The 72,089-nt window shown below is 42.3% G+C and overlaps 2 protein-coding genes across 2 annotated transcripts in view; both read left to right on the top strand.

The window, feature by feature from the left end:
- rnf114 (ring finger protein 114) overlaps nt 1-1,254 on the top strand; it is a 5,565-nt gene extending 4,311 nt beyond the window's left edge. Inside the window, exon 6 of the mRNA XM_062428022.1 lies at nt 1-1,254. This exon is cut by the window's left edge and continues 611 nt beyond it. The gene's annotated coding sequence lies outside the window, so the exon portion shown is untranslated.
- A 41,410-nt stretch (nt 1,255-42,664) lies between these two features.
- mafba (MAF bZIP transcription factor Ba) lies at nt 42,665-46,487 on the top strand. Its single transcript, XM_062428014.1, has one exon. It carries the CDS (start codon nt 43,164-43,166, stop codon nt 44,334-44,336), a length of 1,173 nt encoding a protein of 390 aa, XP_062283998.1. The 5' UTR covers nt 42,665-43,163; the 3' UTR covers nt 44,337-46,487.
- Nucleotides 46,488-72,089: the final 25,602 nt, after the last annotated feature.

The raw sequence follows: 72,089 nt of genomic DNA, 5'->3' as shown, positions 1-72,089 counted from the left end.
GAGAAGATGGGTTTTTGTTAATCTTTTTGTTTCTGAGTTTATTGGCAAATGTCTTTTTTCTGTCTTTTTTATGCTGTTCTTGGGTGTAGTGCGTGTGAGAGAGTGTGTTCATTCTGTTTTCAGAGATCTACTGGAAAGAATAAATAATGTGGGGGTCAAACAAAGCCAGAGATGGCTGTTTGCTTTATTGTAATGTTTCTCCCTAATGTCTTTGTGCCTGCTGGTAGATCTTGTTTCTGACTTCCAAACTCATAGGGCTAATAGTTCACCCAGAAAACCAAAAGATGCAAGTAGGAAACCATCCATATGTCATAATTGGTCAGTTCAGTGATTTCCATGTGGCAAAGATTTATTTGCATGTTTATGGCCATAGGAGGGCAGTAGAGTTCCACCGTTATCTGGCCATCCATGACAGCCACTGGCCCTCACCAGCCTCCTGGCTCTGTTGCAAGACATAATTCAACACAGATTTCATTCTATAAATGTGCTTTACTCAATGTGTTGTTTCCAGCCTAGTTTTTAACTGTGTTTTGTTCAAATGCAGCATACAAAAATGTCACTGATCTTAAAAAAAAAGGTTTTAGTGGGGTTATTTGTCACAGTTTAACAGAATAACCACAACTTCACTTTTAGACATTGATGATGTGACATCAAATTTTAAATGTAACCCACAGTAGTGTGTTTTCCATGCCCAGTGTCTTGGATGTTTGTTTCTGCTGGCTTTCATATTTCTTAACATCACTGCCAACAGTTCTGGGGGAAAAAAACAAAAACATTGTTATTATTTGTATGTTTCCAAAAACTGACAGCATGTGAAGAAAATTTCAGTTTGACATTGTTTGATTTGTACTGGATTATTTCAGTTTAAATGTTTTAACTTTAAATGTGAGTTGTGTGTATGTTATTTTATGTCAGTGTTGTTTTCCAATGACACATAATTGTCACAACTCAAACACATAGTAAAATGATTCACACAGTCGCACTGCATTTGTTTTCTACTAACAGGTAAATAAAACTCCACACACCCAGATTAAGTAGCCCTAGAGCAGAACCTTAATGCCTTTTCACATAGTCTTTGGTGCCACTTAGGCTTAGATGTTCGTTTTTCTCTCCGGTAAAATGTGTAATAATTTTGTATGTGTTTCTCATGTATAATGACCTTTTTTTTCTCAATATATCTCTCATTCTCTTATGTCAGCCCTACTGTCAGAGGGTGCTAAATCCTGATAAATTAAAGCTCTTTAATTATTTAAACCCTGGCCCCAGAAATCAGGCGCAGTGATTTATACCTGTGTGTATGAGACGTGTGGGGGAAGAAACAACACTCGCTGCTTTGATGGATGACCACTGTGTGTGTGTGTGTGTGTGTGTGTGTGTGTGTGTGTGTGTGTGTGTGTGTGTGACTGTGACACACACAGACAGAGAGAGAAAGCAGTTAAAATGAAGGTAATGTGCAGGGTGAATCAGTGGAAGCTCTGGATTTGCTCAACTGTCATAATTGGGGAAGAAGCAAAAGGTGTCTGCAAGTGAAAAGAACTAATTGTGGAATATATTTGATAAGGAAACCTTTCGCCAAACACTTGTTCACATGTTAGAAATCAGGGCAGTCCTATGTCACACCAACAATGCTCTTGCAATGTGTTTTTGCATGTAGTTGTATCGGTGTTAAGTTAATGATGAAACTCAGGCCCTTCGGTGTACATTGTCCACAGGGAGAGAAAACCCTCTCATCTCTATTATTTCCTTTGTGCGCCTCTTGTATCTGTAATTACTGTAGCTAAATGATATTACAGTTTCTCACCTAGCTCTACGGGAATCTCACCCACCAAACTTCTTGATGTAGCCCCCCCCTTTCTCTTTTCTTTTCTATAATGTAACCCCCCCCCCCAATCAGGTTTTTGCTCCTGGCAGATAGAGGAGAGATGTTAGCTATGAGAGAACTAACGAGATACTCGAGTGCTTCTGGGCAGGAAGGAAGTCGAGCCGAAAACATGGCAGAGAGAAGTCTTTCTTGTCTGTTTGGTGGCGGAGCTAAAAAGGGAGAGGGGGGCCAAGGTGGGGAATAGGAATAGGAAGAAAGAGAGGAAAAGGGAAGAGAAGTGAACACATTGAATAAAAATTTCATAAAGTTCAGTGTGTGGTTTCTTTGATGCGAGCAATAGATAGTGTGTGGAGTCTGCAGGCTCTGTAGAGGCAGCAATTAATGCTACATGTGCCCATGGGCATACTGCAAGAGGCGCAGGGACCGTGGCTTGTTTCAGAAGTGTGTCGCACCATCACTCCACTCTAGACACCCCTCCACCAGCCTTTTGTTTTCTTTCAATGCATTGTAAACCTTTTCCACCTAAGCCTCCTGTGATGAGGACACTATGATTGAAATTCAGCATCCTTGAAGTTGTAGGTTCATGCCCCTCAGTGACTGTTTAAATAAGAGTCAGAGGTTGCATGATGTGAAATCAGGACAATTTCAGTCAACTTTTTTTTTGATATATTGTTTAAATGACACACTTTTGAATCATGAGTCAGGATTCTGCAGAACTCACACCCTCAGAAAAGAGAAGACTACCCTGTGTTTCTGATTGTGTGGAAATATTTTCTCTTGGACCAGGTTCAAAAAGATGTGTTCTTCCTGGTTTTAACTATTCCACACCATTCACAGTGCATTTTGCCCAAATGTTTGGTCAGAGAGATAGACCTGGTGCTAATTTAAAGAATAGGGTCACAATTTTCCAAATCTGTCCTGAAACAATAGTCAGCTGCCCAAATAAATATTGAAAGGTTCTTAACTTGCTGTAATGATTCATGCTGTTCATTGTGGTCGATAGAGGAGCCTTTCATAACGCCTTTTCAGTTTAAGTGATGGGGGGACAAAATCCACAGTCCAAAAATACATTGAAAAGTTAATCTGAAGGTAATATGAGACTTCAGCCATCTGAGTTGGTCATAGCGAGTGGATGTCTTCTAAAGCTGAAGTCTACTGAGTACAAAATTCCCTTTTTGTGTTTCCTTGTTGAGCTATAATGGACAATAGTAACAAAACAAGGAAATTCGTACAAAAAAGGCTGCATCTCTGGAAGATATCCAGTTTATTTGACCAATTCAGACTGCTAATGCTTCCAACAAGTCCTCCAAATTAAATGACCACATAGCTGCACACACCTATAGGAGTGTAATATGCCACTTTCCAAAACCATTATAAATCCCTCTTAAGAAAACAATGATATTTTATGATATCTCTGCTCTGGTCTTGGTCTGGTTAGGTTTACGCACAAAAGCCACCTTGTCAGGATTAGTAAAAGGTCATGGTTTGGGGAAAAATTGCCCAACTATAAGGCAATAGTAAACAGTACAGCATTGGAAAAACAGTTTGAAGACACTCATTTTGAAAAGGGAAGCTACTGCTAATGGTCAGTATTAAGTAGCTTAAGTAGCTTGACCTCTTTCAGTGTTCATATCAGTGGAACTGACTCATATCCATTCAGGAAGCTTTTGCACAATAAAAAAAGAAAGAAAGTGTATCTCATATTAAAAATAGTTTTGTAATATTCTCTGTGATACACAGAAATGGTGACGAGAATTTCCTCAAATGCCTGGAAAGTTCTCTCTCTTCGTCTATCTCTTTCTAGTTTTGCTGAGACAGGTATCTGTGATTAGGTGTGGGGTGTGTGAGAGGAGCACTGGGAGTTTGTTCACCGTAAAATTCCTCAAAGTCAGGAGAAACAGGAAGAGCGGGAATCCTGCCACCCGGGCGCTGAGGCTCGGCAGGTCGGTCCTTTCAAATGTTTGAACAGAAAGTGCCAGTGGGCTTCCCCGACATCAATGCTGGTTCTACACCAAATCCTCTTCCGCTTTTAAACTCTTAACAACCGACCCCCTACCCCAGCCAGACACACACACTTCTTGTGTTGCTAGCCTAAGAGCAACGAGTCTTAACTTTGATTTAATAATGCCTGCAACCAACTTGGCCCTGTATCAGCTGAAGTGAAACTTGCACATCTTGTGTGTATGTGTGTGTGTGCATGTGCATCTATTTTTGTGCCTTGTAAAACCTGCCCTCCTGCCAATACTATGCCAGAGGTACTCAGAGCTGCAAGGATAACACCATTTATCTTCACTCTTATCATTAAAAGCATCCTGTGTGCTTTGTTATTGTAAATCAAATACAATATCCTGAAAGGTGGGAATTGTTATTTGATCTGTTTTGTGTAAATCTAAGCAAGGGGCTTTGGATTTGTATCAAACCACTGCTGATGTATGTGGCTCGCTGCAAAAAACAGTTTAAGCTTGGAAAGTTCTCAAAATCACTGTTTCTGCAGAAATATTCTCCTGGAAGTGAAAATGAATATGAAACACATTCATATAATTATCAGGAGAATTGCTAATCATTGCTTCCCCATTTATTTATTTATTTGAAATCCGCACAGCCACTGTACTAATATTTGAAAGTTAAGCCCTCTGAGGTATAAACAGAGGGGGGGCGAGGTCCCTTGTGTGTGTGTGTGTGTGTGTGTGTGTGTGTGTGTGTGTGTGTGTGCGTGCGCGCGTGTGCGTGCGCGCGCGTGCATGCGTGTGTGTGCGCGTGCGTGTGTGTTCATACACTGGTGTATTTTCCTGTGTCACAATGGAATAGCAAACCAAGTGAGGTGAATGGATCTAAATTTTAGTCCCCCTCTCTGTACCCCTGTAGACCAACTAAGACGTGTGTGTGTGTGTGTGTGTGTGTGTGTGTGTGTGTGTGTGTGTGTGTGTGTGTGTGTAGAGAGAGAGCAAGGCCCAAGGCTATTATTCTCCCATTAATTTTTCCATTTGAAATCAAACCTCAGCGGGCATGCATGAGGGAATGAGAGGAGGGGGAGAGGACTAGAGTGGGGATAACCTCACCAGGTTTGGGGAGGGGGGGCAAATGTTGGTTGTAGCAGCGTTGATGTCCAATAGGGGAGGCAATTTCCCTTCCAAGAGGAATCCTCATTATTTGTCAGAAAGTCTCCCTGCTTCTCTTCCTGGTCTGGAATGCCCTGAGGGAAAACTGCCTGCCATTAAGACATTGTTTGATTTTTATATATTAATTTTTTTGTCTTATAGCTACAGAGTTATCAAGAATGGAAAAGAGAGCTGGGCATTTTCTACTTTAACAGATCAGAGGAAAAATGTCACCCAGATGTTTTTATCTAGCTCTCACTGACACACAGATACATAAAGAGCACTCACACCTTTAAAATGCTGTAAATGTTCTCATTTTACCTGTCCATTCCACTTTCCACTGGAAAAAAAAAACTTTCAGTAGATTCATGACAACTCACATCTTTATATTCCTCAGCACACATACAATAGAGAAGACCTGTTAACCATCGTTCCTCCACCCTACCTACCCACACAAACGCACACCTCCTCTACTTCACACTTCCTCTTCGAGTCTCATTCAATTCCAATCACTACTCTCCACCCTCTTTCCCCCTGTCTTTCTTTGAAAAAGCGCCAGTGCTTGCTAATCTGTCAATCAGATGTTGTCCTGTTGTAGCAATGATGGGGGTCCGTGACGGTGGGCCATACACCTCCAGCAACTCAGAGCTCGGAGCGGCTCGATGATTAACCAGGCAGGTAGTGAGTCAAACTGCTGACAGCAGAAACACACTGACAGCTGATTTGGAAGACAATGGCCCCCGCTACCTCTACTTAACTTGTCATGGCAGTCAAAGCATCTTTCCCATTAACTTCTGATGTATCTGGAAATATGGAGGGAAACCCTCATTCACAGCATGCATTTTGCAGATTTTTGGAAATGTTCACATAGGCACAAATAGTTTTAAATACTACTAAAAATGTATTTGTTTGATTATTTCTAGCTTATAATCTTATCTATGAATCATTAGATGGAAAACCATTAGCTAAAGAATATAAACTTGATGAATTCTTGATTGAAATAACAGCACAATATGTGGAGACAAAACTGATTAGTAACCTGAGAAATCTTGTGAAATTCTGATGTATGGCCTCAATGTTTCAATAGAGGTCCATCAGAGACTGAAAGTACATAACAGATTAATGGCTATAAAAGAACTGTACGTTGTTATTGTGGTAGGATATTACTTTGAATGGCTAATGGAAAACATCATTACGTCCTGTCACTATATCCAGAAGTGAAAGTCGCACAATTCGGTGTCAGAGCTACAGCAACAAACACAACGAAACCCAACATCGCCTTGTCTCTCAGATTAACAGTCCAACACTTCCCAATTATTAACCGCCCCTGCAGTGTAGCATTCATATTCAAAGCTATTTACCTCCCTCCACTTCCTGTGCTTTGTGTCTTGTGTCTTTACAGGAGGGAATGGACGATGCAGGCAGATCTGTCAATCAGACGGCAGCCCCCAACCACCAGTGGCTGCCCATAGACAGCCGTTCATACACCTCCACCGGCTCCGGTCCCCCCTCAGCTCAATGAGTAACTAACCTGCAGGTATTGAATCAAACTGCTGACAAGCAAGTGGAGAGGAGGGGAGTGGAGGGGTGGGGAAATGGGGGCTGTGTAGGTGGATGGATAAAAAGATGGAAAGGAAGGGGAGGACGAAGATGACAATAGCATCATTTTATAGCCCACCTTGGTGACGTAACCTTTAACTTTGCAAAGAAAGATGGGTCCTATTCCTGTCCGTCCAGCCTAAGGTTGTTTTTTTTCCTTTCCCCCCCCTCATTTCTTCCTCTCCCTCTCTAAGTAGCATCCTTTGATGGGCTGTCCCTCTCTCTCATCTTGTCTTCTTAGACAGATGAGTGCTGTCAGCGCTGCCATCACTGCCCAGCTAAACATTAATGACTCTCTTGCCTGACAAGTGTTGGCGGGACAGAGGAGAGGTGAAAGGGGGACGCCTCTGGACAAAACCCGGGATGAAAAGGAGAAGTGATGGCTTTATCTGCTTGACAGATTCTCTTTTGTCTCTCTGAACTTGCGTATATGTATGTGTGCCATCAGCAGATTCTAGGCTCGACATGACGGTTTTATTGCCCTGTTTTTCCTCCCCTCTGAGGAGCTGGACCTCTTTGTATTCCCATTGCCCCTCATCCTTCCTGCTGGCATTTCTGACATTCCTTCAAGTGTGTGCAGGCATGTGTGTTTATATGTGCTCTGCTCTTATTTATAGGTTTGTGTGTGCTTCCCACATATCCTCGTGCGTTTCTTAGAGAGAGCATCCTGGACTTTGATGTTGGCAACAGTAATGGTGGTGACAGCAGGTCATAGGTAAGAGTCATCCCAAAGGGATGGTGAGTGAGAGGAGAAGAGGATGGAGTGAGGAGAGGAGGGGGATGTCCCTGCCGGTGTAAGAGTCAGTGTCTCTTGGTCAGTTTAGATGTTAGAAATATTACACGACTTCATGTTATGTTAAGTTTACTCCAAAGTGATATAGTCGCCCTCTGGAATATTCACATCTTCTCTTATCCTTTCCATGGTTCTGCTTCAATGTTCCTTCCTACTGCGGTCACTTTTTTGGCACATTCACTGGTGTCTGTTGCCCTCTCACTCTCTGTGTTGTCACTCAGGCCTATAGCCTCTTTCCCCTGCGCTCTTTTGAATTATTAACTCCCCAGCTCAGGGGAGTGAATGGGTCCTGCTGAGTAGACACAGCACAGTTCCGGCTTCACATTGCCCACATTTCGGAAGTTCGTCCATTTGAGGGGATTACATTGCTGCTCCCATCAAGCCCCACCCCATACACATTAACACACACATGCAACTGCATGCATGTAACCCTGTGCAGAACCTTTTGTCATTATGAACGGCTGATAGTTGGACAGCGAGATAAAATGCCACGTGGTTATGTCCTCCTGCCAGCATTCCTTTACTGAAGAGCTGCAGGCCTCCTGTGGTGAAGCCGCCCACTCGCCTGGCTTACTTCTCCCCAGGCAGCCTCTATCTTCTCTGGGTTCCCGGAGCAATGATTAACCCCGGTTCTGATCAATGCTTCTGCTGACTCTGATACATCACTGGAGCCTTGCAGCTGCCATGTAAAGGAAGCGTCAACTCTGTGCTGCTCACGACAGAGCATATCCACTCCATCACTTACACAAGGACACACACACACGCATGCACACACAGAAGAAGCCAAAAAAACAGGAACACCTGACAATAGTTCTGTAATAGATACTTCTGCTGTGAAGTTTATAATTGTATTTTTTGTAGAGACCCTTAGGATGGTCGTTGCACTGGATTGCATTATATATTCAGGTGTTTCTGTTATTGTGTCCACTTCTCTATACATGCATGTTTATACTATATTTAGCCTGATATTGTATTCAGAGCAAGGGAAAGAACAGCAAGTATGTGAAAACCAAGCAGCTATTGTAGATAGACATAGAAAGAATGAGATAAACAGGGAACAAAGTAAAAGAAGGAACGAAGAGAAAGATTGGCATCACTCATCAGCCAGCGGTGCTTTACCTCGACAGCAGGGGGAAGCCCTGATTTCCTGAAGATGACAGGAAACACAATAGCAGAGTGTTCTGTCAGCACATCCTACTCACAGGGCCAGGTTAATGATTCTGTAGCCACAGCTGAGCAGGAGAGAGGGATGAGCAGAGGGAGGAACGGGGAGGAAAAAGAGGTGGAGAGGCTGGCATTCAGCTACATTTAGGCCGTCATTACAGCAGCATTAAGAATGATGGTGTGTTTTTGTCATTTTAATTACCTTTAATCTGATCTCTTCATACTCGGGCAATTCGTTAATGAGGCAGAACAAAAACTACATGTCACCCATGTTTAGCATGCATCCACGCTATCAGTCATACAGCTAACATGGCACAGTAGTTACAGTGAGGTAAACCCTCAAACGTGTTATGCATTTCACTTTGTGTGGAACAATATTATACTGTCCCTAGTGCACTGACATATACATTTTAAAGGGGTGGCAAAAATCAAAGCAAAACAATTACATTTCATGTTGAAGTTTAGTGTTATTTGATGCATAGAAATATTGTATATTTGCTAAACATTTTCGGATCTATTTCTGTCTTCATTTATCAAAACGCAGCCAATGATTTCTGATTATATGGTATAATACTGCATTTAATAAAAATCACTATCTATATTTCACTACTATATTTTTAAATTACTTTTCTCTTTTTATCTAATAGCTTTTTCCTTTATTAATTGAAATTCATAATTTTATATTTAATATTATTATTAATCCTTATCATCTCTTGATAATTTGGCATCTGATTGAAGCTTTAACTGCAATTTCAGACAGTGACAATACTTGAATGGTTTTAATGGCATACAGTAACTAGAAAAAGGAAACTATAGAAATATCAGGGTAAACTACTGTAGGAGTACAGAGAGGGGAGGGGGGCTGCCTTCTCCTCTTCGTCTCCATCCGAGGACTCGGTTAAAGTATTAACTAACTGCTGCTTAACAATATTGCTGACTGGTGTGTGGAAACAGGAGGGATCAAAGTTATCATGTAGAGGAGAAAGGCGCCTTTCACTCAGCCCATACAGCCTGTCCACTCCATCTTACCAGCCCATTCAGATCAGCTACCCAGATCAGCACTCAGGACACTCCCATCCTCCCACTCCTCACCTCCCTCATTCTACTCTCATTTTTTATTCCTCTTTCTCTATTTTCACACTTCCTCTTCCTAATTTGCTGCACTCGTCATTACTTCAAGTACATACAAGGGCGTAGGTTTGATTTTAACTTTGGTTGGGACATTTTTTTGTCGGACGGCCAAAATAATTGTGTATGTGCAATTGCTCTCTATCTCTTTCTTCTTCATATGAATGTACGCACACACATAAAGAGCCTTACAGCAAAATGTTTACTTTACTGAATATGTATTTGCTTACTTCCCTGAAACCAGTGTATCATGAATTTATCTGTGATTGTCACTTACTGCTACTTAACTATTATAAGGTCAGGTGTCCCCCTATATCCTGCTTTCTCTCTTTTAATAATAGTGCACTTTTTTTGTAGATTACAGACAAACCTGGCAACACAGATCTTTCCAGGGACAATTCATGGACTACCATCCATACCCAAAACTGTGCCCTTGTGTACATGATATTAAATAATTACCACCAGAAATGCATCTGCATTTTCTTCCCTTGCACTCCATCCTCTTCCCTCACTTCTGTCCATCCGTCTCTCCATCTGTCACCTGGCGAAGTAATCACATCCACATTTGATAAGGCTGGTTAGGTGGGTCATAAAAAGTTTATGCTTGTGATGCCAGAGTCTCATTTATTATCCCTGCTAATGTAGCAGTTGGGGGTGGGAGGAAAGGGGGGTAGGGTGAGGGGGGACAGAACGAGTGTGAGAGGTTGAGAAAGAGAGAGGCCACCGCATTAAGGCATCATTACTCCTCTATATGCTCCGTCCCTTACTTTCAACGCTGGATAAGTCCTCTTTATGCTTTATAGCCTTGACGAAGCCCGAGCTCCCTGTATTTAAGTGTTCCATGGCCACTAAGAGTTCAAGATGCTTATGGCACAGGAGGTAGTTACTGTTCTCTAACCACATAACTATTGGCTTAAGCCCTAATGCTTCTCTCTATTGAGCCTACATTTACTTCACCAGTAAATGTGAAAATGTGCTGCTGTTCATTTCACATTGATTAGTGCCTTTCCTATGCAGGCAAAAAGTATGAACTAATTTAAAATCTGAATTAGTATAATCAGGGGAAAAAATGCAATAAACATTTACAACATGAATGGTTAATCACTGATTCTGCAAAGTGGGCAGTAGTGTTGTGTGCTGACCAGTGTGTTGATTCCTAAAGGAGGAGGAAATGTTTCTGTTTAGAAACTTAGAAATGTCCATACAGGCCTTAACATTATGCTGCGACATTACAAATCTACATGTAAAAAACGTCTCTATTTCCTCCCGGACATGGAGTATTAAAGGATGATTGTCCATATTTTTTCCTATTGTCAACAAATCCCATGTAAATACCAAAACCAACAATGACTTAATCCTACTCGCAAGTACTGTTTGTGTAGTCAAAGCCTGGTATAGTGCATTCCTCTGTGCCATAAACCTCCACTATTGTCCAGAAATGAATACAAACACATCAGAAAGCCACACCGTTGCACTGGCTGACATTGTGATGAACATGGGCACTGTAATTTATTTTGCATCAATGCCACACACATTGTCCTGCAACTGTAAATACTCACTAGAGCACCAAACCCACAACTGAAAACAGTCCCCAACAAAGACACAATTTACTCCTGTAATGTTTGCTAAAACCTACAGTTCCCAGCTGCTTTAGGAATATATTTAGCCTTTTTTTTTTAATTAAAGTGTATATCTGTGACCTGTTTATGTCTTCAGTGGGAAACAATGGGCTTTGGGCCTGCAGAGTCTGAAAATATTGGGAGAAGGACAGTTGGTTTCGGTCTTTTCACTGAATTTGTTGACAATAATAAAATATCAAATATGACCAGCTGTATCCTTTAAATCCTTTAAAGATAAATAAAAATGCTCTAACATGGAGATACTGTTCACATTTGCTTCTCCAAACATGCTCCAAGATAACATTCAAACAATAGATAAGAGAATGTATAGATTTTTCTTTTAAAGGACCATGATGGGAACGTGCAGATGGGATGGGGAGGGAGTATGGGCATGTATGAGTGTGTTAGTGTTGAGGGAGGGGGGGTACCCAGAGGCACAGATAGTGATAGATTGGCCTGGGAGAACTGTGATGCAGATCCACTCATCAAGATTGATGTTCTGCCATTCTGCTTTAAGTGCAATTAAATTGGCCCCTGTGTTAAAAAGCCCAGCCGATAACATGGCTGAGGCTGAGATTACGCTACATTTCCCTTGCGCTTTCCTCCACCTGCATCCCTGCCACAGCCACTCAGAGATTTACTTTACATCCTCTGCCTCTATTGGACAAGAACTTTCTGCTCGTCGGCCCTGATTTACAACTTTCTGTGCAGCTTGTATTTTTTCCATGTAGCCCGCAAAGTAGTTATTACATCAATGCACCCTAAAGGTTTTTAATCACTTTCTGGTTGTTGTCTTACCACAGAATTGATCACTGGTACATTAGTGCATGTTTAATGTATAATAATGCTACGTGATTACTGAGAGGAAGGAAGTTTAATGTCTTCATGAACAATTCTTACATTACTCATCTCTGGTGGCCAACTTGACAATCTTGTCTATTTAGTCCAAAAGCAATACTCTGAAGTAAGGACAAGGTCATGTGGGGTGCTTGTTTTCACTTCTGCTGCATTGAACAGACACTACAAATGGATGCAGTCAGTACATGTTTTGATCAAACTGTTTTCCTGTACAACACTCGGAAAAATCACTCTACTTGTCAAGCAGCATGTACACTTGATAATGTACTCAATTTTCTGCTAAATGGAAACATTTGCAATAATTCAAATTGAATGTCGATCACAATCCAATCCATCTCTCTCTCTGTCTCGTTCTCCATTCTGTCAAGCCTCGCCCACCTCTGTCAGTGTCAAGTTGTTAACCCCATGTCAACAGTGGCGCAGGGCGTATTTGGACCCGGTTGATGGATGGGTCTTGGTGGACTTGTCCCACGCAAACATATTCTCAGAGTCAGCTGAGAGAGGTGCAGCGCGTGTGTGTCAACCCCTTCCACCCACGCACATACACACATGTTCATCCGTGATCAAGTCTCTGGACCCTCTCCGTCACCTAATGACACCCGATGTCTCCAGTTTAGACCCAGATGGGTGGAGCTCTGACCCCACTGTCGCAGAACGAAGGAGAAGAGATTCAAGATTTTTTTCCCCCTACAAATGGCAAACTTGACCCATGTCCTCCACATCATTACATTTCCTTGTGAGGGCTTGACACCCTGTTCCTTTAACAAACCAGTAAAATTAACTGTGCCAGCACACCCCAAAGGAAACATGTAATAATCAAGGGGAGGACCATTACAAATTAGCATGTTTTCTTTCTTTTGTCATTATTTGAGCAGTCTTTAATTGAAATTTCACTCTTTAAATATTAAACCCATTACCAGACTTTCATGTGCTTGTCTTTAATATTATAATTTTGCTGAAGAAGAGGAAGCATCTTTTCTTTTTCATTGTTATCACAAGGACAAGAGCTCCTCTATAATTCAGCAAAAGTTTATTTTTGTCAAATGAAATCATTCAGGATCCTTTTTATGGGTTGATGTATCTTTTTCTTAAAATCAAGACAGAAAAAACAGCAGTGACATTACGACACCCTGTGCAAGTGAACACATGGTTTCGTCAGAGATGGCATCAGTACATGACTGATCACTCGTCAATATCACGAGTTCATCCAGCACCATTAGTCATCTGCACTGCGTCCTGTCACTCCACACAGCTGCTCGCCGTCTCTCTCCTCCGCATCTCATTTTTCTCTTTCTGCCCAACTTTCTCTGTTCTTTTTATACTCTACTCCAAATACGGCTGGCTTCTAAGGCATTCCTGTCATGGTTTATGGGGGCTGGGGGTGAAAATAGGCAGAAGAAAAAGGAAAAGAGGAGAGTGCCACAGCTCATATGTGGGCGGGTGAGTTTAGTTACATGCCATGTGTTCTCTTTTTGCTCTTTGGAGGGGGGGGGGTTGTCATAATGTGTTGAGTTGTCCACTCTGGCTCAGAGGGTCACATTAACAAGGAGTCTGGGTCCCTCTTTGCAGTGGTCCCCTCACAGGACACAATGACAGGGCCTATCCATCACTTCTGTCCCCGACCAGGGTGGGGGTCAGTGGGGGTGGAGGCCATGGGGCTGGGCCTGGCTCTGGCTGGCTGATGGAGGGCTGTGGAGAACAGGATGGGGCTGGTTAAACTTTAACCAGCTCTCTTCCTACACACTAAGGACCACATTCAGCCACCATTCTCTGCTGTGGGAGATTCTGATGTTTCGTCAAACCAAGATCCATGACCCACCGCCCACTGGGACCCCCTCTCACCCACTCATGGCCCTGCGCCCACCTGCTTCCATATGGATCACTGCGGCTGAGCGCCAAAGTTTTGGCCATAGCGTGGGAAGAAAGTGACTCTGGGGTCTCCTCTCCATCTGCACACAGAGTTTGTGGCTATATTAACCCAGCCCTCTGCACGCGCCATATAGGCCTCTGATATACTAACCATGACTTCATATTCAAAATTGTCTGTGGCACTGTCATATCTGCTGTCGACACATTTTCACAGCGGATCAATAGCAATGGCCTTCTTTGTGATTGTAGAGGGGTTAGTCCTGGGGCACGTCATGGTTACGGCATGAAAAATTATGGCTGGCCTTTTGATAGTCATTTAATACACAGTTGCACACTTTGATAGAATTTGGCAAAAGTCTCTCCCCAGTGAGTTAACAATGCCTACTGAAAATCATATTTCCATGGCGGCACATTCAATCTTATCCCCCTGTTCCAAGAAAAACTGAAGTGACAAATGGGTTGTGAGCACACTGGGTTGCTCTGGTTCACATCAGGTGCAGAGCAGGTTGGAGGTGTTAACCCAATGTGTTCCTGTTCACTGGTCCAATCATCTCCATTGATTGAGCCAATGATTGAGAGGGTCCTACCTTTCTTTACGATGCCAGCGGGAGGAGGTGAAGGCTGAACTTAAGGGGATAAACCATAAAGGAAAATGGAAAATACAGGGGAAAAAATTGTAATAATCTGCTTTTGTTTATGTGAATTTTTGCACATATAACTTTAAATGATGTGTCAAAGTACATATTAACAGTCCACTTAAGTTGCAGACTTCTATAAAAACAGGGCAAAAATAGTTTAGCCTCACTCTCAGACATTTAAGACTCCATATTTGTGCTTCATGTCTATAAGTGAGAGTCATGTGACAGCATGATTTAATTAGATTTGATGAGATGACTTGGCCCTCTATACACACTTAATAATGCAGTAATTTCTGCCCATTTGACATGGGGAGAGTGAAGGAGTGACACTCTGAGCGGCAAGACACTCGGAGAGTGGTGAGTGGGGAGGAGGCGAGTAAATGGTTTGAGGTTGATGGTTTGAGGGGGAGAGAGGAATAAGGTGAGCGGCGGAGGGAAGAGGTGAGGGGTTTGTGAGGAGGGGAAATGGAGAGCTGTCCATTTGTACAAACCTAAGAATCTGTCATGTGTCGGGTCGTGTTTTCTTCGCTGCAGTGTTAAGGTGGTTTTGACAGCCAGGACTTTCCCTCCTTCATCCATGCTGCAAATAACATTACGGAAATTGTGTTTGTGGCGTTACCTAGGCCAGGGACTCCTGGGAAACTGGCAGGGTCACATGGGTCAGGTGGAGAGAGAAACAGCATAAGAGAGGCAAAGAATGAGAGAAAGAAACCAAGACAGGCTAAACAAGACCTGATTTAAAATGGTCATCAATCATAAAAATGAATAAAAAAATGAACCTGAAAAAAAAAAAAAGAATAATGGTAATTATTTTGATGAACATAATATGTGGCAATATTTGAATTATACCAATATACACATTTCCCAAAAAGTTGGCTGTAATTAGCGGCAACATTTACAAAGCTCATCTGGACTGGGACGTGCAAGGATTACTCCTACCAGCATATATATAGCGCTGTGTCTAAGATTTGCTACCTCTAGTCTCTTAGGGCATGCACAGACTCCTAAATATTTCAGCAGTAGAAATGAACTGCTCTCTCAGGGGGACAATCCTGTGCCTGATTGCCCTGGCCTGGCGTTTATAGTCAGGGTAGGTCCAGGTTGAACTGGGCCAGGCAACAGTCTCAAACATGTAGGTCTATACATCCCTAACCTTCACTAACAAGGACCAGGCGAGCCGCAGCACCAAAGCTCCTCCATAAAGCACAATTACAAGCTAAAGGCAGGATTTTGTGTTCTTATATGTGTGTGATTTCCCCCTTTACAGCTCACAATCAATCTTTAATGAGCCATTGAATATTAACTGGATTTGTAGGAGCTGTGTGTCAACTCCTATGAATGTAAGCTGGAGGCTCAAGGTTTAGCAGACAGTGAAGATGGAGGGAAGAGGGGGAACAGGGAGGGTCTGCAAAGTGGGGGTAGAGTGTTTTACATGGGGTTTATATGCAAAAAGTGGTTATAGTCAATTACAATTACAATCATTCACCATGGGAAGGACAACCAGGATAATTGTAGTCTCAGTACCCCCCTTGAAGCCTCTACAGTAACTGTATTACAATGGGACAAACACTAGTTCAAGAAGGGATCACAGATTTGTCTCATTTTGAACTTCTATTGAATCTATAAAATCAAAACTCAATCAGAGAGGTTGCTGATAAATTACAGCGACACCATAACAGAGTTCCTTGTACGATTCTTCATGCAGACCTCTGCCTGCCTGGAGCGCAGCCGAGGCCCTGCAGCAAGACCGGGCTGGACCCTAACCCCCTGCCATGCAACCTCTTTGTCACTCTGCTGCCTGCTACTGATTAATGGACGTAGTCTTATGATCAGAAGGCTCGGACGTAGCTGAGGTCCTGATCTCTCTGTGTCTGAGAGCTACAGATGGGTCTAGAGGACTGAGACAGATTAGGCCTTGATGCTGACCCCTATGGAGAGACCTCTGGGGTGGAGGAGCAGGCCAGGGGGCCCAGGGATAATGGGACCCCTCTCACACCTTTTAAAAGAGAACATGTTTATGGCTACTTAGAGGAAATTGATTTGATTGTGCCAGAAACGCATGTGTGAACACCCCTGGCACTTTTATTGGCTATTTGTCTTTTAAGTCACAGCTGGAGAAATTTATGCCCACATTGGGGTTCAGGAGAGTGGGTGCCTGGCTGTGTGTGTTTGTGTGTTTAAGAGAGTAAATATTAATATATGTGTGTGCATATAGGCATGTGTACATGTGTGTGCGGCACACGAGAGCAGGTCATGATAAGCGATGCACTGAAGGTGCACTTTAACTGGGTGTCAATCATTAAGTATCAGCCCTAATGACTAAAAGCGCATAATGGAGGCACTGGCGGAAATAAAACAACAAGATTTGTTGGGGCACATTAATTCTCTGAATTGATGTCAACAGGCAGCTACTTTCCCCCGCTCGTGTTTTCTTGCTCATGCATCTTGACTATTAAATGACAAATGTTTGAACATGAATTTCAGCTCATGATTTCATTGGACCATCGAAGGAAAACAGAACACTTTCTTATTGCCTTCAGGGATTTTACTTAATTTTTAGTATATACAATCATGCAAATGTAAGGTGCTGATCGATAATATGACCTAGCTCTACAATTGCTTACAGTTACTAATAGAATGAGTGTTTTCACACCATACAGGTACAGGTCATTTTAACCCCTTCTCTCATTTTACTTTATCTGAACTCCCTTTTCTGTCTGTACAATTTCCTGTGTTCTGTGTTTCTAACCTTTCGGGTTGTAATCCTCTTAAATGAAAGTCAACTTGTGGCAAATAACAGGCTGCAAGCAGTGGAACCAAAGCGTGATGTTCTCTTCTTTGTTTATTTCATCTGATTTCATTCGTTTTAAGAAGCTATCCAGTATTTTACTATGACAAAGCACAGAGGAGAGAACAGCAAGAGAAAACATAATTTCGTCATACCATATTATGTACTTTTTTCTGATGAACCATCTCACATCCCCTCATATTTATTTCACAACCCCTTTAGAAGGAACTATTGGAATTTTGATAATCTGGTAATCTAACTTACTCAACATGTGCTTGCTTGTATCAGTATGAAAAAGAGCATTTTTGCTAAATGCGAAAAATATAAATGGCTTTTGGCCTTGGCAGGCCAGCAGATAGTTGTTCATCTGAATTTGTGAAATATTCAGTGGTGTATGTTGAATAACATAATAGACTGATCTCTCTCCCCAGAGCACACTACATTGTTTTGTAAGCAATGTCACATCAGAGTCAGGGAGCAAGTGCAGAGAGATGGAGGGATGACGGACTGATAGAGTGACGATGAAGGTGAGGATCATGGATACTGTGTCTGAAGCAGAAGAAACCAGACGCAGGGAGGGAGCCTTACTTCTCAAAACAGTCTGATTTATGCAAATTGAAGAATCTTATCGATTGGTAATTGATTTACTTTGATACATGCATTTACAGCTGTAGTAGTAATGCACTGATGTAGGGCCCCACCACCTTGCAGTTCGCCTGCATTAAGACAAATCAAATTCATCTGTCCATCCTTTCTCTCTCTTCTGCCATCCATCAGCCTCATTGCATCACTGCTGACAAAACCACAGTGTGAGTGTTTGTGTGTGTGTGTGTGTGTGTATGTGTGTGTGTGTGTGTGTATGTGTCTGTGTGCGTGCGTGTGTGTGCACACGTGCACACGTGTGTGTGCATGTGCTGCTAGCTGCATGTTTGAGCAAGTGCATGTGTTGATTTAGTGTGCGGAAAAATTTGACCTAACCATATAACCTCCACCTATGAAAAGGGCACACAGCCTTAACCAAGAAAATGATACAGACACAGGCAACTATTTCTATGATCCCCATATCTATAATGTGTTATAAACATACTTATATAATAATAAATAAAGCTACCTTGCCTTGCCTTGCCTTATAAAGCATTTGATAATGACTTATAAGGTCAAGTATCATAACACTTCAAAATTGTTGGTCACTCGATGACTTTTTTTTTTTCAAGAATCATAGTGTATTATAATTCTCATCGTTGTAATATGTTATAATCACTGTTATAATGCATTATAATGTAAAGTGACTCTAGTTGGTCAATGGGTGTTTAAGTGAAGTCGTGAAATTCTTGATTTGTAGGCAAATATAATACCCTACAAGCTGGTTATATACTATCAATAATCATTGTTTGAAAATGAAAAAAAATATCATTAAAGCTATCTAAGAATTGCACAACATTGTAAAATGACATTATTTGTTTAATGGGTCTTAATAGACAATGAATTGAAAATTCCATTTTAGCACAACTTTCTGATGATGAACAACTGAATGATGGACATTTCCATTTCACTGATATAATGTTCCCCCCCAAAACTCAATCTAACTGACTCAAATTATAGATAATACCTAAAACAATTTCTACTTTACCTATAGCTGTATATTTTTACTTATTTGTATACATTTGATTAACAAAAGTGAATTTTTAAAAACACTTGGTAAGTGATTATAACGCATTATAGACATTAAATTATATTACAGCTATGATAATTATTATACACTATGGTCCTTGCAAAAACAAAATTCAGCAAGTGACCAGCAATTATTAAGTATTATGACACTTATACCTTATAAGTCATTATAAAATGCTTTATAATGTGTTATGATTATTGTTATAAAACATTATGCATATTCATGAGTGCTGCTACAGCAGATTATAACACATTATAAGTGTGTTTATGATGCATAACAGACATGGGCATCATAGTGTTATCAGGTGTTATTCAGTAAGTCTAAGTGATCTAATGTCTTTCAGCAACTTTATTATGGATCTATTTAGTTGCCATTTATTTACATGCAATATTGATTCTATTATCCTGCTGGTAAAAAGGGTTCATAGAAGCCTGTGTTCATCTTAATGATGGAGTGCGTATGCTTGTCTGGGTGTGTGTGTACATCTGCGCACTGATGCTCAAATCTATTTAAGCCAGAGTGTATGTTAATGTCTGTGTGTGTGTGTGTGTGTGTGTGTGTGTGTGTGTGTGAGAGAGAGAGAGAGAGAGAGAGAGAGAGAGAGAGAGAGAGAGAGAGAGAGAGAGAGAGAGAGAGAGAGAGAGAGAGAGAGAGAGAGAGTTATTTGGCCATCCCCAGGGGGGACAGGGCTTCTGCTCCTCTCTCTTAGGTAATGGAAGCAATGTGTCCATAATCCCAGTGAATGACTAATAAAAGAAAGTAGTGCCTTGGGCCTGTTCCCTCAGCAATATTATGGCTGGGTATTAAACTGAGTGCCTGTGTAATACTGTCAAGTCACTGTTTTCTCAAACACATTCCACATACGCTTTATTTATTTATTTTTCTTCTTGCATATCTCCGTTTTCGCAAATGAAATCGAAAGTGCTCTTTATGAGGGGAGATTGTTCTCATCGGTGTGAAAGCTGTTTATAAAGTCCTGAGTGTGTGAATCATAACATAGCCAACGTTGGATCCATCGAGACACCTGAGGCGCTTGTGAACGCTGCCTTAATGGAAACCAAACGCAGCTTGAATACTAATAAGCCATGACACAATAACCCACAGCCCTCCACCCGATACCCCTGTACTCTCTTTAAACGCTCTTTAATGGCCGTGTTAGTGTTATACAAGACGCTCATTAGACACTTTAATTGGTTTGGCCAGTGTTGACAGCAGTGTCGATTGGCCGAGCCAGACTACAGTGTTAGCGTGGCGGTTTGTGGGGGTCAGCGGTAGGGTGCTGTTGGTGACTAATGTGGTCATAGTGGACCCCGTGTCCGGGCTGAGGAGCTGATTAGGATAGGCGGCGGGCAGGGGGTCTCCCTGTGGCAACATGAGGTCATACTGTCCTGTTCCTAACTAGTGGAATCTATGAAAATCAAGGCCAGGAAGGGCAGGACTGTGTGTACTAATTAGAAGACAGCTGAGTTTTAAAATGTTCCGCGTCCTGTACACCAGTTTTGTGGGGATGATGTCACTTCTCCTGGATCTGTTGTCATGTTGATTATTGCTGATTGGAGAGGTGTGGTATTGCTGACATCAGGCCAATCTGTTTTTCTTGTGGGTTATGGACCAAATTTAAAAAAAAAAAAAAAAAAAAATCTGGTATTTGTTAACGAAGTGTTACACAGGTATTTTAAATCAATTATTGGTCATGAAATTAAAGAATAGGGCTAATCAGAGCATAGATTTCCACAAAAACTTAAACAACAATAATCTGTATGAATATAAAACACGTATTTCCCTAAATTATTGTAGCTGCTGTAGAACTGCATAGCATAGGAAATCTTCCATACCAAGCCGTAAGGTCAGCCAACAAACTGACCTGGAAGAAAATTCACTAAATATGAAATGAGATATTTTCCAAGTAAATGGTATGAAGTTGTGAAACTGAATTAGAAAAGTGCAACTGCACATAAGAATGAGAGAAGCTAAGGCTTGTAAACTGTAGATTTAGCAGGTATTTTTTTCTGACTGGGCCTTTTTCACACAAGACATTCTGTCATGTCACAGTAGGAAAAGCACAGGTGTGAATAATAAAATTATTTATGCATGAATTAATTAATTTGCTTCAGTGTTAGGTTCCTGGTATTGTGCATGCAGTCGCACTATCATGGCTTACTGGGACATTTGAATAGAACAGAGAAACCATTAATGTTATTAATGTAACACCTGTGCTTTTCCTACTGTGACTATTCAAAATGCCTGCTGTGAGAAAGGCCTGTGACCACCATGTTAACATACAGGGATGCTCTTATGTATTGCTTTTCAGTGGCTGTCTGACATGCAATCCTCTTTTTACTATTCATCTTTGATCGAACTATAAAAAAGCGTGAAGGGAGGAGTGCAGTCCAGTCACCCCTCTGTTCACTCACTGCACTATCCCAGCCCAGCACTGTAATTATGATTGATTTGGGTCTGGGACATATATTGCTTGGCGGGCCTATTCTGACTCTACTTCATCACCAGTCATGGCTAAATGCTTTAAAAGCATTGATTTGCCTGAATTACAACATGGTATCGGACCTCTCACCTGTCTGTGGGCGGCTCTGTGTGCGTGTGTGTGTGAGAGTTGGCGAATGTGTGTGAGAGAGGGAGTAAAGACGGATCTCACCCTCCACATATCATAACACTCGGCTCTCCTCTCCCTTTATCCCCCTCATCCGCCCCCCTATCATCTCCGTCCTATCGATTTGCCCCATAAAAGGTGTTTAATTCAATCAAGAGTAAAGTGAGTGCCTGTTTTTCTGGGTCCCTGTCGATAGTGGTATAATCAATTAGAGTGGGCCTAGACCTCCCTCTCTCTTTCTCTCTCTCTCTCTTTATTTCTCTCTTTTTTTTCTCTCTCTCTATTTCACTCTCTGTCCCTCCCTCTCTCTCTCTCTCTCTCTCTCTCTCTCTCTCTCTCTCTCTCTCTCTCTCTCTCTCTCTCTCTCTCTCTCTCTCTCTCTCTCTCTCTCTCACTGGCTCAGTTTCTAAAAACTCTTGTACACTGTCTAAGTCTGTTCTGTAGGTCTGTAATATTCTTAAACTAACATATTCGTAGATAAATTATATTACAAATATATAACATAAATGTCTCTTATTACTAAAAATAACTTTACTCTTTAAGAGCTCCATTTTTCATGACGAATAATATGTTGACAACCCTGAATTTCCTAATTATGAACTTTAACCAACATTATAATATATCATTTTATGCACACTCTTTTATCTGGAACACTTTGTCACAAAACATGAATATTAAATGTCCTGGAATGGTTTGGGGTAGGCTGCCCTGACATTTAGACCACACTGGAAGTCATTCTGCTCCTTTATGACAATGCCTCACTAAGTCACATAGTCTCTCAGGATAGCAGACTTTTGTCTGGCCTGTTGGGGATGATGTTGATGCTGTGCAGCTCTGTCAAGTACAGCAACTGCAACTGGGTGGTTTTGTGACCTGTGTAACTCAGCACCACAGTGTGGCTGTATTAACAGTTTCACAAACGACACATTGCATAATCTGCCTGCAATCCCTGTGAAAGATATAATTTTCTTTCCTATCCACAGCAGTGTATGGATCCCGCTCATACATTGTAGATAGTTGATTTTGTTTTGGCTGCAGTAGCAGGACCATGTCATTTTACTATTTGTTGCTCTTCTAGTTCTATTAGCATCTAGTCTGCCTTTCTCCTTCCTCACAGCATCAGTGAAGCATTTTGCAGAATAATAAAACACCTGCTGGCTCATCAGTAGAGAGCTCAGGCAGCTTGATTTGGATCTGGCATTTGAATAACATCTCTGCTACTATATCCTGTAGTTAATCTTTTCTTCCATATGAGCAGTGCAAATAACCTTGCAGTTTTTTGTCTTTGATCTCCCCATTCACTTGAGGCCAGTATGGAGTAATGCATCAGTGTTTGATACCATTTTCTCTCAGATAGGCTTTAGACTCAATTGTGAGGACAAGAACACTGTTGTCATTTGTCTCAGAGCTTTCATTATGTTTGCTGAGGTGATACTTGTAAGCATAGTCACCTCCACCCATCTGGAGTAATAATCAGTCACCACAAGGAGGTGTTTCCTAATGGTTCATATAAGTCAATGGCGAGACTTTGCCAAGGCTTGACTGGTAGTTGTGCTTTAATTGTAGGGATTGATGTGGTGGTGAACTGTTTAGCTGACATGATTTCACTATCATCTCTGCATGTCTGTCCATTCCTGACCACCACACTTTGGTTCTCAGTCTTTGTTTTGTTTTTAAAATCCCTTGATGACCCTCAAGAGCTTACATCAGGGTGCATGTCTTTGTTGCTTGTAGCATAACTATGCAGATGCCTCAAATTGGCAACACTATCTGTCCAACAGTCAACTTTGCTTTGTTCTGTTTTGCTATGCTGATCTGCAGCTTCACATTTCTCCACTTTTTATACCCTCCCTCAGGGGTGTTAGTACTGGGTCCTTGGCTGATATGTCTTCCAGCTCTTTTGGACTAAATGCATATGGCAAAGCATGTGTAGCTAAAAAGTAGACGTGGTGTTGATGGTCAGCCATGTCCTAAACAAATCAGCTGTTCTGGGTTCCAGGCTTGTATATCATCTTAAATGTATATGAGTGTAATCTCAATGCCCATCTTTTGGTCCTTGCTGGTGGTTTTTGACTTAGGGGAGTAGGTTGTTTTTAAGTGGTCAAGTCTGTGACCATCACAAAGTCGTGCCATAAAGAAACACATGGGATTTTTTGCACACCCACACTATGGTGAATGCCATGCTTTCAGACTAGTATCTATGATCATGTGTCTCTGTATCTAAGTTGAAATAGGCCATACCATGTGAGCTGGCTAACTGCCTCTTTAGCCCCACAAATTCTGTTTCTTGATCTTTTCCCCATGTCTACTTGCTTGACATCTTTGTGAGTCTTTTTTAGAGGCTCAGCAGTGGTGGCCAGATTGGGGATAAATCTGCCACAGTAATTGAATAGCACCAAGAAAGCTCCATATTTCAGCTGCATTTGTTGGTCAGCATGCATTCTCTATTGCCTCCACTTTTGACTTTGCTGCCCTGATGCCAATCTTGGAAAGAATGTGACCCACTTTCTGCTTTTAATAGTGAATGGTTTCTCTTGGTGCATTCTCTCATCATGCCATCCTGGCTGTTTGTTGATCTGCTGCTTCCATTGCCCTTGCAATTTACTGAAGTCCAGTGAGGTTCCGATTTTTCTCCCACAGCAGTTGTCTAAGCAGCGCACTGCAATGGCACCTGTCAATCACTTTGTCCTGTATAAAATCATCTCGGTTTTCTCCAAAGTTGCAAGTAGCAGCCAATTTCTTTAATCTGCTCACAAAAAACTGCCCACAGATTCCCCCTGTGCTTGTTCCACTTGTCTAAAAACACATGTCTCATAGGGATATATTTTTTCTGTGGTGTGAAATATGCATTCAGCTTTTTTGATGCTATTTCATAGTCTCCTTCTCCCATCTCGTCAAACCTGGAGAAAATGTCCTGAACTTCTGAGCCAGCTAAATGCAACAATTAAGCTCTCTTCCTCTTAGCATATTGTATCCCTGATGCTGTGATATAGAGTTTGAACCCATTTATCCATTTTTCCCACCACACTCCGACATTACCCGGGTCAGTGAAAACATCACAGGGTGAAACGGTGGGTAAACTCAGAGCCATGTTGTTTGCTCATGAGGTTTGCTTACACTAGTTTGCTTTTGAAAAACGCACTTCTTTACTTCCTTGTTAAGAGTCCATAACAAGTGTTTTCTATATCTCCTCGTCACCAAATGTAGTATTCTTAAGCCAACATATTCATAGATAAATCCAATCAGAGTCAGTACTGTGAATCAGAACATACCCTTGGTACAATAGATCTGTTTTTTGTTTTTGTTTTTTTAACTATTAACTATTCACTTAACTCCTATAGCTTCCGCATCAATTCTACACACACACACACACACACACACACACACAGGACAGAAAAAAACGATTTGAAGTTCTGCTTTTTGCTTTTCTTTTTCTGAGTTTCCTTGTATCTAATATTTCCACACGGTACAGACACGTGCACATACACTTTTACCCGTGTTGTTTGTAAAGCTGTATGATGTACTTCTATACACATGGTTACAACAGAGCACTCAGCACACTCGAGCGCACAAACAACACGACACCTAACCACCAGACAATAAAGCAAATGAAAAAATAAAAGCTCCGATTCATCAAATTCACACAAGACTCCACCACCCAGTAAATTAAACAATATTTCATAATCACTCTGACAATGAGACAAGAGACAGCAATTTGGGCTGAGAGCTCCTTCTCAGTGGCGAAGCACACACAAACACTCACACACACACGGACACATAATTATCAGAGCGGACATGCTCTGGAGACCCCAGACACTCCCCTAGTACCTGCCCAATCAACTGTCCAACAACAGACACCCACCCAGCCTTCATTTGTCTTGTCTGTGAGCTTATGTGTGTGTGTATCAAGCTAATTACCACCGTGAACCATCCCACACACAGACCTAACCCAGACATTGTGGCGCTGTCCAGGGACATGGGAGGTGGGTAATTAGCCTTCCATTATTACAACACACACACACACACACACACACACACACAACCATATAACACACATACACTTTAGGAGGGTTGGGAGGTTGTGTTTCAGGACTTGTTTTGGGTCCAAGGACACTGTAGGAGGTCATAGTTAACAATCTGTGTTAATATTGGTAGCTAGTTAACTAAACATTTGATCTGGTCATCACCATTGTTCAACAGACAACAGCTGTACCAGCAGTAAGACTACTTTTTGGACCAGAATGGAATAGTTTTTTACACCTTCTATCCACCTGATACTTTCTCTTGAAATCAAGAGTCATAATTCCTACATTAAGAAATATATGAGAGAAACCAACAAACAAAACGAAATGATGTGTCAGGTTAAATCTAAGATGGGGAAGATACTTTTTACCTGTGAACTGAAATTCTTTGTTTTACATTCAGTAAAACTCAGCAGTTCACATACTCAATAATTTTGTGCTCATTACATACTGTTAGCACTGGATTGTTTGCAGCAGTAATTGTGTTAATGCTATAATTGTTGTAATTGTGTCCAATTACATGGTTATTGTTTATCTGTCTGAATGGAAAGTAGATAGAGGAGGATGTAGAGAATGAGACATTAGTCAACTGCAATAGAAAAGCCAACAATAACACAAACACAGCTCTGCTGCTCTTCAAGAAATCTTCACTTTGCCAGAACCAGCCTCATCTTGGTGCCATATGTAGTGTGCAGGGAAATGGTGCAGGTGGGTTGAAGGTGTAAAAAATCTCATAACTCCAAGCTGGCCCAAAAAGTACCCCCATCCCACCTCTGGCCCAGCTGTTGTCTGGGGGTGTGTAATTGTGTCAAAACCTTCTATTCCCCTCCAAGAGCGCCTCCCTAAAGCAGTTAGACGCCTCCCCCCACATGGTCCTGGGCATCATCATTTTCCAGCAACCATCCATCTTCGGCCTGCGATTAATTCTCTTCATTTCCGAGCACAGGCCATAAATCCTGGCACACTTAATTAATTTCACGGCCAACGCGGGGCTCCCGTAAAGCGGGGATTGTTCTCGCAAAAGCCCATATTAATTATGCTATTTTACAGCCATCTCATTGAAGGCTGTGTTTCATCTTTCATAATTACATTTTCAACAACAACGGGGGCAACAAAAGGAGTCTAATTATGGATTTGGCGGCACGCTCCCTTGTAATAAGTCAATGTTAGCATCGAGCCTACGACGTGGTGCTAAGGCGTTACGACACACAGCGAGCGTAGAGTGGCCTGGCAGAATCGATGTGGGCTTCCATGTTTTATTATTGTTACTGTAACTATGATTTTAGCTGAGAGTACAATCAAAATGCAGAACATATTGAAAGCATTTGGTGGGCTGCTGGCATAAATTGTGTTGATGAAGTTAGAGGAGATTATTGTCACTTTGAGGCTCTGGTGATCATTACTCTTGTGATGGAGCTCATTGAGTCTCTGTAGTGGAGCTTGTCAGCTGCTGTCCTGATGTTCAGGCTGCAGATTCTCCCTCCTGTCCTCCCTCAACTCATCATGCAACACAAGTTTCCCTCATGCGCTCTAAATGTGCTTATAGACCACAGAGAAGCACCACAGTTTGAACAGATTAAACTAAGCTAAAACACTATTCACTTAAAACATTTTATTCACCAATTCAAACTGTGTGACACACTAACCTGAAATAACTTCAAAGCATGATTTTCATCCCCGGGCCTTGTGTCATGTCCCCCTCTGTTGCACTTTCCCACTGGTCTGTGCCACAGGTCACCACCCAGTCATGATGGGTGACAGAGCCTCTGTTAACAGCCACCTACACAAGTCATCCAGCATCCAGCCTTCCACCCACACACTCCTGGAACTGAGCAGTAATAATATACTCTCACACATGCTCATACAACGCAAACCTGCCGTAAGTATGCTGTGATGCATGGGCTGTCATGGCTGCCTAGTTGGTGGTAAAGTTGAGGCAGAAGGCCTGTGCTTGTTAAGTCATGATGCCGGGGTGTTGGCTTGACAGACATTTGTTGCTGATAACTGACAAACAACCACAATTTCTATAATTAGTTGAAGAAAAGAAGTTTGCCAAATATTGTGGCTGCTTTTTTCGCTGCAAATTTGATTTGCTTGACCCTGCCTTTCAAAAGAGAAGATTTGTTGCTTATGTCTGTTTTAAAGTGAAAATCTTTGGGGTTTGGACTGAACTTCATGCGTCATCATGCAGGCATCATCATAAGATCTGGGAAATGATAATGGGGACTTTATTCACAATTTTCACATTTTATAGACAAAATAATATCAAAAACTTGTCAAAAGGTATAAATAATGAAATTATAGTTAGTTGCAGCCCCACATAGCACCTAATCATGATTAAATTTGCATAGAATCAGAAATGAAGGAACATGTACAGTGAATGTACACCAATGAGAATTAACAAACATACCATGAAGAAACCCAAGTGTGGTTGAAGTATCGGTATTACAAAATCATTCAGCGGAGCTATGTGCAGTCATCTTCTCTTCTACTAGAAAAGACAGAGGAGACATACAGCCATGAAGACCGCTGATTAAATGTTGAGAACTAAGGCATGTGTTGTGTACGTTATCAGAAGGAAGACAGTAACCCTAAAAGTGAATTTGCGATGGGGACTGTAGTAATAATAGCCACCTTGCTGACCTGAGAGTGCAGCTATGTCACCTCTGATCAGTGGTGTTACAGTCCACTGCCGGATAGTCCTTTCACTTCCTATTAGGCTCCCCACACTGAGAGTCTGCGTGAAATGGCAAGGGCCATAAGTCCTTTGACAGCGACCTTGAACATATGTGTGTCTGTGTTCATCCATGTGCAACAACTACCAGCATCTCCGCCTGTGTGTGTGTGTTTTTGAGTGTGTGATATCTCTTCCTCCCCTCTCCCCTCCGCTCCTTCCTTGTCAAGGCCATCAGTGATCAGTGGAGGTTAAAAGTTACAAATCACCCCTCCTCCCCCACTCTGCCCTCCAACCCACCCCTCCCCCCTCTTTCCCCTCTCCTCCCCACCTGTCCTTACACTCGCCCAGGGGAAGGCCTCTAGGGGCCTGGGTCTCATTCATATTTGGGGCCATGGCTCCTGTTGAGGGTCTGCGGGGGATCAGAGGCAGCGGAGGGCAATTACTCCTCTGCTTTAATTGGCATTATCATTTTAGAAGGCTGACAGAGATGGATCACCTGGCAGGACCCTGCTACTGTTGGTATTGGAGCAGGGGGATGGAGGCGGAGGGATGTGGAGAGGAGAGAAAGAAGGTGTCAGACTGGTGGGCACAAGGAGAGCAGATAAGGGGAGAAGAAAATGTAGTTGGAAGAGAGGAGCACAAAATGAAGGGCAGAAGCGAAGAAATAAATCTGACACAAACATCAGCTTAACAGCCTGAACAAATAACCCCCATTACAGAAGAAAGGTGTGTAGAGGAAATTGTGTGGGCCAGTATCTCTCTGGGTCTGTGAGGATGTGCTAGCCCTCATAAATGTGTGTGTATGGCTGATTTTATGCTTGTGTGTGTGCAAGGCGAAAGGGCAGGGGAGGGGGAAGGAGGTGTATTAGTGTAACCCAGTGTGAAGCCTGGCGAGGGCCTAACGAGCAGCATGGCTGTGGCTCCATAACTCAGGTCCTGTAAAGCTGTCAGTGGAATTAAGAGGCACCCATTATAGGTGCCCATACGAGTGCCTCAATGCAAAATACCAGTCTTCTCCCTGGGGCCAGCAGCGCCAGATAATTTTAGATACTTAGTGAATCATCTTCAAAGCCAGAGCCAAGCTTTTTTATTTCTGTGGTTACTGCTTCCACACTCTATACACATTCTTATATTAGGTTCGGAAACTTCATTTGTGCTCTCTGAGTTCAAGTTAGCTTCCTCTTCTTCAGTGCTTCTTTCGTCACAGACTCCAAGTTCTCCCATCTCAGAGTACCCTCAGATTCCCAGTATCCCCGGAGGCTGAACCAGACAACACGCCACAAAAACACAGTGATGGATCGATGAAAAATTATTATGAAGCTGTCTAACCTGAATTATTGTTCTGTCTGTTGATAATCCCTTATTTGTCTCTTCCTGACATCCAACAGAATCTGTCAGTCTGACTAAAAAAAGCGAGGGACGGCTGATGGAAGATGATGAAGTGAGTAGAAAGAGGGGATGTGGGGCCCTCTCTTCCCGCCTCTTTTAAGGAAAGAACATACTTGAAGCGAATGCTGCTCTCTCTCTCTCTCTCTCTCTCTCTCTCTCTCTCTCTCTCTCTCTCTCTCTTTCTCCCTCTCTCTCTCTCACTCTCTCCCCCTGATATGAAAAATGAAAACTATAAGGGAGACAATAATAAAAATAGCAGTGTGAGTGGACAGGCCAGAGCAGTCCATTACTCACAGCTGCTTTGGGCTGCGTGGTAAAAATGTGCTGCTCACTGCAAAAGCATGCATCACCGCTGGCCCAAAACAAATGGGCTGTCTCCAACGTATTTACCTCCAATTGTTCAAGCATTTGTGGGGAGAGCTACGGCCTGTCCAAACAACTCAGGCCTGTCCATCTGAGGGACGAGAGAGTAGGTTATTGGGAGACATGATGAGAGAGATGCCGGATGCACTGCATGATAACAACATTGGAGAAAAAGGCTTAGGGAGGGTGGTGGGGGTTCTAAAGCTGTGAGAATTTGAAATTGTAGGTACAAATGTGTAGTTATAATATATAACATATATATAGTTATATTTGTATAGTTAAACAAAACTAATTGACAATCATTTTCATTTATCAGGCATATACGCTCAATATTAGACAGTTCCAGCTTCTCAAACAAAATATAATCTATTATCTTAGACTGTTGGTTGGGAAAATTACCTATAAGAAGACGTCACCATGAACTTGGATGGACAGTAGCAGGAAAAAGATGATTCAGATGAGGGAATGACCAGAGGCAAGTGAAGAGGTAATCATATGGTTGAAAAAGACTCTAGCATTAAATGCATCTTTAAATGTTCCAAAGTGGTTACAAATTCGGCTTGTGAAACAATTTTATGTGAAATGAGTTTTATTTAGGTTTAGAAATTCGGGAAAGGAGATAAGAGTGAAGACATCTCAAAATCTGTCTTTCAACAGCAGAAAAAACATTAATTTCTATGAACATTTGTTTAAACAGCAAGTTCATTGACCTGGAAAGACAAGCAAATCCTCCTGTGAGTTGTTATTTCTTTGTGTGAGTGTCCATATGAATGCGTGTCTGAGGAGTATCAGTTACATGATTAGAAATCTATTTGTTTTCCTTGTGAAGCCAATGATGATTTTGGAAAGCGAGATGAGGAGAAAAGGGAGTGTTGTGTGTAAACATAACAGAGGAGACAGAAGGTGCGAGGGAGTTTGATTCAAATAAACCACCAATTCAACTCATCTCGCCTCCCTATTCCTATTGACTTTAGTTTGAGTGTCCCTGGGAGGCTGTGACTAGAGACCTTGAATAGCAGATAATAATTTAATTTGGCTGAATGTTTTTCAGCACTTATCTTTCTATTCTTTCATTTTCGATTTAAAGGGCGATCAGAACAACATTGGACCCCCGTGGAGCTCGAGGCTGAGGCCTGAGCCGCCTTCATAGTGCAGCTTTACAGCTCAACATCTCCCATAGCCTAGTGTGATACAGCTGTGCTTAATGACAGAGCTCCATTCTTAAACGGCCCTCCTGATTAAGATGGCTCTCCACATCGCCCCCTGTTTATCTCCAGTGCGGTCGTTAGCCGGAATGAGCCCGCTAATGATGAGTAGTTTACAATATGGCACTCTGGCATAATCGGCCTCCTGTCATCATCTTGTGACAGAGAGGATCCCGCCCAATTCCAGCCTGTAGCTCTTTGCACGACGTGCATCTGAAAGACAGCAGATTTAGAGAGCATCACAGTGATAAACAGGAGCGAGTAAACATATTTCCTGTTATGATGATGTGCTTAAGTACGTCAAACATCGCCTGATGATGAGTACATCAAAATAATAAGCTGGAGGCAAAGCGGTAATCAGAGCAAAGCATCTCTCTTGTTTCCATCACATTCCAGGGAAATTTGCGATTGAGATGTATGTAACAACTGCATTATTATTACTCCTGCAACATCATCGCTGACTGCTGTAGGTTTGATGTGTGGGTGTGTGCGTGTGTTTGTAAAATGAGGATAGAAAATTTACAAAAAGTAATAAAATAAATGAAGCTAAAAGGAATAATGAAAAGGCCATTGAGAAGCGTACACAGATGAGAGAAAGTGAGAAGTATAAGAGAGGGAGAGGGAAAGAGAGAGCTGGTTATTTAATTTATGTGGGTAGAGGGAGAGAGTGGCAGTGATACATGGGTTTGTTAGTCAATTGATAAAGGAGAGGAAATTTCTAAAAAACATTCATCACAGAGAGATATGGCCACCATACATCACCTATTTGCAAACAACGAGGGCTAATATTTATCCCTAGAAGGGACAGAGTGACCCTCACACACACACACACACACACACACACACACACACACACACACACACACACACACACACACACACACAGACACACACACACACACTGTGTCACAACTCACCATGACCTAATTAAGCAAAGAGAATAGACCTTAATTGGAAAAAGAAAAGCTATATTCTAAAGAAAGCAAATATAATGGCAAACATCAAATCCCTTTATTGTAAAACTGAGTGCTTTTATACTGTTGTTGTTGTGTGTGTGTGTGTGTGTGTGTGTGTGTGTGTGTGTGTGTGTGTGTGTGTGTGTGTGTGTGTGTGTGTGTGTGTGTGTGTGTGTGTGTGTGTGTGTGTGTGTGTGTGTGTGTGTGTGTGTGTGTGTTTAAATACAGATACATATTACCCCACATGTGAGCTTTTAGTGCTGCAGTGTTTGTAGTAATGGAGTGTCATGAAGAATAAGCCCAGATAAGGGAAGCGAAGAAGAATCTGGTAGGCCTACATGGTTAGTTGAATGTTCTTACTATTTCCTCTATGTCAGAAAAAGATAGTGGAGTGTGTGTGTGTGTGTGTGTGTGTGTGTGTGTGTGTGTGTGTGTGTGTGTGTGTGTGTGTGTGTGTGTGTATGTGCATGCACATACACTAAAAACAGTAAGCCCTAGCTCTTGTACACACACACACACACACACACACACACACACACACACACACGCTTTCCCCCTGTAATGTATTAGATGTTGAATCCTTCTGATACATCGCCACAGGCTGAATCTTTTATCTTTCTCTCTTTCCTCATTCAGTCGACTACGTGCGTGGAGACTTTTAAATTGTCAAGGCTGAAATTTAATTATTTAATCCCCCGTGATCGATCATTAGTTAAAACGCCCGATCCACAAATCCTACACACACCCACCCTTTATCGCCACCCCCTCCAAACCACCCAATAAGACAGACAGCATTTTAAGGGAAGGGGGCGGTGGGTCATGTTTCATTCACACACACACACACAAAAAAAACCCAAACATAAAACAAACAATAAATACACTTTGCAATCCCCCACCAGCAGTTTCCATTTAATTCAACAAACAAACAAATAAATAAATGTGTAAATAAATATGGCCACTGTGCAGGATGGGTGTTGGGTTAATGTGTGGACGTGTGTGTGTGTTGGTGTTTGTTGGGGATGTATTGGGGGCGTCTTTGTTGCGACTTATAGTCCAGATGGATGACTTGTACGGGGGAGTGTATTTATTTTGCGGCGAGGCGACATCAGGAGATTTGTTATTCCCTGGCGTTGCCGAGTTTTTCACATTGCTCCACATCCCTGGGACCATATTTCATCCCCACACCCCCAATCCCCAAACAGATTTATTTACAGGCTCTCTTCCTGTACATATACACCCCCTTCCAACACATGCATACATACTGCTACAGACACATACTCATGCATATACACTATAAACAGCAGACGTGTTCAAGCACTGAGGACCACAAACACAACTCATCTGAAATCAAATGTATGCACACATGACTCGCTAACACGCAAATATGTACACACACAGGCCCGTTTTTTTTTGTTTTTTTTTTTACATCTGTGATGCAGCGTTCTGTATAAGTGTCCAATAAGGATATTCAACAGTATTGTAATTTTACCATTCTGTTTAGGTCCACAGCCTTTTCATGATGGGGGTATAATTGCTCTCATGTATTCCATAAAGCAGAGGGTCCTGTTCAGCTTGGAAAGAGGCAAAATGAGGAACCAAATAAGGAAGTTACTGGGCAAGGTCTGCTATAAATACCAAATGATTATCATAAATATGCCAAGGAAACTGTGCCAGACACTTGAATTTCATTGCTAAATTCTGCATTCATTTATTTGGCTATTTAACAAGAGTTTTTCTCAGAGGTTTGTCCCTCTTACAGTAAACAATACATGCAGCGATTCTAATGTGGGAGCATGGTACACCAGTTTGATATGCAGATAATTGCTTATTTTTATTGATTAGGCTTATTAGAAGTCACCTCCACCTGTACAGCCAGACTTAAGTACCAGAGTCTATTATGGGTTCATTGTTTTTTTGAGGAACTTACTAAATGTCCATAATCAGTGTGAATTCTGTCACATATATTAGCATTGTGATCCTTTACTACAACTCTACAGGCTAGAAGCTGATGAAAATCAATAATAAGAGAGTTAAAGTGCATACACAAACACTTTGAGTCTAAAAAAGAAAATAAGGAGGCTTTTTTCTTACTCCTTACCTTTGGTCTTGCAAAACAAGTAGCTGTCAGGAGGGGTGGGGGGTGGGACAGTTTCCCTGGAACACAAGAGAGAACAAGACAGAGAGAGAAAGGAAGAGACATAACTGAAAGATTAAGAGAAATGACGATAGAACAGGTAAAGAAGAAGGGTGCAAACAAAGTGTATAAGCCCCAATCTAAAACCATCCTTCACACCCCCTTTGCAGGAGGGAACCCAGAGCTTCAGTCTCTTAATAAAGGGGGGTGGATGTCATGAAATGCCAGGCACTCTGCTGAAATGAATAACCTGGGGATATGTGTGTGTGTGGGTGTAAGTGTTCATATGTGTGTGTGTGTGCACGTGTATGAAGGAGGAGGATGTTAGGGGTTCCTCAGCCCTGGGTCTCTCCTTATCTGTGTGAGTAATGATTCAGGCTGCCAGTGTGGTGGAGTCGCCCCATCTATAACCATTTACACACAGGCACACATACAAACAAATACACACACACACACACACAAGAGGATTAATCAGACAGGAAACGGGTCAGGTGGATGGACACAGCAGCAGGCTGGGTTCATCCATTCGCTTCTAAAACAGACGCTGTAAACACACAGGCAGAGTTTCAGGCGCTGACCGACCAGCAGCCTCACTGACAGCTTCACTAACACAGATGAAGAATGTTAAAATCTCACACACAAAGAACTCAAATGGCTAAAGAAAATACCTCATCATATTTTTTTCAGTCTTCAAACATTACTCACAGATCCATATAGACAGTGTAAGAGTTTCTGTAATCATTTTTCCTATCCATACTGGCCATTAAGAGATCAATTCCTATCTTGTCTCCAATGTAAGAGATGGACAAAATCCAGTATTCATTAGTCAAATCAAGTGGGTATCTTCCAAAGTTAATGTCCTCTTAGTACAAAATTCACCCATTTTGTTCCTCATTACTGGGCTGCAACAGAGAGAAAGGTGATAAAACAAAGAGGGGATTGTGTACTAAAAAGACAGTAACCTTGGAAGATTCATTCTTGTTTCATCTAACACAGATGAAGAATTATATTAGCTTCACTGTAGATGCTGTCCTCTGTCTCTTACGTGGTAATTGCATTATAAAGGGATCTCTTCAAGGCAAGTAAGGACAGGAAGAACAATTACAGCAACCAATAACTCTTTAAATGTACATTTGGGCATGTAAGTATTGTTTTAAGACAGACTTGAAAAAATGTGAACCTATCCTTTAATGATTACATGTAAAAATTGCAAGAATAGACAGAGGATGTGGATTTAAATATGAATGAATGAATCCTCTTCAAGTCAAAATCTTTGACTGATACAGAATTAAATTTTACTTGCGATTAGCCTGTTTGGACACACATCATTTAACACTGAAAACCATATACAATATCTCTTCTAAAGGGTACATTTTAGATTAAAGTAAAAGCACTTACAGAGATAAAATGGATAAACATTTCTGTCTAAGGAAACATTCAGCCAGTAAATAAAACTTCCATTACATTACGTGATGTAAGTGAACGTGAGTCTTTCGTAAACAGAGCTTGTCCTGTGGCTTTAGAGTAGGTTGGGGTGTGGTCCAGTGGTCAGGGAAATGGCCGGATGACCTGAACTCTGCTGAGTCATGTCCCAGGTGAGGGATAGAGCTGCCTCCACTGGTCTCCGGGACGTGCACTTAACCTGCAGTAATTACTGGAAACAACACTGAGAACATGGCAACATGGAACTCGTGGAAGTGGCTGGAAGATTTTAAATTACTCTGAGCCTCTTGAGGCACACTGTGGGGAAGCCTGCCAGGATTGTAATGTGGATGTTCAAGTTGTTTTCATCCTTTGGATTTAAATATCAGACTGGAGCCCATCACTCTGAAACAAACAACTAAAAGAACATATTTGTAATTGCAATGTATAACCTTTGCATCCTAAAATCTGTAATACAGGGACAATTATTAGATAAATTTGGGATTGCCTTCAGCAGCAATCACACTTGTATGGATAATGACCTTACAAAGTGAAGGCACAAATGGTCAACATTGACTGGGTTAGTAGTGAAAGGGAGGAGGAGAGGAGTAAACCAGAGAGCGAAAAGCGAGAAATCAGGAGGTAGAGTGGTAAAAAAAAAAAAAAAAAAAAATAGGTTAAAGGGGAAAAAAAGAAGACAAAAAGTGGAGGAAAGAGGAAAAGAGAGAAAGAGAGAAAGAGAGAAGGACCCTGCGAATGAGACCCAAATGGCTGCTAAAAATCATTAATCTTGTGGGGATCTATGTCAGCGAACGGCGGCGACACAAAGAGCTCTCGGAGCAGCAAGGAGAGCAGCTCAGTGACCCGAACCCAATTGGCTGAGAAAGGCCCACCAGGCTTTAATAGACTTTTGCTGATCCGACACTTGTTTGCTGGGAGCCACAAAGAGGCGATTGCAGGGGCTGACAGGGGCCTGCAGGCCCGGGGGCTCAACTCCTGGCCCATGATAAATGACCCAGGGTGGGCAGGGCCAGGGCCAGAGGAGAGGGGTGAGAGAGCTGAGAGGCAAGGAGGTCACCCGGCGAGGGAGGGTGGACAGAAGAGGAGAGAGGAAGAAGAAAGGGATACGGAGGATTGAAGAGTAAAGATGTTTGATAAAAGCATCGTCTTTGGATCCACAGTGAACGACAACAGGTCCAGAGATTATGACACGCAGGGACAGTGCAGGGTGGGAACCTCCTCAGGATGATCAGTTCATCCTGAGGAAAAAGAAGCAAAGAGAGAAAAAATGAGAAAGGGTGAAAGGGAGGGCAAGGAGTAAGGAAAATCAAAAAACAATAGAGGAAGGAGAGAGGAGCAGCAGAAAAGCAACATCTGAAGAAAAAGAAGCGCCTGCTTGGCTCTTATGCCTAAAATGCCCGGTGCAGCACCCACCTCTAGATCAATCATGCCCACACACTCACACAGTGGCACAAAACTGACCTGGGGTCAGCCTGCTCATATGGACAAGCTTTTTCTGGTTTTTGCAGGTGAACAGTGGAAATGAACCAACTCTGATCATAAACAGTTATACATTACACGCCTGACAGGAGAATAAAAAGTCTTCTCAGATTTTATACAGAGCCACTTGAGACTGATTAAAACCCTTTCATTACTCTTAGCTTAATAACATACTGGTGCTGTACATGCAGTGGATGATGCATTTTTTCCAGAATATTATATGAAGTGGAAATTTAATATAAACCAGAGATATGGTCTGACAGCTCCATATGCAGACAATTAAAGAAGGCCATTACAAAGGATGCTCCTCAATGCTGACATGTTAGAGAGCAGAGAGATTCTGTGTGAAGCAAAATAAACTAGTAAAGAAAAGATCATTATTATATGTCAGTTTTATAGGCACAATTGAGTCAACCATTTAAAAAGAGAAACAGGCGCTACTTATTAGTAGAAATGATCATAATCATGTTTTCAGTACATCATAAGAATTTAGTTACTTAGTTACGTTTCTTCAGAATTACAATGACCACTTATTGGCTTTGAAAATACAGATGTAAATTGTGGTTATGACCAGAGAATACGGGCTTTAATTATGTTATGCCTGCACTCTGATATTTGGTTCTTGTGGCGTCGCCTCCATTCTGTGGTTACGCAGCCCTAGTTTATAATAAAACCCAGTGTTATGCACAAGCCTCAGCAAAGAGCCAACTGGAAGGAAGCCAAACTATTGTACATAGCATTGCAATTTACATTAATGAAATGACCACTGCAAAAGGCAGATTTATTGTTCTTTTACTTCTGGGATTAAGCCAGTACAGTGCGTACTGACATTTATTTGTTGTTATATTTACAACATGTCAATCAGAGACATCTAATCTCAGAAAAGGCCTACAATTATGCCTTGGCCTCCCTATCATATTTTCATCCCTCCCCCCTCTAAAAAAAGAACTGCATATCACTGATGATACACATCAAACTATTAGCAATGAATAAATGCGCCACCAGAGGCGCCCTGTCACAAGAAATAAACCCTAATTTTCACTGCAAACAGAACTCACGGGGTAAATGGTGAGACTGTAACAGCTATGATAACCTCGGTGAATAATTAAGACTGTCAACAGTAGGCCTGTGCACCAAGAGGCCAGGCAGAGTGGATTTAAAAAAAAAGATAAACAATTGATGTTCACTCAAATCGATACTTTTTCATATTAATGAGATTGCCAGACTTTGCACTTATCTCACCTCTTGTTTTCCTCAAAGACTCCTCAGTCAATTATCCCTGATGGGGACATTAGCTTTCTTCGGAGGCTGGCCTTTGCCTGTTTACACAGACGACACGTCTTAATAGTACATGTTTTCATAGAGATAATCGATCAGTCTGAAGTAAACAAGAATGTCTGAGTAACTGTGCAGTTGTATACGCACCATGTTAAGATTGGGGATGCAAAAGGGACACCGTATATATAATCAAACTCAAAGTTTTAGAAACAAATGTAAACTGCCCTAAACGTTTCTGCTCAGTCTTTTTTTTTTCTTACTAGCATTTGCATTTTATGCCACAAAAGAAAAAAGAAAAGTGAATTAATGCAAACACCTGTTTACACACCGGGATTCAGTTTTGAAAAGTGCATCATCCAGTTGTAGTGATACATGCATTTTGAATTTGCTATAAACAATTTTGAATGTTGGCAAATTTACGTCATTTTTAGACATATTCCCTTAGATTCATTCTGTACGACAACACGAATACAAAATAAACCACATGGCAGCTGTGTGGTCTATAACAGTGAGTCAAAAGGCTGAACAGTTTAAATTCACAATTGTCATTTTAAAAGTTTCCAGGTGAAAACTTCCTTGCAATATACGCTTTAAACAAATCTGCAGTCAAATCAAAGCAGCAACGGGTAAAACTTGTGGAGGTGGAAGCCGAAGCTGCACAAGCTCGTCTCTTTTCTCCCTCCTGCGTCAAAGCTCATCAAAGCGGCACTTCCGAAAGCACCGTCTCTCCATCTCCATCCCTCACTCTCCCTGTCACAGGCCTTCCAGGACGGCTACCTTCCGTTTTGTTCTGCAGCATTTCCAGGAATGGTCGGGGGGACCATTACAGTTAATCATTACGCACGCCAAAGACGACCAAATAAAACCAACTGTTTACCTCAGAGAGACAGAGAGAGAGAGAGATAGTTTGATTCTGGCTCTAAAAGAAAGAAAGGAAAAAAAGTATTCCTTGTTGTCACTATATCCTCCCATTGAGACGAAGTTTGAGTTCACCCAGATCCAAAAGGGTCTTGGCAACGTAAACCGGCCTCCGGACAGCAGGTGTGCATGCATGGATAGGTCCCCGGGTCGGCACTGATCAGTGTAGAAATCCATATTAGTACAAGGGAATCATATCTCTTTCTATAGAAAGTCCACGGGCCTCCTGTGTGAAACCAGCGGGCCTGTTGCAGGTGTGAGATGTGAGCTGTGGGAAGCTCGGCAGCCACTGCAGCCTCCGTGCGTCAACTGTTAAATGTAACATTTTAAAGGTGATTTTATTTCTGTTATTCATTCCTAAAATCCGTAGGATGGGACTCTCATTAGGGGCGAATAAGCAAGCATCAACACTTTTTTTCGCTGTCCATAAGCACACGGATCACTTAATAGATCATTAACCACCGATATGCTGCTGACATGGACGCTTTTTTACATCTCGTCTCTCCATTACAGCCCGTTATTACCGAAGGGGGAGAGCCGCCGGCAGGCCTGCCTGGATCTATTAGACGGTGGACTCGGGCTATATTAGAGAGCATTACGACCTAATGGGGCTGCCGCCGGGTCGGCCCCGCATGGAAGAGGTTTTAGAGCAGCTCGGCACGGCACGACTCGCTCAGGGCGCTTTTGAAGTTGGAGCTGAGAACTGAGAAGCTCGCCTGCAGGTTCAGCGAATAAAAAGAGAACAGTTTTAACTACCTGAACGTTTTGATACCGGCAAGAAACAGAGGTTTGAATTTGTGCATCAGTGTATCCAGGCTGCTGCGCTCTGAGGCTGAAAGAAATAAAGTAGTAATCTGAGGATGTTAGATGATGACCATTCACTCTCTATAAAAAAATCATACAAGGACTAAAAACAATCCAGAGTGGCTTACAAGTGCACTTTAATTAGCTTCGAATCAAAATAACCTTATATAGTAAACAGTTTGGTCTAAATAGTGCTATTAAAACTAGTAATCATAGCCTAATAATAAATACATTGTAGTTAAAATAATAATACTGATAACAAAAATAATAAAATAAGAGAAATAGGTAAGTAATAGTCATAAATCAGTCTGCTGATTCTGTCAAGTTTTTGGTGTTTGCTTAAAAATTGCTTGGATGCTTATAAAAGTATTGATATTCCCTTTAAAACGTGTAATAATAATGTATCATTTTAAGATTTTATAATTTATATTTGTATCTTTACGTACAATTAAATTACCAAAACTTTAACTTGAATTTGGTTTAAAAATAGATTTCAATATTGTAAACCATATTAGGATATTATGACCTGGTGAGTATGGGATATGATTTATGGCGTGAGTTGGATTAAGAGTTCATCTATTGATACACTGCCTTACAACTCAAACCAAGTAAGAATTTAAAACAAACAAATAAGCCTTTCATTATCGGATCTCATCTATGGCAGCCTCCTCTTACATCCAGCCTGATCAATACGCTCTGGTCGCGGCTGTGCTCAACCGTGGATATGAGGTGGAAAGGAAATGATAATCCAATCGATCCTTCAAATGGACTCATTTACAAGCAGTTTCTTTTTTTTGCAGAGAAGCGAGACATTTTGCTCTCTCTCCCTTTTTTCATTTTTTGTTCGAGGGACAATTAAAAATAAAGATCAGATCAATGATGCGCCTATACATGCTGGGCAATCAACCTACCTGTTAGTGTCAGTGAGGTGATTAAACATGTGACACTCCGTGTTTATGAGACTGAGGTGATAGGGATTAATTGTTGTCAGTCGTAATTGCGGAATGTGACCTTTAAAACAAGCAGTTAGCGCGGAAATTTAAAAAGAAAAAGAAAAATCCAAGCACAAGATAAAAGGAAATCTGTGAGGAGCATCTGAGCAGCTTTACCGGTTCGTGTGTTGCCCACGCAGGGGCAGCCTTGAGCCTGTTTTCTGGTGAATCCCCTGTTCAGATGCTGCCCGGTGTAAAACAGACTGTCCGAGCCAAGAGCAGCCTGATGTGGGAATCTGGGAGTAATAACATGCCCTGGACAAAGTCATCTTACTTTTACCAGAAAAAATACACTCAGTCCACAGTAATACTAGTGGAGGATTATACAAATATATATTAGACTGTTTTGGTGGTATCATGGCAAAAATATTAGTGCATGAAGTTCAGTGCAGGAAGGTTACTGTGTTGTCACTATTGAGTATCACACAAACATAAGTTGTGCTTAGATTTTATTGTGATTCTTATTTATGAGCTAAAATACTGACCAAAGATGGACAAAGTGTATGTAAGCAAAGTGTGTTTACGGGCTAATACATTGTGTCCTTGTTTGTGGGAAAGGTCAGGATTCAACTTTACAACACTGTAAAAATGATGATGAACTGCATATGTATTTGCTGGAAAATACAATCTGTCTTGTAATTGGTTACTTTGTGGGAAATGTGTGTAAATAAATATCAGCTGTTAAAAAAAAGGGGGGGGGGGGGAAAGTAATTTAAAGAGTCAAATATGTCAAATTAATCTTGAATCTTAAAAATGAAAAGAAAATGATTTGTCTCCAATCAATTTGTTTCAAGCACTTTAATGACAAATATTATCACAAAATGAAAATATTCTTCTCGACAGTTAGACAGCTGTGCTTTTGGAAACAACTGGAACAATAGTAATTCTTGACTTTCTCACGTTACAGTTTTAATATTGGTTTTCCAAGGGAGTGTTGTGCCAAATGAGTGTTATTAAAGTTTTTTTTAAGTTTACAGCACTATGGCCAATAAATCACTCACATGACTCTCATTGAGGTCTGTCATAAGATAAGACAGAGACAGGGAGCTTTGCGTTACACCGGAGCTGAGGATAGTGTCCATGAAGTGGAGGCATTTCTCTCTCCCTCTCCTCCACTTTCCTCCCACCTTCTGCTTTTAGGGAACTCGGTCAGCTGACTGTCTGTAGCTGTCAAGACTGTGTTGTGCGCCCTCCTCTCCTCTGTTCTCCTCCTCCTTCTCTTCCTCTATTTCAGCGCGAGTCCCGCTCCCATTGGAGAGTTGAGCGCTACGGATCCTGCCTTCCAGCTCGACGTCACGGTGCGCTATAAGGATAAAGCGCTGGCTGGCTCCAAGCGCAGTCTGCTGGATACCAGAGAGTGGGAGAGAGTGAGAGAGGCGAGCCTTTGAATCTCTGCGGTGCAGAGCTGGAAAAGCGGCTTCTCAGCGAAAATCAGACGCCCTATTTACTCTGCTTATTTGTTCCTATTATTTTCCTGGAGAAAAAAAGGGACTTACAACCAAGAAGTTGCAACGAGGACTGGTGCCCGTCTCAACGAACAAACGTGGTATTTCTTTTATTATTATACCCTATTTATGTAGATTTTTTGTGAGTACACTTCTACTGAAAGGACTGAGCTTTTTTTTCATTTGCACTGAAGCGCATTGCTTTCTACCTCTGCCTGGTCTCTCTGCCAGATTATCCCAGTAGAAGTAGGCTATATGACGCAAACCGAGAGCAGAGCATTAGCCTGAAAGTTTTCCTCCACTACTTTTTTTCGTTTTCCTTTTTTTCCCCACCAATCATACGGTGTTTCATGCTAAAGCAAGTCAGTGCGCAGCGGTGGAGGGAGCCAAAATAACTATTGCATGAAACAAGAACGGAGAGAAGAGACGCTGATTAATAAGTCAGTTTTTGCGACGCTTGCAAGTACCTTTGCATATCTGCAAAAGAGTCGCGACAGCAACATGAGTGCAGAGCTGAGCATGGGCCCGGAGCTACCCAGCAGCCCTCTGGCTCTGGAATATGTCAATGATTTTGACCTGATGAAGTTTGACGTGAAGAAGGAAGGCCTGGCAGGGCTCGAGCGCAACGGGGTGCGCCAGTGTAACCGTCTCCAACCCCAAGGCTCTGTGTCATCCACCCCCATCAGTACACCCTGCAGCTCGGTGCCCTCTTCACCCAGCTTCAGCCCCACAGAGCAGAAAAACCACCTAGAGGAGCTGTACTGGATGCCGAACAACGGGTACCACCAGCAGATAGACCCGCAGACACTAAGCCTGACCCCAGAGGACGCAGTGGAGGCCCTTATTGGAGCCACAGCTCACGGCCACCCTCCACCTCCGCATGTTCAACAGCAGCTGCAGCAGCAAGGCGCTTTCGAGGGCTACAGGGGCCCGCATCACCACCACAGCCACCATGGCCACGGCCAGCAGCACCATCACCCATATGCTGGGGGCATCCCCCACCACACCGATGAACTGTCCGGGCACCCCGGCGGACACAGCCACCCACACAGCCAGCACCACCATCACCACAGTCAGGACCCCGACAGCCCGTCCCCGGTCTCCCCAGAGTCCCACCAGCCGCTCCATCACCATCGCCACCATCATCACCACCATCCACACGGCCACCTGAGCCAGTCGGGGCATCACGGCTCCGGGGGTGGACTCAACGTGGAGGACCGCTTCTCCGACGACCAGCTGGTGTCCATGTCGGTGAGGGAGCTCAACAGACACCTACGGGGATTCACCAAGGACGAGGTCATCCGTCTCAAGCAGAAGAGGAGGACCCTGAAGAACCGGGGCTACGCACAGTCCTGCCGGTTCAAGCGGGTGCAGCAGAAGCACGTGCTGGAGAACGAGAAGACGCAGCTGATGAACCAGGTGGAGCAGCTGAAGGCGGAGATCAACCGGCTGGCGAGGGAGAGGGACGCCTACAAACTCAAGTGTGAGAAACTGACGGGGTCAGGGGCCAATAACGGGTTTCGCGAGGCTGGCTCAACCAGTGACAACCCTTCATCACCAGAGTTTTTCATGTGAGTTGTCATAGCCTTTTCTTGTGAACCCCTCACAACAAACTTTCCCCTCCACCCCCCATCTTTCCTTTCTCCACAAATGACTGACTGGCTGATGAACAAACGATGATAATCCACACCTCCCATACTGTTTATGATTATACTAATAACGGTAACAATTAGCCTATATTCATATTAGAAGAATAATCCATCGAATAGTATTCTCATATATAATCATCTCTCCATCCACGTGTCAACTGAGATACAAAGAGCAATGTAGAGTGTCTGATCAGTCGCAGCATCTTTGTAGATTAGTTGCTTGTAGTGAAGAGACTTTTTTTTTCTTCAAAGAGGAGGATCGGCTGATGAACTTTTTTTCCCCCTCCTTTGAGGCTACAGCTTTTAATAATTTGTAAGTAGTGTGGGATGGCGTCGAGGCAGTTGTCTTGTAATTTTGTTCTCCAAAAATGATGACACTGTTATGAAACAACAAGTAGGCCCGGCCTCGCAGCCCGCAACACTTGAGACTCACATTCGACAAGTGGGCCCGTATAATCTGAGAAAAATCTCCAAAAGCAAGACTCCACTTTATGCAAATTTAACTTCTGTCTACTAACCTGGGGGGTGGGAGGGTGGGGGGTTGGGACATTTTATGCAACATCTCATTGATTTATTGCCTGCTTGGTTATATTCGAATATATATTGAAACAAAAAATCTGCATTAAATATTAATCCTGCATGCTGGACATGTACGGTAATAATTTCTATTTTGTACTTTCATCTTCTCGTGTATATTAAGAGCATGTTGTTGATCTGCGCTTCTCCATAGTTTTTGGGGGGTTAGAGAAATGCAGCGGGGACAGAACAGCAGGACTGCCGGTGCAGTATCATATGGTGTGGGTTTCTTTGGGCTTGTAAATATTATGCAACCGCAAAACTGCACAACAAGATTGAGGAGGCTGGTTTGAACTTCTTTCTTTCTTTGTGTTGTGATTTTATCTCATTTTATGATTTTATGATTTTTTTTTATATTCTAGGGTAATAATTGTGACAGGATTGCATTTTTTCCAGTTGCATTTAAATACAACAAACTTTGTGTGTCAAGTGCACTTTTGGATAATTATTTGTTCAGTTTTCATTTTGAATTTTGTGCAAACCTCCCTCCAGGAAGACATACTATGATACTATATTGTAATATTATTCAAGTAAGGCCTACGTGCAAAAGTTTGAGAGTAATATTTGGGCACATGTGAGGCTGAAAACATGTGGCCACAATATTATTGGACCCAGATTGCACAGAAGAGGCTGTTGCGCACCAAGGCGAGGTTACAAGTTTTCTACGTACTGTTAAACAGCAGTATAATGTGGGCACATGCTCTCTGTCATTTTCAATTACACGTGGCTTTTGTGGCTCTAATTCAGAAAGTGCTGTATTCACTCTCCAAGAATCCTCTGCAAAGGTCTCATTCCGATTGGCGGCCACCTGTGGCATTTCAACACTGGGCCTCATATTGATGATTTATATTTTTTAAACAATATTTAGAAGAAGTGCAGCAACATACTTGTCAGGAGATTTATTAGAGTTAATATTTAGATAAGCGTTTTAATACAAGGTTTGACTATTAATGCTCTATGTTTTCCTGATTTTTTTTCTGCCGGTCAGTAAAAAAGGGGATTCAGGTGGTGCAAATTCTCAAAATGAAAACAATGTGTATGTTATGTAATACATTTTTTTTGGTCTTGGTCTTGTGTTTTATTATTATTTGATGATTCTGGTTCTGCTGGCCAGATGCATAGTTAAAGTTTTTATTTTCATGATTTAAGTTAACAACTGTCAGATCATAACGAATAAGCATGGTGCTTGCATTTAAACTATTGTTGAAAAGTCATGCATTTAAACAATCTTTCGTTTTTTACTGATTCAACTGTGTTGAAATCGAACTGAAACTGCAGCAGCGGGTTGTTGTTTTGTTTTCACCAATTCCATGTACTTTGCGATGATGGGGATCAATTTTCAATCCTGTTTATATAAATAATAGTTAAACACTTAAATTTGAACTGTTCCATTCAGGCTGGTTTCTGTTTTGTCTTATTTTTTGGTTGTTTTTGGAAGAAATTGTTTCCTATTTTGCTTATTAAAGTCATTCAAATGGCAAGAACTCCCTCTCAGAGTTTTTTTCTGCACCCATAGGACAGATCTGTGATGTGATGGCAAAATCATGTGCAGATTGAGTCATATTAGCAACACATTAGCACTAATTAATTATCCCACACACACACAGACACACACACGCTGCAGAGACAGTCGCGCCAGAGCACACTCACTTTACTGCCAAAAATAAAAAAGAACAGGTTGTCGATTGCAGCCACCGCAGTAACAGTTAAGAGGAAGAATTTTATGCAGAGCTTTTGGAAAATTATTTTCTCTTTTAAGAACCATTTTGCACCGACCTCTAAACTGCATGTCATTTGTCCGTGGCCTTTGTTTTATTTTCTAACTTAAGAATCATGTGGGAACTTTGGATCAAAGCCTGCTGTGATTAGATCAGGACTTCCACCGGGTCTTGCCGTTTATGGCGCTGCAGGGAGATTCCTATACATGCTGCTGGCCTCTGCTGTCATGCTGACTTCTGCAGAAACCCCGCCGTTACAGGAGCGCACGGTAAAAGGAGATCTTTGACCTTGCAACATACCGGAGAAGAGACGAAAAACCCCAGATTTAAATTAAGTGTTGAAATCATTTTTGGGTTTCGGAATGCATGGCTTTGAATACACGCAGAGGCTCAATCTGGTGTGGTGTTACACAATTTGAGCCTTAAAAAAAAAAAAAACTCGACCCTGTCGCCTAATGCGCTAAACCAGACCTCAGCTTCACAATAATCCCGTGTGCGCGCCTGCGGGTTTGATATTTTTATGGTTAACATTAATGGAGTTTATGATTGCCATGTGTCAACACGCTTGCAGCATATTAGAAATGCATGCAAATATGCGCCCAACTTATCAAGTTCAGGGATTTAAAAAAAAACAAAACAAAAAAAAAACATTTGCTTCACAACTGGCCGTGAAGCGTTAAGCATTAAAACACATTTCGAAGCAACAATTATCAACGGACACTGTCATTCTTGAATCTGCATGTGCAGATAATGTGACAATAGGAGCAGAGAAGAAGAAGGGAGTAAGTGTTGATCTGGTCCGGGTCTAGAGTTTCTGGTGTCAGAACATTATCTGCCCCGTGTCTGCACATTCTCAAGGACAAAACCGCTAGGAAGAGAATCAACCAATGAGTCCCGAGGAAGGCGAGTCTAGTTTACATTCTCTCTCTCTCTCTCTCTCTCTCTCTCTCTCTCTCTCTCTCTCTCTCTCTCTCTCTCTCTCTCTCTCTCTCTCTCTCTCTCTCTCTGGACAGCCACTGCAGCCTGGGGGCATGAGTGCAGCTGGGGTGAACCAGGAGAAAGAGGCGTATATTTACAGTTATGATAATAACACAAAATAACAAGACACATCTGGTTTTTTTATTGTCTAGTGGGGATCATTCTCACCTTATTCTTTATATAGATTTTTATATAAAAGCTGCTGCTGCTGTGTGTGTGTGTGTGTGTGTGTGTGTGTGTGTGTGTGTGTGTGTGTGTGTGTGTGTGTGTGTGTGTGTGTGTGTGTGTGTGTGTGTGTGTGTGGAAACCAAGCTCTGTGTATTATGTATAGTATCATATGGTCTATTATGACTTAAGAACTCACCACACTTGCTGAGACCCAGCTGGACGCACACAACTGAAAGAGAAAAGTGTATGCAGGCTACTAAATCAAACAAAATAACCATACAGTCATTTCCTTTGCAGATAAAGAATCTGTCTGACTGTCAACAATTTCACAAAATAGGCTCAAATTCAGTTTACACCTCCTTTAAACTAACTAAACTAAAAGTAATAAATGAATATTTCACCATTAAAAAATGGGAATGGTATTGAAATCTGATGGACCCATAACACAAATCGACCCAATGAGGTGTATCTGTGTAATATTTTGTTGGATTTTCACTGATTTGCGTCTTTGCTGACTTATTTGAATTATGCAGTATGTGCATGATTAAATTTGTGCAGAGATGACAGCCCCAGGACAATTTGTTTGTCATTTTCTTACATGCAGGAACCTTTTTTTAAATTTTGTGAAGAGCATGTTTTTGTTGAGAACCAATGATGTGTAAGACTTCATAGAGAAATGTGTTGTGTAAAGAGAAAGTAAGGGGAAAAAAAGGCAGAGGGGGAAAAGTAGAGGAACGCATCAGCCTCAGCTCAGCGGAAGAGCCAAGGACACAGTGACCAGGCGTACTGTAATGATTTTAGTCTCCGATCACACATTCACGCCCCCCCACAGAGATCCTATCTGCATTCAGCCTGCTCTGCCAGCCTCCACCTCCAGCTCCTTCTATGAGCAGCAGCAGCACTGAGGAGCCTATGGACGGCAGCCTCAGACGTGGCCGGCTTCTGTTTGTCGCCTGGACCCCACAACGTTTTAAAGCTCAATATCCTGTGAGCTACTGCAGCTCAGCAGCTTTTAGACACTCTCACAGTGTTAGTATTAGTTCTGCTGCAGGTATTTCAAAGTCGCTGAAGTGTGTTTGCACATTTCTCCCTGCTCCATACATTCAGACATTAAACACCAGGAACTCATTTGCATCTTGCATAATTTGTGTTAGAGCGTGAGGTGATCTTTGTGTTTAATTTTACTTTATGTATTCCTTTTATGTATGTATACGGTTATTTTAATTCAATTGTATGGTGCTATCATGTTGATTTCATTACATTTAGTTAAAAATTCCATTGAGGCACACACATGCACACATATACAAGCAGTCCATCTCCCTGCAACACCAGCAGTCCATTGACTTTCATTGGAAGTGACTTGCCTGCTACTCTAAATCACAATGATTTTCCTGGGGAATTAAAGCAGGCTTTACCCCAGGGGACACACATACAGACACACACACACTGGAAAGAATTAACCAGTTACTGAGTGTGAGTGTGTTCAAAAGCCAGTGAAAGGGCACAATGAGAGAGCAGGGATGAAAGAAATGTGTTGCTCTAATTAGCCTTTGTGTTTTACTTTTCATACCCGGTTGTCAGTGTCCAAGGCGCTGAAAAGCAGTCGCTTGCGTTTTCCAAGTATTCGCCACATCTCATAGGTGTGGTGTGCGTGTGTTTCAGACTGGCTGCTGGAATCTCACAGGTTTTCAGTGTCACTGGAACCCGAGTCAATGGCAATCAATCTTCACCATCTTCCCCTCGTCTCTCCCTCATCTTGCTCCTTCCGTCGCCTTCATCTTCTCTCCCTCAATCCTCAGCCGAGGGCCCGGCCTTGTCTGGAGTTCAGATCAAGTCAGCGTCACTGCATCTGTTATTCATCTCCAGCCTGTAACATCCCACACACTGCAAACACACACACACACACACACACACACACACACACACACACACACACACACACACACACACACACACACACTCACACACACACAAATACACACACAAGATGCAACCCAAATAATGGCACACAAATAATGACATCACTCCTTTGACTAACACACAGAGTAGAACAAACAAACAGGTGGAAATAATACGAGGGAGCTTTCTATGTGTACACAGATCTGTTATTTAAAATTACAGTATGTGGTTAATTATTTAGTTTTGCACATTAAATTTAGATGTGGGCAATCATATTTGTCAGATAAAATAATTTTACATATAATAAATGTTTGACCTTAACTCTACAATAAAAATTATTTTGTAACTGCAAGTTCACGTTACAGGGCCGTACCGTGATTACATCAACATTAGTGACAATATCTCAAAAGGCTCCATTTCCACACGGTAGCAGACGAGAAGTAGCTGCTGCTTCCCGCTAACCTCGTCCACCGCAGCCTTTCTTTGTGATGAATGTGTATCTTCATGGTCACAACCAGTCAATGGTCTGTATGATGGATACCTATGGCCATGGCCGCAGTGAGTCGATGAAAGTGACCCATGTGTACATCTCTGCTTCCGGGATGTGAAACCCAATTCCGGGTGGGATTGATCCATGTCTGGCCACTGCAGGGCTAAGGCCAGAGGGAGAAGATAAGAGCAGACACCAAGCGGTCAATGATGCGTTCTGAACCATCAACCTCTACTGCAAACACCCCCCCCCCCCCCCCCCCCCCCCCCCCCAAAGACATTTAAAGGTATATAGACCATATTTCATCAGGACACACATATGAAAATCGTTTGCTGCTGTCAAAGCACTGCTGACTTTCACTGAAAATATTAGAAATGGAAGAGAAAAAAATGCAGGATCATCATGGGAGCCTGCACCTGCAATCTGATACAATTACTGCCACAATATTTAGTCTGTGTAAAGAAATTCAAGATTGATAATTTATGGATGGTTGATGTGATTTATGATTGATGAGAAAAGCTTCATACATTTGTGGATTTCTACATTTCTTGTTTTTATATCAAACACAATTGAATATATATGATTTTTACACCATTGGCAGATAAAACAAGCAATTTGAAGACGTCACCTTGGATTCTGGGAAAATGTGATGAGCCCTTTTCATTTAATAAACAAAACGCTTAACAGATGAATAAAATGTGAGTGGTAGCCCAAGAAAAAAGAAAAAAAAGCCAATTATCTTTGTGTATAAAATGTCCTTAAAGATGATTTCCTATTTACCATAAGTATAACACACATGAGATCTATAGCCTACCAGTCAATTAACTCTACTGAGTACCTGGACTGCCTTGCATGAGCACTGTGAGTATGCTACGTGAATGTGTACTGTATCATCTCCACCCTGTGTACCACGCTCTGGCCTGTTGTCGCCCTAAGATGTGAGGTAAATAATTGAATGGATCCATTAATAAATAAAGTGCAGGGGGAGAGAGGAAGAGGAGGGAAGGAGAGAGGAGAGATGGGAGAGACAGGTCACTCATCTTTACAATCACCGTGCAGGGAGTGGTATGACTGCAAACACACTGCCACTTTTCTCTCTGAGCTCTTTTTTCTCCCCAGGAGGTGTCTGGACATAATAAGCATTAGCTGTAGTGAACTCTGACTTTGAGCTTGGAGCAGGATGTGGCATTTCAACACATTTCCTCTCTCATCCACCGGGACAAGGCTACTTCCTGTAAAACAGGTGGAGGGAGGTAACATGGAGCTACCCCTAATGCACCGGCCAAGTCTACCTTCAACACGGCCAAATAGTTTTCCAGTAGGCCTTGGTAAATTCCAATTGGCAGTATGCTATAAGTGCTATTTAACAGAAAAACATGCCAGGGGAACATTAACTGGAAAGGAGAATATGAAGTTGTGGTTTTAAACCGTAAACAATTTTAAGAGGATCCATTATCAGCTATTGAAAGTCTTCAGTAGTACCAGTGTGAAGTTTTGACACACCTTTCTGTTCCCTTGAAATGAAAAGTGTACAAACTTTTGACTGGCACTGCATGTTTCATGTTAAAATGTTACTCAGGTTCCTTTTTGGCTGATGGCTTCTTTAAAATAAAGACTACTGTTTGGGAAACGCATCAGAAGATGCGTTTCTGTGACAAAACACCAAAGAAAGAGCTTGAATCCAAATTTGACAGACAAAACAAAAAAAGCTGCCCTCAATCACATCACCACTCTAACATGTCCAGTAAGTTGTTTTTTTTTCTTTCCCTACTAATTCTACACTAATGCTCACTCACTACTTTCTGCTTTCTCCCTCGCCCATTCACCTCATTCTCGCGTTTGCTCTCCTTCTTTCCCCTTGTTTTCTCTTTCTGCGGGCCTTCTTTTTGATTTTACAGCCTGATCTCTATTTAGATTTCCTCGTTTGGAGTTGCCACAACGCTCCCCGCTGCCAACATCTGTAAGTGGTTTGGAGGCAAGAGACACTATGGAAAAACATCAAAAAACAAAAAGAGCAGAACTGCGCTTGACTACCAGGGTTAGATTAGAACAGAGGCTGTGAAAAGGATACAAACTGCTCTGGGATCAGAGGCACAAGCAAGCGCCGGGCCAGGCTCTGTCTGTCTGAAAGTATAAGGTTGGCAGTGGCGCTTGTTATGTAGAGGGAGATAAATGTTTGAATCAGGAAAACACATACACATCTTCTAGTATATGCCTCATGGCTGTGTAATATTCTGCACAGTGCGAAACATAAATGTAATATCTGCACAGACTGTACTTATATTGCTCGGGGTGTTGTATGGAGTTCTTGGGACCCCACAGTTTGGGGTTTACTGGGGATTGACCTCAATCACGTGTCAGGTTTTAAGCAGATTGGACATAAGCTGCAGCACTTTTAAAGAGATTATGTTATTGTAAGAGATTAGGGGAAGTAGATACATTGAAGGGAGCTAATGAGGGGGTTCTCCCCTCCCCAGCTGCCAGCCTAATTCAGTGCTCACTGTCCTGTTGATAATACACACTACAATAGTATTACTGTGGCATTAGAGGCTTTACAGTGTTGTGGCAGTGAGAGCTACACTGTTGATAGTGTGGTGTATGTAGAGTTTGAAAAGGTTGTGTATTGCTTCCATTTGTTTGTGGGCATGTGACTGCTCTTTATACACATGTGTGTTCATGGAAGAGGGGGCGAGGAGGAGACTTTGTGTGTACAGTAGGGTCTCATTAGGTAATGAGGATGATTACGCTGCATTAGGTGGTGGAGAAGAGAGGCAACAGCCACAGGGTGGGAGGGGAGAAAAGAACATGTGTCTGTGATTTGCGGCATAAGCACATACCATTTAATTGACACAAGCGCTCTCCGTCTCCTGATTGGTGCAGAGCTGTCCTCTGCATGTCTGCTTGGCCCTCTCTGTCCTTGACTCGGAGGGCAGAGAGACAGATGTGGTGTGAAAGGGGCGGAGTAGGGGAATACAGAGAGTGTGGAAAGGTACTGGACTGAAAGTCGGCTGTGGTTAGAGGTAGAGAGTGGAATATTGGACGTGTGTAAAAGTGTTTTGTAGGTCAGTCCTTTTGCAGCCATGTAAAGCAGAAGAAGAAGATGGAAAGGTTTTATCTGGGGGTCCACATGACAGACTTAAGTAATGCTATATGCTTCTTCTAAAGGAGAATTGGAGAAACGACCAGAGCATGACCCCATGGAGGGCCAGCTGGCTGGATGTGTGAAGACAGGCTTCCCTTTGCATGGAGCTGGCCCTCTCTATTCCCCTTCTATAAGTAGGCAGGTATTTTTACCCAGAATAAAGTGCTGACCCAGTCTCAGGTAATTACACCCCTGTTGGGCTTTGGCACAGACATGTCAGGGCGGTGCTGAGTGCACCTTACACCCCAGCTACGGGTAAACCACACTTATCTCACTATTTACAAGCAAGTATAGAGCCTTGCTCCACATGAGAGAAAGGGAGGAGGGCATACCTTGGCAAATCTAGGAAACCTTTCTCCTGGCAAAGGCCCACTGACATCCCATCCCCCATCAAATAGCACAAAAAGGACACAAAAGAAATGAAACTATATTCCGTATTCATGCAGACGGTGTAATCAAAGTAAAGAAAAAAGCAACATAGGCAGTGCCAAACTGAAGGATTTTGGCAATGTTGTGCCCGTGTGTGGCACATTTCCTGGCGTGGATTCAATCCAATAATCCCTAAGAGGGTTTGGCATGTTCTAATCACTTCTAACATAATAACATTGAATGATCATGAATGATGCATATCTTTCTTGGAACAGTTGTTCAAAGAAAACAATGGCTTTATAAACATGTCTGAATGTGTTGGTGCTCCAAAATGATTGGAATAGCATGATACTTAACATAATAATAGAATATCACTATATGATCCTATTTGGCACATGGTCAAAATGACCTGAGGATATTTGGGCCAAGTTCAGGCCCGTTTTCAGGCTTGTGCTATAGAAGAGCCAATGTTACTAAATGTAGGTTTCAATGTCAAAATTATTTTACCCTCAGGTTGTCTCACTCTCTCCCTCTCACACACACACACACAAACACACACACACACACACACACACACACACACACCACAAATGATGGCAAGTCAACAGGTTGCAGCTTGCTAGCTTGCTATGTTTGACTGTATTGGACAGACATTTGTGGAGACTGTAAAAACCAAATTGGTAATACAGAACTTTTCAATGTTCCCACCTGTCAGGAAAATCTGGATCTGAGAAAACGTCTTACATTTGGTCATCATGTTCTTCCCACATCAAGGAAATTTGACTTCCTGATTGGCTTTAATAGAGAGCCAGACAGTTCTGAAGTTTGGCTTCAAGCTTCCGGTGGAAAAACTTTTTTGGCCGAGCCAGGCAGGGCTCTGGCCTGAATTAGGCCGGGTCGGACTATGGCTGGCCTAATCTTCAAGCAGCCAATGCAGTACTCTACAAGGATGCACGGTTCAACAATCCTTGGAATCATTCTGTTAACAATAATTACTCTTTGTGTAAAGGCTGCACCAAAACCATGACAATAAAAGCATGACCCACCACCACAGGGAAAAGCAATTACACTGGCATTTCATTTATTATAACCAACGCTGTATTTAATGTTGTTGTAGAGATGATATTAGCCCTGTTTCAAGTCCCTCTATTCTCTGTATAGCCTTCTACTATATGCCTTTAAGAAAAAAACCACTGAACGTGTTTTTCAGATTTTCTAAGCAGGGCAGGAAATCTTTAGACCCTGTTTTCTTTACAAGAGACTTTCTACAGTATCTATATATCTTCTCCCCCATTAAATGCATGTTCTATGGAAACTATGTGCAGTGTGTTGCTAGGCAAAGCAGAGACTAAGGGAAATTACTGTGGTCAGACCATAGTCCTTGAGAGAGAGGAGGAGAGGAACGCTAGGAGAAGACAGAAGGAGAGAAGAGGAAAAAATGGAAAAGTAAAGCACTTTCTGAAATTGAATAATCTACCTATGTACGCATGCGCTTGTATGTGTGTGTACGCACGTATGAAGATATACACATGAACAAACACGCGCTAGGATTGCTCCAGCTGAGGTGCTGCGTGTAATAATACGCTGGTGGGAATGTGCCACTGCACGTTAATTCTCCCTTCACGCTTGCGTTGAGGAACACAGAGCCTCTAATTGATGCTAAACAAACTGCTGACCCAGACTCAGGATGAAGGTCTGTCACTGATGCACACACAGAAACACACAATACACAAGTACACATATCATAAAATGCACTTTTGCCACTAAATTCACAAAAAAGTGAATGAGCACAACTGTGGTGGAACAAATACAACATTTCTGAAATTGTCACACATTCTGTTGCATTGTATAGTTAGTGAGTAAGATTCAGGAGGGTATAAGAGGCTTATAAGGGCAGAGCTTGAAAGTTATACACCACATGCACAAGAACGGGACTCCTGGATCTGGTTCTGCAACGTCCTTGGAATTTTGGAGGTGCATTTAGGAGTGTGTGCATACATCTGCGTTAGGAGTACCTTCTGGTAGGTGGTGGTGTTTGTCACACACACAAACACTGATGTACATACACACACGCCGGCCCCTAAAGGAAGCTCCAGGGAGGCACAACGATGCCTTTGTGCGGGCCAGATTTCCCATGTCTCCCTGCTCCAGCACACAGATAGATCATCTCAGTGTAGCCAGCTGTATGAAGGGCAAGTGCATGCATGCCATGGAGAAAGAAAAAGAGGGAGGGAGAAAAAGAGTGGGAAAGAAGTTCTACCCCAAACCACTTTTTTTTCATTTCTCTTTTCACACTTTCTCCTTGTCTCTTGTCTCCCATGTCTTTCCCTCTTTCTCTCTCTCCCTTCGTACCCTCCCCCTTTTCTCTCACTCTCTCCGCAGAGGAATCCAGTCTCTCCGTTGGGATTGGAGCTCTTTGAAGGTGATCCAGAACTGTACTGCTCACTGCCTATGCTGCTGCTGCTCTCCTCCCTCTCCTCCCTACCTCCTCCAACACCCCCACCTCTACCCTCCACCCTCCGCTCCCACCCCTCAGCCCTCAGGGGGCCTGGATCCCGCTCAACCGAGAGCAGCCGTGCTCCAAATCCAGGCCCGGGCTTAGCGCTCCTGCCGCAGGCCTCACTGGCTGTCCCACTGCACCATAAAGAGACAAAGAGGTGGGAGGCCTGGGAGGAGAAGAGCAAGGTGGGGGGATGACAGAGGAAGAGACAAGGGGAGGTGGGGGAGTGTGAGGTGTGTTTGGTCACATTCACATTTGGCATTTCAGACACAGGGCGATTAGAAGGGAGATGCTGCAAACTCCACCAAGCAAAAGTTCCTCTAAATCCAGCTCGCTCTCCGTCCTTCCAGATCATCTCTCCCCCGTTCCCTCTCTCCTTCACATAACTGTTTATTTTCCCTTTCATTTCATCCTCACACTCCCTCCCTTTTTCCATCCCACTTCCCCTCTCTTCCCTTCCCCTCTTCCCTCCATCCCAAGGGCAAGCTCTTCACAGACTCGTCAGACTGGTTTCTTTGGCACACCTCGAACACACAAACACACACTCAGATGCCAACATACACTCAGACACATACCTCTTCCCTCTAACAGAGGGTCCTTCACTCAATGCCTCAGAGTCGTGCAGGAAAAGACAGAGAATGACAAACAGACAGAGGAAATAAAAAAAAGAGAAAGAGGCAGATAAAGAGAAGGAGTGAACTAGGAGGGATGTGCATTCCTTTGGCTTGTCTGGCTCGGGAGCACAGGAGACGTGTTGCTGGCTGTTCAGTTTATTATCCCCAAGCCATATGGGTTGGCAAGCTTTTGGGGCGTGGTGGGATGTGTGTGTGTGTGTGTGTCAGGGTAAGGCAGAGAGTGTGATTATACTTACATTATGTATTTTATCACTTACAGTACATCTTTGGGTGTTCCAGGCCACAATAACCTGAGAAACACACACTACCAGATTACTGCTTCCAATTAAACATAAAGAGCTTCCTGTACCGCTTAGTCTAAATACCAACACATACCGCACATTTATACACATGCACACACAGGCAAATTAACACAAGTTGGTAATTTCACCTATTTGTGACATGAATGGTTTAATAACCGTTATCACACGATGCACGGTAATGCGCAGTGCTTCATTTGATATTCAAGGTTTATTGCTACTTCAGTGATTTCATAGCTGTGGCCATCATTTATATCGGTTATTGTAAGGTTGATTTTGTTGTAGCGATGTCCCCAGAATCTAACAATTACTGTGGCAAATACAAATAGGGCAAAGAGTGGTTATGAACAGGCAAAATGTTTTGCCAGATTAAATAAAACCCTAGGCGAGTACACCTGAAAAGTCATATCACCTGTATATAGAGTTTGTTGTATAGCGTTTTGCCTGCTGTATATATGATTAAGTTTGCTTATATCTGTATAGCTTTTATGTCTGTATCAGTTTTAGTTTATAAATTGGTTTGCTTCAGTGTGTCAAAGACTATTAACAGTTGAGAATTGAGAACTGGAGTCAAATTCCTTGGATATGTAAATATACTTGGACAATAAAGTTGATATTGATTCTAGTGAGACTGGTCGGTCAAAGTGAAGGTCGGTCTGGAAAAAGAAAATGATGGATGTTTACAATGTTTGGGTAATAATTTTACTGTTTTATTTTCTCTTCCAAGCAGGTTTGACAAACCTGGGGATTTTGCCCGTACTTGTTACCCCGCTGAACTTCTTTAAAGCAAGCGTAACATGTACATTTCCAGGTCTATATTTATATTCTGGGGCTCTACTGGAATATTTCTGCATGATTTACAGTTCAAACTCCTTATTTAGTTAATTCTGGCTCTTTATGCAGCTCCTCAGTTCAGCCTATGTCTGAAACAGGCCGTTTTTAGCTCCTGTCTCTTTAAGGTCCCCTGCCAAGGAGCACACTCTGGTCCGATTGGCGAGCTTCTGGAAACTGCTGGTTGGCAGACTCACAGAGGCTAAGTAAACAAACAGGATTTCATTTATTTTTCTCATTCTTTATTTGAGATGGAAACTTCTCCATTATGACTATACATGTTGGAGCCCAAATCCGGTCTGAAATATCTAAGTGGGCAAAGCAAAAAAATACTTTTTTTATATCTTCACATTAAGTTTTGTAATGTTTAACACAGATATAACATCATCACCAAACAGTATAAAAATGACAGAAAATCACAAAAAGTATGATGTGTCCCCTTTAAAAAGATGTTGACCTGATTTCCCTGATCTCGGTAATTAGCTTTGTGGATACATTTTTATTTTTCCCAATAGGAATTATGGTCGAAACTACGAAAATAGGATTCAAGTTGTATTAGCAAAGTTATCCTTTAAATGTCACCGCCAATCCACAGCTTCATAAGCACATTCTTTATTTTTCTGCATTCCTCACTTATTTCCTACATCCACTGAAATTCTTCTGACTCTGTTACTTTCATCTTAATCACTGCTTTCTGGCTTCTCCCTGTTCTGCCCCTGCAACGTCACAAGGGTCAGCAGTGGTGTGTACACTGTGCTGGCAGAGTGGGACTGCTGCTGAAGGTGTGTGCTTTGTGTGTGTGTGTGTGTGTGTGTAAGGAGCAATGCTATCTATAGCCTGTGTATCCCTGCGGATTTGAGTCTTAAACTCCATATTCATGACACATCACTGTGGGGATTAGAAGGGCATCATCAGATAGAGGGGCTTACGTCAGCGGGCACACACTCACACTCACACACAGAAAATAACAGAGACACACACTCTCAGCAGCAGTCTCACCCTGGAAAGCACAGAATACACACTTTTCAGGAAGTTCTTGATTTATTACTAAAGGGTGTGCCTTTCTACCACACGTGCATTAATGAACCAATGAAACGAAAGGAGAAAACACCCCATTACAACTGATATGTTATGGCAGAGCAGGCAGGATGATTGCTTTGTATCACAAACTCGAACCGTTCAGTGTTAATTTGAGCAGTGATTATTTGCCTATTTGCAATGAACAGCCTCCAGTGGTCATCTCGCGCTGCCAATTCAAACACTTTGAGTTGGAGCGGGGAGTGCAAATTGTTGAGATGAGAACAAACCAAAATGTGTGAGGTGAAGGGGGGGGGTTAGAGGAGGAGGTTGATTAAGGCCAAACCACGTGGAAGCTGATCTGCAGGGGAGGTGGGGAGGGAGGGGGTGTTAGTGCAGGCAGCATAGATCTGTGTTGTCATTGTTTGTTCATGGCTATGTGTGCATCCATGTGTGTGTGTGTGTGTGTGTGTGTGTGTGTGTGTGTTCTTATCTCCTCTAGTCCACAGCAGCAGGAGCATCAGAGGAAGCACGGCCTTTCCTTCCTGTGCCTTTCACACTGTCACAACACACATGAGCCATAAAACTCTGGCGACATCCAACATATAGACAGAAAGAGGGAGAGAGAGAGAGAGAGAGAGAGAGAGAGAGAGAGAGAGAGAGAGACAGAGAGAGACAGAGAAAGAGAGATAGAGAGAGACGGACAGACAGAGTGGAGAGTGGAGAACATGTGTGTGTGATTTGTGGCACGCAGCACATACCATTTAATTGACATAATCTCCTTCTTCTGTTTGGCGCAGTGTTGTTTTCTACTGGGAGAGAAACCAGGAGCAATTGAGGGCGACACTCTGGGAAACAGCTGAGGTGAATGAGGTAGAAAAGTGTGAGCAGTGGCCCCACAGTAGAAGAGGGTACTGGGACAGTGGATGTTCAGTATGGGCTGGTGCCCTCCACGTGGGAGCTGACGAAGGACACCTCCCCCTACCCTTTTCTGCACCTGGAGCTGGGCTCTGGCAGGCAGCCATTCCCCCGCCTCCACATTTCACCCTGTGCTATCCATCCACTGCTCAACAGCACCTCAGCTTCCCTCAGTCGGCCCCGTCTGTCAGTCCCAGAATTGTCAGTAGTGCTATCACTCACAGACTGGAATACAGTCAAGTCGAGCAGACCAACATAGTTACAGGACAAATTCACCAACTTTACACACCAGTCTGTTTTCAGGTTTTGGGGAGCACTACTGCATGTGTTGAAAAAAAAGTTGTATAAAGCCTTTTGTGCTCCAAAGTAAGCGATGTGAAATCCAATACATTTCCTTAAGTGGGTTCTCATGAGGAAATGTATTACTTGGGGCTGAAGACAGCAGAACCAGAGATACTGTCTTTTTCTTTTATTGTATTCTTCTTCCTTGTCCTAACATGGAATATATATTAACCACAATGCAACTCAAATCAATTAACTCAACTCCACTGATTCATGTGTATTATGCTAGCAGCTAATGTAGCCTTGAGCTGCTAACCTTATAGGAAAATTCTGGTTTATTTGAATCTGATGTATTTCCCAAGAACGTGGCAGTTTTGACTCTACGTGTCCTGCTAACATTGTTCTCTGCAGCTCCGTTACCGAGTTTGTAGACATTCCGATTGGGAGTGATTGAGATAATGACAGCTGTCGGGGCAACCTGCATCAGCGTATCAATGCATCTGAAATAAACATGATTTTTACATGAAATGCTTCCAAAGTTTGTTTGTGAGTCTGAATGAAGGTGAACACAGGAACTAGCCACCTACAGCAGCTTTATGGCTAACTGCATGGAGAACTACATCCGGAGCAGTTTGCTGGCTAACTGAACCACCCACATATTTATCCACACACGCCGGTTTATTTACATGTCTGAGGCTGATTTTCACCATGGTTAGACTGTTAAGAATCTAAAAAAGACTTGTGATGGATTATCCTGTGGACTATTAGGAGGACAATCGTGAGTCATTTCACTTTGGATGGCCGGCGTATTTATTTGAGCCGGAGTTCACAGAGAGAGAATAAAACAAATGAAAGAAGAAAAATGAAGAATGGAGGCAGAAAGGCAGCAGGGCTGTCAGGAAAGTCCATGTACAGTAACGGATACCTCAGAGAAACTGCTAGTGTTCCTGCACTCACTGCTCTCCTCTACTGACGAGTGAAGAGGAAAACTTTTTCTGCAGAGTGAGACCTGTTGATGCCAGACTCAGAAAATCTAGAAGTGTCCACAGATGAGAGTGTAATCCCAGCTGTGGGACTACTACAAATCGATTTACAGCGTTTATCAACATCGTCGTGCTGGAGACTGTTTCACTTCCACAGAATCAACTGGATGAACAGAGGCTGGCTGAACCAAACGTTCAGCTCCACACGAGAAGAAAAATGTGATTTCAACACACAACTGTGTGACAAATTACAGTATGTTAGGCTACGTTAACACTCCAAGCCTTAGTGCTCAATTCTGATTTATTGTTCAGATCTTTTTCTCTTTTTTTTTGGCTGGTAAGAAGTCACGTGCAGCATCCTGTCCTACAGAAGTAAACATGGAGTTCATTTAAGTCAGTGTTTAGAGTTCAATTTATAAGTTAACAAGCAGTAGGAGCCAGTTTGTGAGCAGATGATAGTGAAGATGAGGAAAAAGACAAGACGATTTTTAATTATGGCTTCTTGTGGAGCAATTTGAGCCACCTTTGCCTGCAGTCTGAACGTAGTCTAACCTGGAATTTCCACTGGGTCTGTCAGCGTAGGGGAACAGCTGCGCCACGGTTTTGTGCCGTCCTCTGCCCGGCGTCAATCCCCACCGGGAGCGAGCTCTGGGAGAGAAATCTGCCTTTTAAAATGAAGTAGCACTGTTAATACAGTAATTGCGGTAGCCCAATCAAACCTGAACAAGTACCTTTAGTCTACCGTAATTACTGTAGTAGCACATCTAAATGGCCCAATTTTGTTAACTTGCTCAAATTTAGTTGATTTGGTTATTTTCTTAGATTTTTGTGCTTCTATCATGTGTCAGTAGGCTACGAACTGACGGAGCAGGTGAAAATTGGTAATTGGTTAGTCTCTATCCAGCAGTGGTCCATGAGAACCACACAGTCTGGATCTTGTCATTTTATCCTTGCGATTTGGAAACTTGTGGACATTTGATTTCATCTACTTCTCAAGGCATGAATAGATGTTCAGCTATCGACAGCCTAACGCGCAAAGAAACCGATTTGCAAACTGCCCCTGATGTTGTTCCTGTCTTTACTTTTGTTCAGAAGTCGCTGTCCTGGGTCTGACATTAACTGATCCTTTATTTATATTCACAAAATACAAAAAAAGTCAATGTTGGACCTTTTTTCATCAAATGCATATTTAAACCTGTAAAGTCATTTCTTTTCCAGTGACAAACAGCTTGTACTTGTACGTGATGTCATATTATGTCAGCGTTACCTTGCCGGAAGATCTGTTTACATTATATTATATTTTTTGTAAATCCTTCTGCAGAGCCACAAGAGGATAAAAATGAGCATATATTGAAGATAACTCACACATTGTAGCTTTGAAAACGTTGAAAGATGAGTGGATTTAAAAACAGTGTTGACCTAGGCATTCTAGGGCTGGACTGCATTTATACAAAGCTTATATCCAGACTGCTCAAGAACACCTTGACATGTAGATAGGACAAGCTGCTACTTCTGACAGAGTTTTGAGTTTTTATTAATGCAGGGATTATGGTCAAATGTCCACGATTACAATAGCATTCAGCCTTAAAATTACCTTTTTCCCCATATATACGATCAGTACAAAAATATTAGTTCTGAAACAATGAATACATTTTTCTGAGCTTCAGAAACACTCAAAAATGATTCTCTGGATTATTATATTAGTCAGTGGCAAAGTGGCGATGACACAACATGAAAGTTGTAAATCTGAATTCAATGAGCGGAATATGTCTGAATCGGAAAATATTAAGTAAAATGTACAGTATATAAAATTAAAAGTTTTTTACCCAATATACTTGCAAAACTAAACCAAATACACAACATATAGATCAGTGGGAAATGGGGACAAAATATGTACACAGGTGGTGCTGTGCTGTACACACACACACACACACACACACACACACATACACACGCTCTTTCCATAGAGTACTGAGGTGGGAACAGTGCCAAACCAACACTTCATTTCAATTTCAAATCCGAGGCCTGACTTTGACCTTTCAACAGAAAACTAGTTACAGGCTGCACTCTCTCTCAGCCCGCCCGTTATGCTGCTTGTCGACACACACTCCGTGCCTTCATCTCGCCCACAATTTGAATCTAAACCAACCCCTCCACCCCCCTTATCATCTTTTGTCAACTTTCTAAGTCTCTTCATGAGTAACCATAAGTGACTTATACAGCTCATCCTTGGTTACTTCCTGTTTCCTGTGGCCTATGAGTAACTCTTCACATCTTTGTGAGTTCTTCAGAATGTCACTTTTCATCATTACTGGACTTTGACACATCTGTCGCTAAAAAACTGTGAGCGCATTTTCTCTTGCAGTTAAACTGTCTGTGTTGATTGTGTGAAAAAGGTGAATAATAGAGGTAGGAGGGAAAGTGTGAAAAGTGAGAACAAAAAAGTGGGCAGAAGAATGAGTATGCAACTATTAAGGACAGGAATATTTTCATGCAGAGCCAAAATCTAATTTGTTTAATTGTCTTGAAGATAATTAATGATGCCAAAAGTTCCATTAGGTTTTTATTTATTTTAGGTAAACTTTATTTTGGGATGTGATAGTGATGTAAGACCATCAGTAGTATCACAAAATTAGATTTACAATTTTCTAAATGTTACATTTTCTGATCACCAAATGTCAGTTACACAACACCAGTGATGAGGAGGGAGGGTGCTGCTCTAAGCTCAAGGAAGGGCGTGTGAGTGTAAAATAACACCAAAAACTACACCAAAGGAAGAGAGAAGATGGAGAAAAAGAGTGGGAGGAAAGTAGGAGATGGAGAGGGGGTACCCGGGCGGGTGTTCCAAAAACCTGTCAAGGTATTTCCTTCTGCAAACACAAATTTGTGGGACTGTACAGAGAGGCGTGCTGACACTCATGCATCCACAGAATCCAACATATTACGCTAAAAATACACAGAAGCGGTCAACAGTACAAGTACAACAACTTTGATTTAAAGCATTCTTTGATTGGGTAGGTCTCAGGCCAACTCCCCTTTTCCTGTGCAGCAGTGTCTGTCGTCCACAGCTGTGCGAACACACACACACACGCACACACTCACACACCAACTTAATGAGCCATTCAATACCCCCACAAGCTCCAGACTTTGTGAGCCTCCTCGCCAGTGTCCAAGTCCCTTGGTAGCTCATGCCTCACACCCCCACTCCACACACACACAGTCACACTGTTCCTTCATTTGGTCAATGTCTCGTCACTCCTCATTCTACCACGCATATGCCTGCATGCTCTCACATAAATATGTACACACCTACGCACACGCAGACACATACTATGTCCCACTGCTCTGCTTCCACGCCAGCTGTAGTCCACCCAGTGTGTTTACATAGCCTGCTGAATCAAGATGAAGAGAGAGAGCGAGAGCGTGCGAGAGAGAGAGAGAGAGAGAGAGAGAGAGAGAGAGAGAGAGAGAGAGAAGGAGTGTATTGGGCAGTGCCGTTTGTCTGATGGGGCTTTCCTGGTCTCACAGGAAATGGTACAACAACAAAAAAGACGGGGAAAACCAAAAAACAAAAAAATAAAAAAAGTTCAATCATAAGAGAATGAGACCAGGAGAAAGCAACCCAGACACGAGGAGGGGGACGGACAGGCAGCAGAGATAACTTGAGCAAAGAAAAGGTCATGGATGCTTATGGAAACATCTGTTCCGCTGTTCAGATAAGCCACAAGACAGCGCAGGACTGGGAATCTTTCACACACTCCCCGCTGCAGGTTAGATAGCAGATTAGACTGTTATGCAAACCTGCGGGGTATTATAACAGCGATGCAGCATCCCGACTTCGCCACCTGTGGTTGTTGACTCACAGGCTGAAGCTCAGTGTAGATTTCTTTTGAAATTAACTCAACACATAGCTTTGAATGGACGTAAAAGATTGATTTATTGTGTGTGTGTGTGTTCCTGATGTAATGTGCAGTTGCATTGTGGTAATGTTAGGTGGGTCTGTGGTGTGCCTTCTGGTCATGGACGGGGTTAACAAAGTATATGTCCTCCCTTGTTGTCTAGAACCGATGACTTCAATATGTGAATGTCCATGTATGTGTTTGATGATGGTGTTGGAGGGATAAACAACCATGAATCACTAAATATTGATCTAAAGCTGCTAATTACTCCACAGTATCCTCAAGTGAAGACAGTAAGAGCGGAAAACTAGCTTTTCTGATGTTTTCATGCCATCTTGTTCCCCTTCGTCCTTTGATTTCATTGGCTGTTTTACACTTTGCCACATTCCCCAGAGAGCAGCATCCTTTCAAGGCGGGCCTCTTGAGGTGCGTTTAGACTGTGTCATGACAACTGCAGCCCTATAATGTGACCAGAAAAAAAGTATATGAAAGCAGAGGCACGTCATCAGCTCACGTTATCCACCTGTGACGCTCACATTTTGAAAATGCAATAAAGTCACAAAAACTTTTCTGGATGTATTAGGGGAATGAAAGTTTTCCCCCCTAAACTTTATTGAAAAAAGGCACTTGCAAAATATCATGCAGGCCATTGTGTTGTTTGTTATTTCATGTGGTATTCTGATCGGTTGGTTTGTACACCAAAGCTAAAAGTTCAGTGAACGAGTCTCACAGTGTGATCTAAGATCAGCATTTTTTATTGACGACCAAATAATTTACTACGCTTATCTCAGATAGCCAAGAATCACACAATGTAAAGAGGCTTTTATGTGTCTAATTCTCACTGCATAATTGACAAATATACACCATCTGTATATTGTGCTTTTATTCACTCTGTGTAACATCTGTACGGACATCTTGTGTGAATGAAGACCAGAGTGTTCCAGTAAGTCAATTAGTGTTGCCTACTTATTTTCCATTGCTTTTGTAAGATTCATTTTGGGTATTTTTGCCTTTATTGGATAGAGGATACTGAAGTGGCAGACAGGAAACAAGATGTTAAGGGCTCTTTGGTTGTTGGCCGAGCTCAAGTCACAAATAAATCACTTTAAACTGAGTAAATGTGTGGCCTATGGGGGTCAGTGTGTTTCAAACAAAGTGCTTTGGACAGCATCTGCAAGCCCTCGGATCTGTCAATTTCTGTAACTTTCCAAAACCAGGTGTGTGGATGTGAAAAAGAAAAAAGGAAATGAATATCTCCCTCAAACTACCAATTTCTATAGTTAACAAAACTACTTCCGGCATGGTTCGTTTGTACAGGAGGGCAACGGTGTGAATGCCTTCAATGTGGCAATAGTGTGCGCATAAAGTATTGCATCTAGTCTCTCTTGATGCCAGGATTTCTTAACCACCTTTAAGTGTTCAATGACACACACGTTACAAATAAGTTTATTTCAGATCAGTTCTAAATGTTTAGATACTGAAAGTAACTGATTGGTTTTGGTACCATGATTCAGTTATGGATTAACCTACCTGTTCTCCTTTCCTATCTCTCTCTCTGGCTCTGTCTCTCTCCCTCTACTTTCTGCTATGCAAAGTCCTTTCCTTTGTGGTGTAGTAGTAAGGGGGCTTGAGGAGAAGAACTGTCCACCTCTTACTGGAAGGCACTCCTCCTCCTCCTCCTCCTCCTCCTTACTTCCCCTGTCATACATATATCCTCCCTCCTCCACCAGCCCCTGCTACATTCTTTCATCTGTAACCCCAATAATTTTCCTCTTTTTCTCCTGAATACTACACTCTTTCCTTCTGCCTCCCCTCCTCCTCCTGTTCTCTATATGAACAGCAGAGTGAAGGGCCTCTCAGCAGCTTGTTTGACGTGTGATAAGGATTGGGGTGGAGACAAATATTGTTGCTCAGTGGAGTCAGGCACACACTGTTCTGTTCTGATCCCACTGTGTGTGAAACGAGCGTATGCACATATACGCAACACACATATTAAAGAATCAGGGAAAGTCAGAGTGAGAGACAGTGAGTGAGAGGGATGCGACATATAATTGTGCTCTAATGAAACATAAACAGTACAGTCTGAGGGAGTGTGTCTGGGCAGGGCCCCCCGACTGGCCTAAAGGCTCTGCTCTCCTAGGCTCTTAATTATGACTGAGGAGGTCAGTCACGCCTCCTCTAACCCATCACCAAATACTCTAAGTATTGTAAATATTGTGTGTGTGTTTGTGTGTGTCTACATGGGTCCATGTGTTTATGTGTGTCATGTGCGTCAGAGAGAAAAATACAGAGAATGTCAACTTAGTGGGAACCAACTGTTTAGAGTATTCTCCTGATCGTTATTGTTCTCCACTGTACAATGACAAACCTAATTGACAATGCCCACCTGTTTTTTTTACACTCGGTGGTGGTCAAATCCACTTGGAGCACTGTCTCTTTTATAACCTTGCAGTGTTCTTTCTGCCCAGTCCTGGAAAAAATAAGAGCAGCTGTCTGTTTCAGGGGACACATTTGACTCAACAATATCCTTTTTTTTGTTGTTGTCTCATTTCTGACCTGTGCATCTGGCTCCCATGGGACCTCCCACCTTAACACATTTTAAAAAAGAAGTTCACATGCCTGATTACTCTCAGAAGAGGTAAAAATTACAGAAATGCATGTTTCAGTTTGTTTTGAAACCTTGTTGTTTATTTGAAGCAGGTGTGTGTCCATAGAGCGTGTATGTGTGGGAATGTGACTTGCGGCCGAGCTAGGTTCAACTAACAGAAGGGTATTCCCAGCCAAACAGTCTGGCCACAAAAGCCAGACTAACTAACCTCAGTGTCTGGGTGGCTGGTCTGAGCCTCGCCATCAAAGTCCTAATCAGCCAGCACATTATACACTATTATGGTTACAGGAAGGCAGGGAGAGGAGGAGGCTGAGAGGAAAGGAGAGATCAAGACAGAAAGGGAATAATATTTGAGTTGTGATTATTTCACTGATTCTGGTTATTTGATTCTTTTTTTACTTGCAGAGAGAGGAAAAATGTGATTTAAGACACCTGTTCACACTTGTGTCTTCACTTTCTCACACCACTTTTTCTGTTGTTCCCTTTCCCTGTGAACAGACAGGTGAGAGAAGAAGCCGTGACCCTTGACCTCTCATCTTTAACCTTGGATCATCAGCTGGACTGCTCTGGGTGGCCAAATGAGTTGACCTGACCTCAACTCTAACAGTGACCCCAGGTCACTGCCAGTTGCTGCTGTATTGCCACACCACACAACAAGCCCGGGAACAGGAGAAGAGAGCTAAACAAGCTTCCACACCACGCAAGCTGAAAAAGTGTGCCAAATGCCTCCTCTACATCTCTAATTGCATGTTTTGTCCCCACATACCTGTAATTACACTGTGCCTACCACCATCTCTCTCTCTCTGAGGCAACACTCGTGCTAACCATAATGAACCCTGGCTCTAATGATTTACAACTGCTTAGCATTAACACATACAGTAACATGGCTACAGACATTACCATTGACAGTGAAATTATATCTTTATCAAGTCAGTTCAAATTATATGAGATTAAGAAAAACATATATTCAGAGTACAGCGAGTTAGGCAAGACCTTTGTCTTTTGCTTGAATGTGTGTGGAGCTCAACATTTTTCAATATTTGCAAAGATGAACAGTATTTGGCAACAGTGTTACGCGAGTACAGGTATTACTGTAAAGGCCATCTGTCAGTTCTTTTAGAGCTGTAAATCAGACGCTCAAATATCTAATGGAAAAGTGTTTGTCCTTTGATTTATTTACATTTGTCCTGACTGACTGACTGCATGTGCCTCCCAAGGACAGAACTTGTGCGAGAGAAAGTGTGCGTATGTGGACTCATTTGCATAAGTAGGCCATTGGTTCCTAATGGAGGCGTTTTGTTCAGGCGTTAACAAGGTGTCTCGCTGGGGCTCTCGTTCATTCTCTCGTTCATTCGTTCCTTCCTGTCGTCCGCTGACTCTGACGTCCAGGCAATCAGCTCTGCATTTCGGCTCTCTCTTTGTGTGATTTACGAGCTCCCAGATTCATTTAAAAGCCATTGTTCTCCTCTGACGGATACCGCGGCCCCCTCCGCTTCCACGCGGTCTCACTTGTGGACCGCACACACACACACACGCACGCACACACACACACACACACACACACACACACACATTTTTACACAGCCGCCGCTTACTTTATCTCTCACTCACTCACCCACTGGCTCAATCACTCAACACATACACACACAGTGCCCATCTATCATGGAGCGATGCAGGGGGAGATTGTTATCCCGGTAACCGTATTAACCCACAGATCCCCAACACTGCCTGATCCAGCAGTGAATTAAGACGCAGGACTGAGGGGGGAAGAGGGCTAAGAGAGGAGAGGAGAGGAAAAGAGAGTCGAGGAGAAATTAAGAAACAAAGTAAAAGAACACCAATATGTGATACATTTGTTCTCATTCATATTTTCATTTATAACTGTCACCCTCTCCCCACTTTGTCCACTAAGTAAAGAAGATGAAAATAAATCTAAACGTCTCCTGCTTCCTCTCCTCTATAGTTTGGCTGTAGAAGATTGTCTGTCAGCGAGGCATCTGTAAATGCATCAAGACACACCTGCGCTTGATTAAGTGTGTTTAGACTGCAGATGGAAGAAGGAGGAGGAGGAGAAAAGGAGGTGGTGGTGGTGGTGGGGGGCAATTTAGAGAGCAGAGGTTTTATGAGAGTAATCATCTCCAATAAGGCCTGCTTGGGAATCTCAAGCCCCCGCCCTGCACACACACTTAATGTAAACCACAAACACACAAACAAAAACACACATAAACGCAGTCGCACCTTCTAGCCCTTTTGCACACTTACACACAGAGATCCTTTATGAGTCTGTGTTCATTCTGGGCTTTAATAAGAGCCAACTACATTTTAATCTCATTCCTCATAAGTGGACAACTTGTATTAATTCTCTGAGATGAGGACAAGTTGGCCTCCCACAAAGCCGGCTGTATTGAGTTACAGCCTCCGCTCAGCGTTTGTGTGGGAGATTAACTTCTCTCTCTGAGTTCATATTTTCATCTGGGTCTGACTGTGGCCAGAGGGAGGGTGGTGGAGAAAGAAAAAAAACAGAGAGAGAGGTGGAGTGGGGGGAGGGAGGCTTGGAAAAGACATAATGTTGTTACATCATTTAATGAAATTAACACACAAGTGAATACACAGCAAGAAGAGACAAAGTTACTTCATATGAAAAGTGAAAGATGTTCAGTTCCAAATTCACACCTCCATCCTCAGCGATGCGATGAAGCAGAGATGAACAGATGGATGAGGGAGGAAGAGTGTGGAATCCTTTCATTGCCACATCACTGGAGTGGTAACACTTAATGTGGAGCAAACCTGAAGTCTGAAAGTTAAATACCTTATAGGGCGTTTCCACCACAGAAACTTTCCCACGGGACCAAAAACCTTTTGAGGAGTTCCCCCATCTAAACCTGGAGGAACAAGGAAGTAAATTCACTCACCGAGCACTTTATTAGGAACACACCATGTATTAGGTGGACAAAATATTAGCAACACTTTTCAATATAATGCACTCTTGTACATCACCACTCACTCCAACCTCAATAATAAACATAAAGTACAATTTTCACCTTTCCAACAAAACTAAAAGTAGAATTGATGGCAGAGTTGTTGAATTGTTCCTAATAAAGTACTTGGTGAGTGTATATGATAGTTCCATGTTTATAAAAGGTCTCCACTCTGGGGGTGGTTCAGGAATTATTTATAGCAGAGTTTGCAGGGCTGATTGGTCAAAGTGAGAAGCCTAAGCAAATATAAGTTCTGCATCGCTTCATTCAGAAAACAGGGGAATACTGGGCACCGCTGGTGTCAACATTAGGATGAGTGATGGATTTCTTGATGCCATGGCAATGTTGTTGGCTTCCTGACTAGTTTAAACAAGACTAGGTCAAAAACGTGTATATGGAGGGACTGTGTATGAAACACTAGAGGGCTTTTAAAGACGCAGTGAAATTAAAAATACATTTTCCCTCAATAATTAATTGTTAATTGTTCAGTTATCTCTTGTTATATTCCAATTCTATATCTTATGAATTACTTTTCAGTATTTTTACTTTAAAATCCTTGTTTTTCCTCTTCCTGTAAAATGGTTTCAAATGTTAGATGATTCATCTTGAACTCATCCAATCAAATGTAAGTTTGGGTGACTAGCTAACCGCGACCATCATGTAAAACCACACTTGACCGCCAGTGGGTCGTAGTAGCTAACAGAGCAATATGAAGAGAGATGGGAAGAAATGTGTGTTTAGACATCAGTGGGCAAAAACTTTCCAAAACAACCTGGCTGCGGTCTAATTGATTCATCTCTCCCTCATCTTCCTGATCTGACAAAAGGTTTGGGTGTGTGTGGAGCCCCCAGTCCTCTGTAGCTTGCTCAGCCCAACTTTTTAGTGGTTCAATCAAATGTGAAGGATTTGATTTATATTCCTCTTGTAACTGTGCACCGCTCAAACATTCTGTTTCAGTGGGAAATACGTCACAGCACAGAAGCATGGCTGCATAACGCCAACCAATGGTGTAACTTCATCACTCAGCAACTCAAGGCCCGTTCAGACACAATGCAACAATGGCACCACTGCACTCTGATACCTGCATGGCTAATAGAAACGAGGTACTGTCAAAATGGAGAAAAAGCTCATGTGTGCCTGAATTCCTTTAATTGTACAACACAAGTTTATACTTATATCAAGACCTCAGTAGGAAACATGTTTCCAACCAGATCCATTTTCGGCAACAACAAAATGAGGTAGTCCTGCAAGACATTTTAAAAACTTCACCTATTTTTCTCTGTCCTCCATGACTTTTCCAAATGCCTAGTCAGTTGTTGTGCTGATCCCAGCGGCAAGGGCAACTCAAATCATGTTGTGTCTGAAAGGGCCATCACTCAGTCCGTCAGT

Source organism: Scomber scombrus, chromosome 10, assembly GCF_963691925.1.
Source record: "Scomber scombrus chromosome 10, fScoSco1.1, whole genome shotgun sequence".
In the NCBI taxonomy this organism is placed as follows: Eukaryota; Metazoa; Chordata; class Actinopteri; order Scombriformes; family Scombridae; genus Scomber; species Scomber scombrus.
This window is presented reverse-complemented; position numbering and strand designations above follow the sequence as displayed.

Excerpts from the sequence above, each read along its gene's own strand:
- mafba (XM_062428014.1), top strand. The coding sequence starts at position 43,164 with ATGAAACAAGAACGGAGAGAAGAGACGCTGATTAATAAGTCAGTTTTT.